We start from the raw sequence: 72,089 nt of genomic DNA, 5'->3' as shown, positions 1-72,089 counted from the left end.
AGAAAAAAAAAAAAAAACCACAAATTATCTCTAACATGCCAAGCAAGAAACATAGAAGCGGAGGTACCAAGAACAAGGAAGGCACTATGACGCCCCCAAGTGAACAAGACATGCCAATGCAAGATTATGAAGATGAAGAGATAGAGCAAATGCAAGAAGCAGATTTCAAAAAATTCACAAGAACATTAAGAAGTTCTCAAAAACAAATTCTTGAACTACAGAAATCCTTAATGGACAAGATAGAAAATCTCTCCCGTGAAAATGAAATATTAAGGAGGAATCAAAATGAAATGAAACAACTAGTGGAACAGGAAATTGCGATAGTGAAAAAAAACCTCAATGAAATGAAGAACTCAATAGATCAAATGGCAAACACATTAGAGAGCCTTAAAAACAGAATGGATGAAGCAGAGGAGAGAATATCGGAATTAGAAGACAGAGAACAAGAAAGGAAACAGTCAAATCAAAGAAAAGAAGAAGAAATCAGAAATCTAAAAAATACTGTCAGGAATCTACAGGATACTATTAAAAAACCCAACATTCGGGTTCTAGGAGTTCCTGAAGGCATGGAAAGGGAGAAAGGATTAGAAGGCCTTTTTAGTGAGATACTAGCAGAAAATTTCCCAAGTTTGGAGAAGGACAGAGACATCCTAGTACAGGAAGCTCAGAGAACCCCTAATAAACATGATCAAAAGAGATCCTCACCACGACACGTCGTAATCAAACTCACCACAGTGAAACACAAAGAAAAGATCCTAAAATGTGCAAGAGAGAAACGACAGATTACTCTCAGAGGATCTCCAATTAGACTTACAGCTGATTTCTCATCAGAAACCCTACAAGCCAGGAGAGAATGGCGAGATATAGCCCAGGTACTAAGAGAGAAAAACTGCCAGCCCAGAATATTATATCCTGCAAAGCTCTCATTTGTGAATGAAGGTGAAATTAAGACCTTTCACAGCAAACAGAAATTGAAAGAATTTGTCGCCACTCGTCCAGCCCTGCAAAAGATGCTTAAAGACGTGTTACATACAGAAACACAGAATCACGGTCACCAATATGAAAGAAGGTAAAGGAAGGAAACCTCAGAGCAAAAGATCACAGGAATCTCAAACCAGATATTAGAAAATATCTTTGGCAAATGGCAGGGCAAAGTTACTCCTTCTCAATAGTCACATTGAATGTTAATGGCTTGAATTGTCCAGTTAAAAGACACCGATTGGCTGATTGGATTAAGGAACAAAACCCATCCTTTTGCTGCTTACAAGAAACCCATCTATCCAACAATGATCCATGCAAGCTGAGAGTGAAAGGCTGGAAAAAGATATACCACGCCAACAGAAATGAAAAGAGAGCGGGCGTAGCCATCTTAATATCGGACAACATAAACTTTACTACAAAAACTGTTAGGAGAGACAAAGAGGGGCACTATATAATGATTAAGGGATCCATTCAACAAGAAGATATAACGATTATCAACGTATATGCACCTAATTACAGGGCACCAGCTTATTTAAAAGACTTGTTAAGGGACTTAAAGGGAGACTTAGACCCCAATACAATAGTACTGGGGGACTTCAATACTCCACTCTCAGAGATAGACAGATCAACAGGACAGAAGATCAACAAGGAGACAGTAGATTTAAATGACACTATAGCCCAAATGGATCTAACAGACATCTACAGAACATTTCATCCTACATCTAAGGACTTTACATTCTTCTCAGCAGTACATGGAACCCTCTCTAGGATTGACCACATACTAGGCCATAAAGCAAGTCTCAGCAAATTCAAAAGAATTAGAATCATACCATGCAGCTTCTCAGACCACAAAGGAATGAAATTGGAAATTGGCAACTCAGGAATCCCTAAAGCACGTGTAAACACATGGAGATTGAACAATATGCTCCTGAATGAACAATGGGTCATAGAAGAAATTAAAAGAGAAATCAAAAATTTTCTGGAAGTAAATGAGGATAACAGCACAACATACCAAAACCTATGGGATACAACAAAAGCAGTGTTAAGAGGAAAGTTTATATCAATAGGTGCCTACATCAAGAAATTGGAAAGGCACCAAATAGATGAGCTTTCAAGTCATCTCAAGGATCTAGAAAATCTGCAGCAAACCAAACCCAAACCCAGTAGGAGAAGAGAAATAATTAAAATCAGAGAAGAAATCAACAGGATTGAATCCAAAAAAACATTACAAAAAATCAGCCAAACGAGGAGCTGGTTTTTTGAAAAAATAAACAAAATTGACACCCCATTGGCCCAACTCACTAAAAAAAGAAGAGAAAAGACCCAAATCAATAGGATCAGAGATGAAATGGGAAACGTAACAACAGACGCCACAGAAATAAAAAGAATCATCAGAAATTACTACAAGGACTTGTATGCCAGCAAACAGGAAAATCTATCAGAAATGGACAGATTCTTGGACACATACAACCTCCCTAAATTGAGCCAGAAAGACATAGAAAACCTAAACAGACCAATAACTGACACAGAAATTGAAACAGTAATAAAGGCCCTCCCAACAAAGAAAAGCCCAGGGCCAGATGGATTCACTGCTGAGTTCTACCAGACATTTAGAGAAGAACTAACTCCAATTCTTCTCAAACTATTCAGAGCAATCGAAAAAGAGGGAATCCTCCCCAATTCCTTCTATGAAGCCACCATCACCTTAATTCCTAAGCCAGAAAGAGACGCAACATTGAAAGAGAATTACAGACCAATATCCCTGATGAACATAGATGCAAAAATCCTAAATAAAATTCTGGCCAATAGAATGCAACAACACATCAGAAAGATCATCCACCCAGACCAAGTGGGATTCATCCCCGGTATGCAGGGATGGTTCAACATTCGCAAAACAATCAACGTAATACACTACATTAACAGACTGCAGAAGAAAAACCATATGATTCTCTCAATAGACGCAGAGAAAGCATTTGATAAAATACAACACCCTTTCATGATGAAAACTCTAAGCAAACTGGGTATGGAAGGAACATTCCTTAATACAATCAAAGCAATATATGAAAAACCCATGGCCAACATCCTACTGAATGGGGAAAAGTTGGAAGCATTTCCACTGAAATCTGGTACCAGACAGGGATGCCCTCTCTCACCACTGCTATTCAATATAGTTCTGGAAGTTTTGGCCAGAGCTATTAGGCAAGAAAAAGAAATTAAAGGGATACAAATCGGGAAGGACGAACTCAAACTATCCCTCTTTGCAGATGATATGATTCTTTATTTAGGGGACCCAAAGAACTCTACTAAGAGACTGCTGGAACTCATCGAAGAGTTTGGCAAAGTAGCAGGATATAAAATCAATGCACAAAAATCAACAGCCTTTGTATACACAGGCAATGCCACGGCTGAGGAAGAACTTCTAAAATCAATCCCATTCACAATAGCTACAAAAACAATCAAATACCTTGGAATAAACTTAACCAAAGACGTTAAAGATCTCTACGATGAAAACTACAAAACCTTACAGAAAGAAATAGAAGAGGATACCAAAAAATGGAGAAATCTTCCATGCTCATGGATTGGAAGAATCAATATCATCAAAATGTCTATCCTCCCAAAAGCAATTTATACATTCAATGCAATACCCATCAAGATCCCGAAGACCTTCTTCTCAGATATAGAAAAAATGATGCTGAAATTCATATGGAGACACAGAAGACCTCGAATAGCCAAAGCAATCCTGTACAACAAAAACAAAGCCGGAGGAATCACAATACCTGATTTTAGGACATACTACAGGGCAGTTGTTATCAAAACAGCATGGTACTGGTACAGAAACAGATGGATAGACCAATGGAACAGAATAGAAACACCAGAAATCAATCCAAACACCTACAGCCAACTTATATTTGACCAAAGATCCAAATCTAATCCCTGGAATAAGGACAGTCTATTCAATAAATGGTGCTGGGAAAATTGGATTTCCACATGCAGAAGCTTGAAGCAAGACCCATACCTATCACCTTACACAAAAATTCACTCAACATGGATTAAAGACTTAAATCTACGACCCGAAACCATCAAATTATTAGAGAGCATTGGAGAAACCCTGCAAGATATAGGCACAGGCAAAGACTTCCTGGAAAATACTCCAACAGCACAGGCAGTCAAAACCAAAATTAACATTTGGGATTGCATCAAATTGAGAAGTTTCTGTACTTCAAAAGAAACAGTCAGGAAAGTGAAGAGGCAACCAACAGAATGGGAAAAAATATTCGCAAACTATACTACAGATAAAGGATTGATAACCAGAATCTACAAAGAAATCAAGAAAATCCACAACAACAAAACAAACAACCCACTTAAGAAATGGGCCAAGGACCTCAATAGACATTTTTCGAAAGAGGAAACCCAAATGGCCAACAGACACATGAAAAAATGTTCAAGATCACTAGCAATCAGAGAAATGCAAATCAAAACCACAATGAGGTTCCATCTCACCCCGGTGAGAATAGCTCACATTCAGAAATCTACCAACAACAGATGCTGGAGAGGATGTGGGGAAAAAGGGACACTAACCCACTGTTGGTGGGAATGCAAACTGGTTAAGCCACTATGGAAGTCTGTCTGGAGATTCCTCAGAAACCTGAACATAACCCTACCATACAACCCAGCCATCCCACTCCTTGGAATTTACCCAAAGGAATTTAATTTGACAAATAAAAAAGCCATCTGCACATTAATGTTTATTGCAGCTCAATTCACAATAGCTAAGACCTGGAACCAACCCAAATGCCCATCAACAGTAGACTGGATAAAGAAATTATGGGACATGTACTCCATAGAATACTATACAGCAGTAAGAAACAATGAAACCCAGTCATTTGCAACAAGATGGAGCAATCTGGAAAACATCATGCTGAGTGAATTAAGCCAGTCCCAAAGAGAAAAATATCATTTGTTTTCCCTTATCGATGACAACTGAGCGCCAAAGAGGAAACCTGTTAAGTGAAATGGACACTATAAGCAACAATGAACTGATCAGCTCCTGTCCTGACTTTAGATGTACAATGTAATACTTTATCCTTTTTAGTATTTGTTGTTGTTGTTGTTGTTCTAGTACTATTGGTTGAACTCAGTAATTAACACACAATTATTCTCAGGTGTTTAAATTTTAACTGAAAAGTGATCCCTGTTAAATCTAAGAGTGGAAAAAGAGAGGGAGGAGATGAACAATTTGGAACATGCTCAATCGGACTGGCCGCAAATGGTGGAGTTAGAAATGTGCAGGGGATTCCAACACAATTCCATCAAGATGGCATGTACCAATGCCATCGCAGTAGTCCAAGTGATCAATTTCAGCTCACAATTGATAGCTCTGATAGGTCTAAGAGTCAAAGAGATCACACAAACAAGACAAGTATCTGCTAATACTAACTGATAGAATCAAAAAGGGAGAGAAAGATCCAACATGGGAAGTGGGATACACAGCAGACTCATAGGATGGCAGATGTCCTAAACAACACTCCGGCCTCAGAATCAGCCCTCAAGGCATTCAGATCTGGCTGAAGAGCCCATGAGAGTATAGCAGGCATGGAAAGCCAAGATATCATGGGAAAAAAAAAAAAAGACCTAAATGAACGATCTCTGTGAGTGAGATCCCAGTGGAAAGAACGGGGCCATCAAAGAAGGAGATACCCTTCTCCGAAGGGAGGAGAGAACCTCCACTTTGACTATGACCCTATCGGAATAAGACCAAAGTCAGCGAACTCTAAAGGCTTCCATAGCCCTGGCAACTCATGACTAGAGCCTAGGGAGATTACTGACGCCATGAACAGGAGTGTCAAATTGTTAAGTCAGCAACAGGAGTCACTGTGTACTTACACCCCATGCGGGATCTGTCCCTAATGTGTCGTCTAAAGCCAAGTGATGCTATGACTGGTACTGAAACAGTATTTTTATACTTTGCGTTTCTGTGTGGGCGCAGACTGATGAGGTCTTTGCTAATTATATACTGAAGTGATCTTCTGTATATAAAGAGAATTGGAAATGAAAAAAAAAAAAAACAAAAAACAACCTGGTGTTAAAATGGAAATGGCATAGAAAATTAATTATTTTGAAAAAAAAAATTATGTGGGATCTCTGTCTTTAATGTGCTGTACATTGCTATTTAATGTTATAATTAGTAATCCAATGGTAGTTTTTTCACTCGATGTTGCTATGGGGGCAAAATGTTGAAACCTTTACCTAATATATACTAAATTGATCTTCTGTATACAAAGAGAATTGAAAATGAATCTTTACATGAATGGAAGGGGAGGGGGAGCGGGAGGGGGGAGGGTTGCGGGCGGGAGGGAAGTTGTGGGAGGGGGGAAGCCATTGTAACCCACAAGCTATACTTTGGAAATTTATATTCATTAAATAAAAGTTTAATAAAAAAAAAAATCATGACATAACATAGACCAAATTTGATCATTGTTACAAGGTGATTATTCAAATCTTTGAAAATAAGCACATATTTAAATAACCCATAGCTCTTAATAAAAATTCAGCTGTTTTTGAACAATTAGAATTTAACAGACATCAAGAGAACATAATAGATTACTTTAACACATTGCTTTAACAGAGCATCAGAGTTTAATTCTATGTCAAAGAGAAATTGAGCTTCCTGTGATCTTTTGCTGTGAGGTTTCCTTCCTTTACCTTCTTTCATATTGGTGACCATGTTTCTGTGTTTCTGTGTGTAACACATCTTTAAGCATCTTTTGCAGGGCAGGATGAGTGGCAACAAATTCTTTCAGTTTCTGTTTGCTATGAAAAGTCTTAATTTCACCTTCATTCACAAATGAGAGCTTTGCAGGATATAGTATTCTGGGCTGGCAGTTTTTCTCTCTTAGTACCTGGGCTATGTCTCGCCATTCCCTTCTAGCTTGTAGGGTTTCTGATGAGAAGTCTGCTGTGAGTCTAATTGGAGATCCTCTAAGAGTAATCTGCCGTTTCTCTCTTGCACATTTTAGGATCTTTTCTTTATGTTTCACTGTGGTGAGTTTGATTACGACGTGTCGTGGTGAGGATCTCTTTTGGTCATGTTTATTAGGGGTTCTATAAGCTTCCTGTACTAAGATGCCTCTGTCCTTCTCCAAACCTGGGAAATTTTCTGCTAGTATCTCACTGAAAATGCCTTCTAATCCTTTCTCCCTCTCCATGCCTTCAGGAACTCCTAGAACCTGAATGTTGGGTTTTTTAATAGTATCCTGTAGATTCCCAACAATATTTTTTAGATTTCTAATTTCTTCTTCTTTTCTTTGGTTTGCCTGTTTCCTTTCCTGTTCTCTGTCTTCTAAGTCTGATATTCTCTCTTCTGCTTCGCTCATTCTGTTTTTAAGGCTCACTAATGTGTTTGTCAGTTGATCTATTGAATTCTTCATTTCATTATGATTTCTCGTCACTATCAGAGTTTCTTGTTCCACTAGTTGTTTCATTTCATTTTGATTCCTCCTTAATATTTCACTTTCACGAGAGAGATTTTCTATCTTGTCCATTAAGGATTTCTGTAGTTCAAGAATTTGTTTTTGAGAACTTCTTAATGTTCTTATCAATTTTTTGAGATCCGCTTCTTGCATTGCTTCGATCTCATCATCTTCATAATCTTGAATTGGGGTGTCTTTTTCATTTGGGGGCGTCATAGTGTCTTCCTTGTTCTTGTTAGCTTGGTTTTTGCGTTTGTTGTTTGGCATGTTGGAGATATTTGGTTTCTTCACTGTGGTGTTTTTTCCTGTTATACTATGGCTCTATATTAAGTGGACTGTCTGCTTTCAGTGGAGCCTTAGAGGCTTGAGATGAGTGTGGACTGAGAGCTGTGTTTGGTTCCTCAGGGTTGAGGGTGTATCAAAGATGACACTCCCAGGTTAGGTGTGGTAAATCTCTCTTTCTTTTTTTGATTTAAAAGGGAAGTAATTCCGCACAGCTGAACGTAATTGGAGGTAGTTAGCAGGCAAATGACATACCCACAGGAGCCAGAGATCGGAAGCTCTTTCCCAAGGACCACACAGGGAATCTGTGCTGCCCTCAGTGTGGGCTCCAATTCTCCTGCAGTCTCCCACTGGGTTGCCAAGTTAGATGCTAATCTCCTGTTATTTCACCCCTCCCCCCAGAGTCAGGTTTTTCTGCTAGGCTCAGGGCTGGTGCAGACCTGAGGTCGCCCTGCTTATGACGTATGTCCAAAATGGCACCTGCTCTTTCTTGCTCGCCTTTGAGAGGTGAGCAGAGAGAGAGAAACTTGTGTCTGTATCGGTCACTTTTTTAATTTTTTTCCTATCTCTCTTCTAGTTAGCCTGGTGAACTTTTCTCCACGGAGTTTCAAGCCTCGTTCCCTCTAGCCTCCTCTTTCCGCTTGCCCGCTGGTATCTCGGGCTATTGAGGTTCGGCTCACCTCGCATTCCAGCGCTGGTGCGTTGAGTCTGCCGCTGGTGTCCTGAACTTGGGCTCCCACGCTCTCCACGCAGGTCCACTGTGAATCACTAGTTCCAGAAGAGTTTCCTCTGCTGTTTCATCCCCTACTCTTCCTTGACCCTGCAGTATCTCCACTTATTAAACTTTCTCTCCCCCCGGACTAATGGTGTGCTCCCTGCCTATTCCGCCATCTTGTTTCTACCAGACATTTAAAGAATAACAGATTATGGCCAGTGCCATAGCTCAAGAGGCTAATCCTCCACCTGCGGCGCCGGCACACCAGGTTCTAGTCCACGTCAGGGTGTTGGAGTCTGTTTTTGGAAAAATGGCAGGGCAAAGTTGTTACTGTCAAATGTAACCTTGAATGTAAATGGCCTTAACTCTCCAGTTAAGACATGGACTAGGCTGGCGCCGTGGCTCAGTAGGCTAATCCTCTGCCTTGCAGTGGAGCACATCGGGTTCTAGTCCCAGTCGGGGCGCCAGATTCTGTCCTGGTCTCTCCTTTTCCAGTCCAGCTCTCTGCTTTGTCCCAGGAGTGCAGTGCAGGATGGCCCAAGTGCTTGGGCCCTGCACCTGCATGGGAGACCAGGATAAGCACCTGGCTCCTGGTTTCAGATCAGCGCGGTGCGCCAGCCGCAGCTGATTGAGGGGTCAACCAACGGAAAAGGAAGACCTTTCTGTTTCTCTCTCTCTCACTGTCCACTCTGCCTGTCAAAAAAAAAAAGGATAACAGATTACAATTCTTCTCAAGCTATTCAAAAAAATAGAAAGGGAAGAAATCCTCTGAAACTCCTTTTATGAGGCCAGCATCACCTTAATTCCTAAACCTGAAAAAGATCCAACAAAGAGAATTACAGATCAACTTCCCTGATGAACATAGACACAAAAATCCTCAACAAAATACTAGCCTACTGAATCCAACAACACATCAGAAAGATCACTCAGTCCAAGCGGGATTTATCCCTGTCTGCAGGGATGGTTCAACATTCACAAATCAATCAATGCGTTACACCACATTAACAAACTGAAGAACAAAAATTCTATTAATATCTCACTAGATGCATAGAAAGCATTTGATAAAATACAACATCATTTCATGATGAAAACCTTAAGTGATTTGAGCATAGAAGAAACATTCCACAACACAAGCAAGGCAATTTATGATAAACCCACAGCAAACATCTTACTGAATGCTGAAAAGTTGGATGCATTCCCACTAAGATCCAAAACCAGAAAAGGGTGCCCACTCTTACCTTTGCTATTCAATATAGTCCTTGAAGTTTAGCCAAAGCCATTAGGCAAGAAAAAGAAATTAAAGGGATACAAATTGCAAAGGAGGAAATCAAACTATCCCTATTCACAGATGACATGGTTCTATATATAGGGGATCCAAAGACTCCACTAAAAGACTATTGGAACTCATTGAAGAGTTTGGTAAAGTGCAGGATATGAAATTAACACACAAAAACCAATAGTCTTGGTATACACAGACAGTGCCACTGTTGAGAAAGAACTTAGCTATAAAAAAAATTAAATATCTTGGAATAAATTTAACCAAGGAAATCAAATATCTATGATGAAAATTACATAACATTAAAGGAAAAATAAAAGAAGGCTCAAAAATGGGAAAATTTTCAATTTTCATGGATTAGGAGAATCAACATCATCAAAATGTACATAATACTGAAAGCAGATATAGAAAAAATGATGCAGAAATTCATATGGAAACATCTGTAGACCCCAAACAGCTAAAGCAATCTTAAACAACAGAAATAGGGGCCGGTGCTGTGGCATAGTAGGTAAAGCCTCCACCTGCAGTGCCGGCATCCCATATGGGTGCCAGTTTGAGTACCAGCTGCTTCATTTCTGAGCCAGTTCTCTGTTGTGGCTTGGGAAAGCAGTAGAAGACAGCCCAAGTCCTTGGGCCCCTGCACCCACGTGGGAGACCTGAAAGAAGCTCGTGGCTCCTGGCTTCAGAGTGGCCTAGCTCCAGTCATTGTGGCCAGCTGGGGAGTGAACCAGCAGTTGAAAGACCTCTCTCTCTCTCTCTCTCTCTCTCTCTCTCTGCCTCTTTTCTGTGTAACTCTGACTTTCAAATAAATAAAACTTTAAAAAAAAAAACAACAAAAACAAAGCCTGAGGCATCACAACACCAGATTTCAAGACATACTACAGGCCGTTATCATCAAAACAGCCTGGTACTGGCACATAAACAGATGGGTAGACGAATGGAACAGATCAGAAACTCCAGAAATCAATCTATGCTTCTGTAACAAACTTATCTTTGATAAAAAGATCTTCAGTTCAGGCCGGCACCGTAGCTCACTAGGCTAATCCTCCGCCTTGCGGCGCCGGCACACTGGGTTTTAGTTCCGGTCGGGGCACCAGATTCTATCCCGGTTGCCCCTCTTCCAGGCCAGCTCTCTGCTGTGGCCAGGGAGTGCAGTGGAGGATGGCCCAAGTGCTTGGGCCCTGCACCCAATGGGAGACCAGGAGAAGCACCTGGCTCCTGCCTTCAGATCAGCGTGGTGCAGGGGAAACTAGATCTCCACCTGCAGAAGTAGGAAGCAAGATCCCTACCTTGCACCTTATACAAAAATCCACTCAAAATGGATCAAAGACCTAAATCTGTGACCGGATATCATCAAATTATTAGAGAACACATGTGAAACCCTGCAAGGCATTGGCATAGGCAAAGACTACTTGGGAAAGACCCCAGAAGCACAGGTTATCAAAGTCATAGTTAACAAGTGGGATTGCATCAAGTTGAGAAACTTCTGCACTTCAAAAGAACACTCAGCAAAGTGAAAAGGCAACTGGCAGAATAGGAGGAAATATTTACAAACTATGTAACTGATAAAGATTTATTATCCAGAATCTATAAAGAGATCAAGAAAGTCCACAAATATAAAACAAGCAACCCAGTGAAGAAATGGGCATAGGACTTACACAGGCACTTTTCAAAAGAGGAAATTCAAATGACCAACAGACACATGAAAACATGCTCAGGATCACTGACCATCAGGGAAATGCAAATAAAAACAATGAGGTTTCACCTCAACTCTATCAGAATGGCTTTCATTCAGAAATCAACAAAAAATGCTGTCAAGGATATGGGGAAAAGGGTATCCTAACCCACTGTTAGTGAGAATGTAAACTGGTTAAAACACTATGGAATACAGTATGGAGGTACCTCAGAAATCTGAATATTTAGAGTTACCAGATGATCTAGCCATCCCACTCCTGGAAATTTACCCAAGGGAAATGAAATCAGCATATGAAAGTCTTATCTTCACCCCCATGTTTATTGCAGCTCAATTCACAGTAGCTAACTCAAATGTCATCAACTGAAGACTGGATAAAGAAGTTATGGAATGTATACACTATGAAATACTACATAGTGATAAAAAATGAAATCCTGTCTTTTGTAACAAAATGGATGAAACTGGTAAACATCACACTTAATGAAATAAGCCAGTTCCAAAACGGCAAATATCATACATTCTCCCTTATCTGTGTAAACTAATACAGCACCTCAAAGGTAATCTATAGAAGTACAGTTGATACTTGAGAGGAGATGATTTCGAATAGCCTTTGTTGACTGTTGAGGAACAGGTTTTTTTTTTTCATACTATTTGTTGAACTCTTTGGTTGGTATAGGGTTAATCTTCTGTGTATAAAGTCAATGGAAAATAGATCTTAGTAAAAAGTAAGAATGGGAATAGGAGAGGGAGGAGCAAGAAGGGTTGGAGTGGGGGTGGGAGGGATGGTAGGGTGAGAAGAATCACTATGTTCTAAATTAGTATTTATGAAATGCATGATGTTTGTATACCTTAAATAAAAAATAATGCTCCCAATTCCTCCCCTCTTTCATTTTCATATTGCTGTCATTCATTTAATTAACCAAGTATATTGCTACTGTTTTTGCCATAATAAAAGAGTTAGGATCAATTAAGAATAAGGAAACTAAAAGATTTTATTTTGTCTCCATTCTTTCTCTACTCTCCTCTTTGTATTGACCCAAGTTTCTGACTCATTTCACTTTCCTTTTTCATAAGTAAATTCTTTAAACATTTCTTGAATGGCAGGTCTGTCAACAATGAATTCTCAGCGTTATTTATCTAAGAAAGCTTTATTTTTCTTTCACTTTTAAAGAATAATTTTATTTACATAGAATTCAAGATGGATATTTTATTTCTCTGAACACTTTAAATATTTACTACACTTTCTTGCTTAACATTAGTTCTTCATATGATGTCTATATTAATTCTAAACCTCATTCCTCTATAGGCAAGGTGATTGGCTTTTCCCCTTTGATTTCTTTAAAGATTTTCTCTTTGTCCTGAATTTTCTGTCTTAGAATATTATATGCCCAAGTAGGATTTTTATTTGTTTAGTGGAGAAATCCATCCTATTTTCCCTAAGATTTCTTTATCTGTGGATTGATGCCTGTCCTTTACTTTAGAAAGTTCTAAGTCATTATTAATACAACTTTTACTTCATCCTATTATTGTAATATTCCTGTTATTGTTATCACACATGTTGTAGCCAGGTATAAAATAAATGTACAATTTTTACTACTTGAATGTAAAGATGGGAAGCTGATGCTTCAAGGTTTGACTGCTAGATTCCCACTTGCTTGTGTCCTAAGGCACAAATTGCCTTGTTCTTTATTTCAACTTCTTTTCCAGACCAGGGGACCCAGCCAGGCTAGGTCTGATATTACCACATGAGGACTGTAAGGACTATGATGACGAAACAAGAAGAAATGCACTGTTATTGATCTAGTGATGAGCTGTGGCACCCAACATCAGAGACCTGCAGCTCTTTCACTATTTCACCATGCCCAAATTTTTTCACCTTTTCCTATGTAGCTTTTTAATAAGCCCCCAAATGCCTTCATCTAGCAAGGCAGTAGTCCTTGAGACCTGTAAGACTACTATGCTTTCATCTGTGGACAGATTAAACGTTCTGTTTCTCGCCCCCCCCCCAAAAAAAATAACCCTTTGTCCTCATTTTTTTAAGATAGGCAATAGGAATAGGGACCGAGTTTTGGTAACAGTATGTCAAACCTTTTTTTTTTCCCCCTTTGGACAGGCAGAGTTAGACAGTGAGAGTGAGAGACAGAGAGAAAGGTCTTCCTTTCATTGGTTCACCCCTCAAATGGCCACTACGGCCGGCGCACTGTGCTGATCCAAAGCCAGGAGCCAGGTGCTTCCTCCTAGTCTCCCATGGGGTGCAGGGTCCAAGCACCTGGGCCATCCTCTACTGCCTTCCTGGGCCACAGCAGAGAGCTGGACTGGAAGAGGAGCCACCGGGACAGAATCCAGTGCCCCAACCTGGACTAGAACCCGGGGTGCTGGCGCCGCAGGCGGAGGATTAGCTTAGTGAGCCGCAGCGCCAGCCTATGTCAGACATTTTGATATTGTTCTCTAACTCTTTTATGTTCCCTTTTTCCTGAGTTTTTAAAAAAATTTAAATGAATTTATTAATATATTCAATTTTCAGGATCACAACAAATGCATGATAATTACTACTACAATATTCTTATGTTAATGATATTAACAAAAAGAGTACAGATTCTATGTAGTTTATAGATACAATTCCAAGAATATAATGCTTTTCTTCCTCCTTCCTTCTTTCTTTTTCTTTCTTTCCCTCCCTCCTCCCCTCCCTCCCTTCCTTCCCTCTTCCCTTCCTTCCTTCTTCCTCTTTCATTCTTTCTTTCCTTAGTTTTGAGAGAACATATTTTTAATTTACATTATAGTCAAAATCTTAATGCTCCACCAATGAAGAGTTCAACAAGGAAATAAGCATAGTTCAGTGGAAATACAGACAAGGACTATAAACAATAATCAAGTGAAAAGATGTTCATTTCACTTATTTATAGTACATTTTAACATAATCACAGATAATTAAAATTTTAGTAGTGTATCATCCTTAACCATTTGTTTAATAAAGATATCAAACAAGTTTGGCAAAACTACATTTGTAGAAATACTGATAACATAGGCACTTTTTTTCTTATATTTTGCTTCTTAATTTTAGTGCCCACATAAAAGGGAAAACGTGGTATTTGTTTTTCTGAGTCCAGCTTGTTTAACTCAACATGATGTCTTCCAGTGGTATTCATTTTGACATAAATGGTAGAATTTCATTTTAAACAGTTGAGTAATATACCAATATATATATACACATATATATTTCAGATTTTCTTTATCCATTTATCTGATGATGGACACCTTGGTTGGTTCCAAATTTTGGTTGTTGTGAACAGTGCTGCCATAAACATAATGGTACAGAAACCTTTTTAATACAATGTGTTCATTTCTTTTGGGTATATTCCCAGAAATGAGATTGCTGAATCATATGGCAGGTCCATTTTTAGCTTTAAAGAAATCTCCATATTGGTTCTCACAGTGGTTGCAGTAATTTACATTCCCACTAGTGCTATATAAGTGTTCCCCGTTTTCCACATCCTTGCCAGCATTTGTTACTCTCTGTTTTGGATAATAGCCATTGGATAATAGCCATTGGGTAAAGCAATGTCTCACTGTAGGTTTTCTTTTTTAAGATTTTTTTAAATTTATTTAACAGGTAGAGTTACAGACAGCGAGAGAATGAGACAGAAAGAAAGGTCTTCCATCCTCAGGTTCACTCCCCAAATGGCTGCAACAGCTCGAGCTGGACCCATCCGAAGCCAGGAGCCAGGAGCTTCCTCTGAGTCTCCCATGTGTGTGCAGGGGCCCAAGGACTTGGGCCATCTTCTACTGCTTTCCCAGGCCATAGCAGAGAACTGGATCGATTGTGGAGCAGCCGGGACTAGAAGCAGTGCCCATATGGGATGCCAGTGCTGCAGGTGGTGGATTAACCTACTGCACCACAGCACCAGCCCCATCATTGTAGTTTCGATTTGCATTTCCCTGATGTATAGTGATGCTGAGCATTTTGTCATGGAATTGTTGGACACTTGCATTTATTCTTTTGAGAACTGTGTATTAAGGTTTCTTTCCCATTTCTAAACTGTGTAGGTTTTTTTATTGTGGTTGAAGTTTTTGAATTGCTGATATATTCTGGATATTACCCCTTTGTTGGATAGGTAGCCTTGCAAAGATTTTTTTCCAATTTTTAGATGTCTTCCCATTCTGTTGATATTTCCTTTACTATGCAGAAGCTTCTAAGTTTGATGTAATCCGACTTGTGTAGTTTTGCTTGTATTGCCCATGCTTTGGAGGTCTTACTGGGGAGTCATCACCTACACTAGTCTTGAGGTGTTTCCTCTGTTTTATTCCAGCAACTTCATGGTCTCACATCTTAAATTTAGGTCTTTGATCCATCATCAGTTAACTTTTGTATGTAGTGAGAAGCAGGATCTAATTTTGTTGTTCTACAAGTATACCTCCAGTATTGCTAGCACCATTTGTTGAAGAGATTATCCTTTCTTCAATGTAGGGTTGGGAAACCTTTGACAAAAATCAGTCTGCTGTAAGTACATATATTAATTCCTGGGCTCTGAAGTCTCTTCTGCTGATCTGTGTGCCAGTTTTAATGCGAATACCATGCTGATTTAATTACTCTAGCTTTGCTAGTATGCTTTAAATTCAGGTAATGTGGTACCTCCTGCTTGATTTTTTGCTGAACATTCCTTTGCCTATTATGGGTCTTTTGTGATTCCATAAGAATTTTAAGATTATGTTTATGTTAAGAATGTGATTAGTATTTTGACAGAGATTGCATTGAATCTGCAGATTTCTATAGGTTTTATAAATGTTTTAATGATAATCATTATTTCAATCCATGAGCAAGGAATATCTTTCCATGTTTTTGTGTCCTTGATGGTTTCTTTCATTAATGTTTTATAATTTTTATTGTGGAGATCTTTCACTTCATTCATTAAATTTATTCCTAAATATCTGATTTGGGGTGGCTATTTTGAACAGGAATTCCTTTCTTGATTTTTCTTCCTGTGTTTAAAAAAACTGCTGTTTTTGTATGCTTATTTCATAAGCTTCAGAGACAAAAAGTGAGTGAGTGATAAAGAAAGAGGGGGGTGTCTTTCAACCCCTACCTCACTTCACAATTGTCATAATAGCCATGTAGGACCAGGTGAATCCAGGGGTTGAGAATTCAGTTTCAGGTCTGTCATGTGAGTAGGAGGGATCCATGCACTTGAGCCATCACCTGGTACTTCCTTAGGGTATGCTTTAACAGGCAGATTAAGTCAGCTGCTGAACTGGGACTTGAACGTGGATCTGACTGGATGGGGAGAATTACCTTCCCTGAACTGAGGTAAGGTTCTGGCAAAGTTGCAGGCCTATGGCAAGTATAGGCGTCCGTTAAGGAGAAGTTTCTGATTTCACAGTGAAGTCTTCCCTCCTTGATGCCTTGGCGAGGAGGAAATCATTCTTGAATTTTTCACCATGAGAATGTAATGGTATTTCAATGCAATAGTCACAGAAATGTTGCAATGTCTGTAAGACTGAGCCCCTCAGGAGTTTCTCACTCTCCAGCTAGTCCATTCTCAGCCTCCAGCAATTCACCAAATCATCATGGAAGTATTCCAGTTTATGGCTCTAAAATCTCTTGCTGCAGGTAAGATCACAGCTGCGTGAGGTGGTAGTAAACCCTCAACCTCAATTCTCTGATTGACTTTTAGTTCATCTACCTTTATCTTGTATAAGGATGGAATGGAAACTTCTATGCTCTTTTTCTGATGATTAAATCTTCAAAAGAATTTGTACAAACTTAACACTAACCTCAGCATCCATTCATTTCTAGTTTGATTAGAAATAAGAAATTTAGCTTAAATGGCCCAGGAAGAGAAAGTCTAGAGTATAAATTGTTCTGTAGTATAAACATAGTAAATCAAAATGTTACAAATCAAGTGAAAGGCTAGAGAAATAAATCAGAAAAATATTTCAATATTCTCCTCTTTCTTCTCTCCATCTCATCTCATATTTCATTGTCATACTAAAAGCCTTCCCTCTCCACACCTCCCACTCTCAGTCCTTTCAGCTAAACTTCAGTCACTCAAATCCTTCAAATAAAGTGGATGTTAAAGAACAAGAGACACAAAGTAGAGAATCTTTGACTTTTAAATTCTCAAAGATACAGTAATAAACAATTTCATGCATACTTGGAGAGTTTTTAAAAAAATTTCCTAAACTGCTGTGATGCAGTGGGTGTTAACACCCTGGCCTGAAGTGCCAGCATCCCATATGGGCACTGGTTCGAGTCTTGGCTGCCCCACTTCTGATCCAGCTCTCTGATATGGCCTAGGAAAGCAGTGGGAGATGGCCCAAGTCCCTAGGCCCCTGAACCCACGTGAAAGACCCAGAGGAAGCTCATGGCTTCTGGCTTTGAATCAGCACAGCTCCAGCCATTGCAGCCAACTGGGGAGTGAACCATCAGATGGAAGACCTCTCTTTCTCGCTTTGCCTCTCCTCTCTCTGTGTAACTCTGACTTTCAAATAAATAAAATAAATCTTTAAAACAATTTCCTAAACTAGATAAATCTTTCTGGATTGGTCAAGGTCAAGGTGAGGAATAGGAAAGAGTGAAATTAGCAATGACAAACTGACCAGTCTTGCATGAGCAATGCCAAAAGCCATTGAGATTTTGGGACCAAGACATGATGCTAGATATCTTTTTTGTTGCTATTTGGCAAGATTTATTGATAGCAGTCATGTAGAAGCTCATTGATCATCCAGAAATGGCTTAGCTATTCTCCCACCCAATGAGATAGTCTTTCATAAAAAATCAAAGACAGCCATAAGGCATCTGGAATAAAAGAGGTTATCAAGGAAAAAGAAGAGGCTGTAGAAGAACATTAAAGGGAAGTCAATGGCAGGTAGAAAAGGGAGCCCTTGTACTTAGTCAAGCTGGGACACTATGGAGCCAGCTAGAAAATCCACCTCTCACTGAGCCCCAAAGATGGAACAACACAGCATGCCTTACTGTCATTTCCAAGGGAAGCAGAAAACATTTAAGATCAGGAGGAGTGTATTGTTAGAATTCAAGTGTTCTGAGGCTAAAACTCGATTGCTATAGAATAAACCAAAAAATGATCTCTCAAGAACAATGCAAAAGACTAGTTTTGGGGTAATTAGCTGGGCTTAAATAGGAATTCTATTTATCTCCTGTGAGTCTGAGAATCCTAACAGATAAAAGCAGAATAATGGATAATCAGTAACACATAATGGTAATATTTTATCTCTGCTGACATGACAGATTTGCCATGAGGATCAAATGAAGGTGCTTTATAAACTGTGTTGATGCTAACATGTCATATTAAGGGCCCACAAGTCACAGGAAACTAGGGTTAACTCATTCCCAGGGCAACAGTGAGGGAACTGGTGAGGCTGGAGGTCCAGAAGCCAGACTAGAGATGGTGCATCAGCAGGCAGGAAGAAATACTAGCCTCTAGGGTGACATCTAGAGACTACAACAGGCACCATGTAGTCTTTAGTAACAAACCCAATTCCATCATCAAAGAAAAATAAGTATTGTTTCTCTTTTTGTTTTCCTAACTCTTTGGAAGATATCTTCCTGTTTACTTTGCAAAATCTACTTTTTTAAAATACAAATTCTGTTTTTGAGAATACTGGGATCCCTTGGCAGAAGCTGATTAGGTGCCAGGTCTTACCTGTCACACATTGCAGCTACAGCAAGAGACATGGGAATGCTTGAAGTTAGTGGCCTGTGTTAAAGCCCTGGCTCTCTCAGTCATTAACTTTCTATTCCTGGTTGAGATGCTTAAATTTTCTGATGCTCAATCTCCAGAGATCTTGTAGGAAAATTATTTGCTACCATCCCAGCTCAGGTGTCTTAAGATTATATATTTTGCAAAGCCCCCAACTCAATAAAAGTGAATAGATTTCCTTTTGTACTGACAGATGTATCATGGGTGTATTTATAAGTGTTGTGGGGAAGAAGGAAGGAGGTGTCCTAAAGTGATATTGCAAAGATATAAGATATCCACATCCTAGCCTCATTCTTACTGGGAAGACAATGAGTGAGGTTCTCATTCTCTAAAATTTCAGGTGGCTCCCTGCAGAATGAGAGTTTACAGCTTGATTGCTGGATTGTTGGAGACTTTCTCCCAAACAATATTTATGGACCACCATGGAGATCTCAAATCTTCCTACTGCATGGTCTCACCCTTTACTTCTTTTTTTTTTCTTTTGACAGGCAGAGTGGACAGTGAGAGAGGGAGAGACAGAGAGAAAGGTCTTTCTTTGCCGTTGGTTCACCCTCCAATGGCCGCCGTGGCCGGTGTGCTGCAGCCGGCGCACCGCGCTGATCCGAAGGCAGGAGCCAGGTGCTTCTCCTGGTCTCCCATGGGGTGCAGGGCCCAAGGACTTGGGCCATCCTCCACTGCACTCCCGGGCCACAGCAGAGAGCTGGCCTGGAAGAGGGGCAACCAGGACAGAATCCGGCGCCCCGACCGGAACTAGAACCCGGTGTGCCGGCGCCACAAGGTGGAGGATTAGCCTAATGAGCCACGGCACCGGCCTCACCCTTTACTTCTAATAGGGTTTGATATGTAGTTCAGAATTGCACTGGGTGACTGGTCAAAAATCGAAATTTGTATGATTTTATTTATAACTCAAAAAACATTATTTGGAACTAATATTTGGAACTTGTATGCTCACATCCCTGGTTCAAAGCTATAGTTTAGCATTCATTGGTCTGCAAAAATTTAGCATCATTTGTATATATACATATAAGTCTCTGTCCAGACATCAGACAATTAGCATAATTCACTGTTGTATTCCCAGTACCTAGCACCTGACCTAATGCTACTCAGTGTCAACTGAATTCTTAAATTTGTTTAAGTAGAGATTATATTTTCTTGTGGAGCTCTAAATGCCTTTCTTTGATTTTCTTTAATGTTGGAGAAGTTGCCTACTTCTACTCCCTAAAATCTCAGCTGGTTCTGCATAAATAAACTTGACAGTTGGAGCTGTGTTGGAGATACTCTTCTTTCAGGTCTTCACTGGCCAGTGAGGATCCAAGTGGTCCTCTCACAGAGGCCCCAGATCTTTCTCTCTAGGAAAAGGCTCAGGGAGGAGATTTCTGTGTATTTGGGAAACTTTAGGCCTTGGAGAACTTGTTTTTCTTAGCTTGATTCTGTAGTCCATTACTATGTCCACTGTGAGTCACTGTTGGGGGATATGCTCTAAGTAAACAAATGCTTCAGGGCTGGCATTGTGACACAGCAGGTAGAGCTGCCTCCTATGACGCCAGCATCCCATATGAGCACTGTTTCGAGTCCTGAGTGCTCCACTTCCAATCCTGCCCCATTATAATTTGCCTGGGAAAGCAGCAGAGGATGGCCCCAGTTCCTAGGCCCCTGAACCCACGTGGGAGACCTAGAGGAAGCTCTTGGCTTCATTCTGGCCCAGCTCTAGCAATTGGGGCCATTTGGGAAGTGAACCAGTGGATGGAAGACCTTTCTTTCTCTTTCTATCTTTCCCTCTCTCTCTCTCTCTCTGTAAATCTGCCTTTAAATAAACAAAATAGTCATGAAAAAATTTTAGAATTTAAAATAGAAAAAAACATAAAATGCTAATTTATGCAGCCAAATAGTGCAATTTCAAGTTCTACCTTTACCCCCTTTTTCTCTCAGCCTTATTATCTGTGTAATGGAGAGCCTTATCCTCTACCTGCCTTGAGATGGTTCTAAGATGGTTCTAATGCCTGGGAAATTGTCCTGTGGCAAGAGGCCACAGTGTCTAAGAAGTGTTTATAGTAAAGTAGTGTTGAGCATAAGTGGAGATAAAGGTAATCCTAAGGAAGGGATAGGATTCCTGTTGGGTTATTTAGTCCAGAAAAATATTCTGTGAAAGGCTAAAACTCTTCAATGCATGAGAGAAAGTTTTGTGATCAGTTTCTGGATGAAGTGAGAAGGAATATTGAAAACAGTTGATTAAATAATGTGTGACTTTTAAGATATTCTGCTCCAACAAGATTCCTGGGAAACCAGTATGATAGATGTTCTAGAAATCTACAATGATAAAATGTTCTGAGTGATGCCCACCAGGAGTCATGTAGCCCTGGGTTGTAGGAAATCACCGGACCATAGATCAAGACAGCCTTATTGTCTAGGTAACAGGCATTTATTTCACCTAACTCCTACTTGCAGCATCCATTCTTGGCCTGATGAGATTTTTGCTTTATATATCAGGGCAAAATATTTGAAGGTTTACATTTTTGTCATTAAATATTAAGCATACCTCGTCTATATCTATCACAGTGCATTATGATGAGTTCTACATAAGCTCGCCCCCCTTGCAAGACTGAGAACTTCCTTATTTAGGGAATAGTACAGAGTTTATTTTAACATTTTCTTTGTCTAGTGTGGGATGGGGCATAGTAACCATTTCATGAATGTTTATTGAATGACTATCCAAATCTTCTTTAAGATTTATTTTTTTTTTGTTTGTTTGAAAGGCAAAGTTACAGAGAAGCAGAAGCAGAGAGAGTAAGAGAAATCTTCCATCCTCTGGTTCAGCCCCTAAATGGCCACAGTGGCTTGGACTGGGCTGATCCAAAGTCAGGAGCCAGGAGCCTCTTCTAGGTCTCTCATGTGGATGCAAGGGCCCAAGAACTTGGGCCATCTTCCACTGCTTTCCAAGGCCATAGCAGAGAGCTGGATCAGAAGTGGAGCAGTCATGATTTGAACCGGCACCCATATGGAATGTTGGCACCACAGGTGATGGCTTTACCCACTAGACCACAGTGCTGGCCCCCCAAATCTTTACCAGTAGTGCTTTCCTTTTAACTAGTCAGGTTATTTTTTTATTTTTTTCCAGTTAACAGCCTTCTTTAATTGCTTTTAGCTGACTCATTGTGGTCTTAGAGAACTTTGGATATGATTTGATTTTTACCATTTCCTCTGTTGATCCAACAGAGGGCTTGGTAGTTTTAGTATGGTTTGGAGTACAGGTACACATGTTCTTTGGGCCTCTATATTTTCCTTTTAATGTTTTTTTGATTAATGGGGCCATCTTTTAAGTCCAGAAAAGATGTGTCTTGAGACCAAGATTCCACTATTTTTAAAAAGGTTTTATTTATTTATTTGAGAGGTAGAGTCACAGAAGGAGGGACAGACACACATGTCTTCCATCTGCTGGTTCACTCCCCAAAAGGCTCCAATGGCCAGAGCTGGGCCAATCCGAAGCCAGGAACCAGGAGCCAGGAGCTTCCTCTGGGTCTCCCAAGCTAGTTCAGGGGCCTAAGCACTTGGGCCATCTTCCACTGCTTTCCCAGGCCATTAGCAAGAAAGCTGGATCAGAAGAGGTGCAGCTAGTAATCAAGCCAGTGCCCACATGGATGCTGGTCCCTCAGGTGGAGGCTTAGCCTATTGTGCCACAGTGCCGGCCCCTTAGATTTCACTATTAAAAAAAAAGATTTATTTATTTATTTGAAAGTCAGAGTTACAGAGAGAGGGAGAGACAGAGAGAGAGTGATCTTCCATCAACCAATTCACTTCCGAGATGGCCACAATGGCCAAGGCTGGGCCAGACTGAAGCCAGGAGCCAGGAGTGTTATGCAAGTCTTCCATGTGGGTGGCAGGGGTCCAAGTACTTGGTCCATCTTTTGCTGCGTTTTCCTGGCCATTAGCAGGGAGCTGTATCAGAAGTGGAGCAGCCAGGACACAAACCAGCATGGTCATAAGGTGATGGCTTTATCTGCTACATCACAATGCCAGTCCTTCTGGTTTCCTAATGCCAGTACTTTTAAATGTATGCCTTTGCTACTTGACTTTTATTTTCCTAGAGTTAGGCAGTGTGACTCTTTTCTTAAAAAGTCTTAATTTGGGGGCAAACTGTTGAAATCGTTACCTAATATATACTAAACTGATCTGTATATAAAGAGAATTGAAAATGAATCATGATGTGACTGGAAGGGGAGAGGGAGCGGGAAAGGGGAGGGTTGTGGGTGGGAGGGAAGTTTTGGGAGGGGGAAGCCATTGTAACCCATAAGCTGTACTTTGGAAATTTATATTCATTAAATAAAAGTTTAATTAAAAAAAAGTCTTAATTTCCCCAGGATCCAGCACACAGCTCCATTCTTCACTCTTGCTCATTATATGCTTTCTATATCACCAGCAATTGAACAGACCATGGAGGATATTGGAATTTACCCTCAAAAGACTGTAGTCATGGCTAATGGAATCTGGATTTTCTTTATTTATTGGAAAGACCGAGAGAGAGAGAGAGAGAGAGAGAGAGAGAGAGAGAGAGAGAGAGAGAAAGTCTTCTATCTATTGGTTCACTTTTCAAATGACTGCAATAGCTATGACTGGGCCAGGCTGAGGCTAGGAGCCAGGAACTCCAATCCTAGTCTCCCACATGAGTGGCAGGGGCCGAGGTACCTGAGCTGGTATCTGTGGCCTTCTCAGGAGCATTAGCAGGGAGCTGAATTGGAAGTGGATTAGGCAAGACTCAAGCCAGTGCTCTTTATGAGATGCCAAAGTCACAAGTTGTGGCTTAACCCACCATGCCACAACACTGCCCCCTAGGCTTTCTAATAACATTGTCTATAGTCACCATATTTAGCAAGTAGATATGCTAGAATTAATGCTGACAGAAAAGGGAATCTATTTTTCCTGGAGGTCACCCTTCAAGTCCAAATAGTGACTTCACATGTCATTTACAAATGAGTTCCAGTAGGGATTACAGTTTGAAAAACCCACATACTCTAAAGTAGGGTATTGGTCTGTTTTGCATTATTCTAACAAAGTATCCTAGTCTGGGTAACTTCCTAAAGAAAAGAAGTTTATTTTGCTCACAGTTCTGGAGGTTCAAGGGCTCACATCTGCTGTTGGCCTTCTTGTTGGCAGGGCCCAATGTGGCAAAGGCTGCCATATGACCTGGGACAGGGCACACACATGTGTGTCTCCTCAGATCTCTCTTACTCTTCTTATAAAGCCACCTGATTTCAATCATGCAGGCTCCACCTGGATGACCTTGTCTGACCTTATCATCTTTAAGTCTCTTTTTTTAAGCACTGCAGTTAGATTAAGTTTTCACTCTTTCAGTATCCCACATGGGTATTAAACTCAAACATGTGAACCCTTGGGATGTGCTCAAACCATATTCGGGCAATTAGGAAGGAAGAAATTGTAGGAAAACATTTCATGTGTGCCTTGATTCTGCTTTCTCAAGGGGCCCTCCATTGCCTTCATTAGGTCGATGTTCATTAGGAAACCAAAAGGTCAATGAAAAATCGTTGGCGCACACTACTCCCTGACCTTTGCTTTACACATATCTTATTCTTGTTTGTCAATTTATTCACACAAATAGGGCCAACACTTCATTCAGGGACTTTCTTAAATCACAGAGACTCTCAGATAAGTGAAGTGTAACTCATTTTCCCTCCTACTTAAGGGAGCCAAAAGTGTCTGACCCTACTCCTCATACTCCTGCCTGGACTGTGTGTCAAGAACCTTAGGAGAATTCTGTCTAAACTGTCAGGAGTGTTTTCGGCCAATAGCCCTGTGCAGAGCATCTTTGACCTCTTTGTTCCTCAGGGTGTACACCACGGGGTTCAGAAGGGGTGTGATGACTGTGTAGGTCACAGAGATCAGCTGGTCCTGATCCCTGGTGTTCTCAGACTTGGGCTTGAGGTAGGCAATGGAGGCACAGCCATAGTGGACAATGACCACAGTGAGGTGGGAGGCACAGGTGGCAAAGGCCTTCTTTCGGCCTTCAGCTGAGGCGATATTGAGTATTGTAGAGATAATGAGAACATAAGAGATGAAAACCAGACCCATAGGAACAACAAGTACCAAAACACTGATGATCAAAGTCAAGATCTCATTGACAGTGGTATCAGTGCAGGAGAGCTTCATCACTGGTCGGATGTCACAGAAGAAGTGGGCCACCTTTGTGGCACAGAAAGGTAATCTGAAAACAGAAGTCACCTGTGTGATGGCTACAATCAGCCCAATGCTGCAGGCACCCCACACCAGCTGGATGCACACCCTTTTGTTCATAATAACTGTGTATCTCAGGGGGTTGCAGATGGCCACATAGCGGTCATACCCCATTGCTGTGAGCAGGAAGCAGTTAGTGATGCCAAATGTTACAAATAAGAACATCTGGGTGGCACAACCTGCCAATGATATGGACTGGCTCATGCCCACGAGGCTAGAGAGCATCCTTGGCAGAATGACCAATGTATATATGGTCTCTGAAGTGGACAGCATGCTCAGGAAGAAGTACATTGGAGTGTGAAGATGATGATCAATTCGGATAATGGTCACAATGATTACATTGCCTGCTATAGTTAAGATGTATAGTGTAAGGAACACAACAAAAAGGGTGAGTTGATACTCATGGAAGCTGGAGAAACCTTGGAATGTAAATTCAGTAATGAGAGTGCAATTCTCTCTCTTCATTGAGTGATTTCCAAATCTGAAATGTAGAAGAATAAAAGTTATACTGCTTCAGTAAGGCAGGTTAGACACATTTCCAGAATTGATTGAATCTAGTTCTCAGCTATAAATCTGAGGATAAATTTCCTAGTGGATTAAATTTAATCCCTGGGTTTACATAGCTTCACATAGAATAATTTTACTCTGTGTCTGTCTATTAGTTTTCTACATATAGCAGAGTCATGTAGTCTCATTTTTCTTACCATATAACTATGCATGTCTCTACTTCACCCCTATTCTCCTCCCTGACCTTGAAATGTCCTTCTTCCTTTTCTGCTTTTATCCTTTAGAGATGATTGAAAGTTTTCAGTCCTCCATACAATCATATTATATTCTTATGTTCTTGTGTCTATTTGGATTATTTTGTAGCCTCATCGTTATTTCTTCTTTCATATATACACTCAGGAACTTTGTAATGTCTATCATATGTTTCATATCTGACTAGTTCAGGATTATGCATGAATTAGATGCTTGAAAACAATGTTTAGGGGTGAAACAGAGACTTCTTTTCTTTCAAAACTATGAATCTTTCCTACTGCACATCTCCTAGGAAGGAGAAGCAATACAGATACAGAAAGGTTCATCCTGTTTTCAAGAAGGGGAAGGGAAATTTTAACCAACAACCACCTCTCCCCACAACTGTCTGAATGATGGAAGCCTGCTGACAGTTCCCAGCACTGATTCACATATGTTATAAACCGTGCTACATCTTTACTTTCCCTAAACTCAAAAGCAAATTTACAGCCAATACAACTTTGTGAGTAAGCTTACACCTACTTTGCAGGGCTAAACAATTGTACCGGGGAGGATGCAACAAATTCAAGTGTCCCTTACCCAAAGCCAAAGCAGACTCTGAAGATAAAAAACAGAGATACACTAAAGATACATCATTTTGTTGTGAGATGGGGATCATTCCAATTTATGTAATATTTCACATTTTTGTCTCTTTAAACAGTAAGCTCCTGTAGGGTATTTAAATTATATTCTGATTTGCTTATGCATATTCAGAAAGCAACTTTTTGCATAAAGTAAATCACATCAGTGATGAAGGTTACTAGGCATGGAGACTTTTCTTAAGATTAAAAAAAAATCTATTTACAAGTTGTTGATGACCAGCTGTTAATCATTTGCACTAAGAATGTTAAAAGAGCGTACGGCTGTAATAGAGAATATTTCCCAATGGAAAAAGTAATTTGACACTAAAATATGTAGTTAAAGACATTCATCTTCTGTGAGGCTGTTGAGCATAAACTAGGCAATAATCTAGCCGTGGGTTAGTATGCTAAGTCTATGGTGAAATCAGAAATGCCCGACAGAATTTTTGATTGTTATAACAACAAGCACAGGTGCTACTGGTAATTAATGCTGCTCAATGTCCTGTAATAAATACATGGGACTGTGGAGCCCATGGACTTATTATGTCCCAAATACCAATACTGTTCCCATTGAGTAATACTGAGCTAGATTGCTATCTATTCTGGCTAAAGTGTGCTATCTTAATGAAAAAGAATGGCTCTACTGACCTGGTTAGCATCCTCCACCCTTAAGGGCCTATAATTCTTCAAAGGAAACCAAGGGAAGGAAGAGCAAACATATCCTTATGAAGACCTACCCTGCTGTGACAATAGCTGTTTTGCTGCAATAAATTGGAGTCAGTCTATGGCTAGCAAGCCCCATATCATTCCCTTTTTAAAGAGCACTTACATGATTCTGCCTTGTCCCAGACACAACAGGAGAGCTGGGCTAGAGGAGGCCAAGGAATAAAAATCAAAATTTTAGGATCCCTTGGCCACACTGTGGAGGTGCAAGGAAAAGCAAAGTGAGCAAAAGGATCTGTGACAGCGTCTGAGACCAAGCAGGCAGGAGATAAACACGTTCTATTGAGAAGGTGTTGAGATCTGGGAGTCACAGTCATTCTTGACAGACCCTTTGTTTGGACAAGTCTTTGAAGCCAGAGAAGGTGCTCTCCAAGGATCAGCCAGTTGGGTTTCTGGAAGTCACTCCCTGAAGACATGCTGAGAACCACCTGAGCTGGGAGGATGCAGGCAGCAGGTGCCTGGGGATCTCATTATATGTGGGATTAGTGCTTTGGGAGACTGGAAAAAGTTTTTTTTCCAGTAGGAACATTATTAGAGGAAGTTGGTCTGTTTAGATGAGATTTACTATTGGAGTAAGTACACTGTGTGTTTTTGTTTTAACAGATGTGCCTTACAAATCTATAGCGACAAATAGAGGCAGCCCAACCTCACAGCCATCTTGGATCCCAGGAAATCCAGACCATTCACTTACAGGCACAGACTCTCCCCAGAATGAGAATCTGGTTTTCTTTTTATAATAAAAACAGCTAAATGAGGCCGGCGCCACGGCTCAATAGGCTAATCCTCCGCCTTGTGGCACCGGCACACCGGGTTCTAGTCCTGGTCGGGGCACCGATCCTGTCCCGGTTGCCCCTCTTCCAGGCCAGCTCTCTGCTGTGGCCAGGGAGTGCAGTGGAGGATGGCCCAAGTCCTTGGGCCCTGCACCCCATAGGAGACCAGGAGAAGCACCTGGCTCCTGCCATCGGATCAGCGCGGTGTGCCAGCCGCAGCACGCCAACCGCAGCGGCCATTGGAGGGTGAACCAACGGCAAAAAAGGAAGACCTTTTTCTCTGTCTCTCTCTCTACTGTCCACTCTGCCTGTCAAAAAAAAAAAAAAAAACAGCTAAATGGGCCATGACTTAGCAGAGGGAAGTTTATGATGCCTGTCTTTGCAAAGTAGCATTCAGGATTGGAAGTGAATATCCTTTAGCCATGAAGATCTTCTCATGGGAGCTAGAGAGTGAAGATGATGCTTCAAATGCTCTGTTTGCTTTACCCAGAGTCGCCTTCCTTTCTTTCTTTGGCAAAAATTTAGTCTGTCAAGACCCAATTTAAATTTACTTCCCAATGGAGACTTGCCATGAGTAGCCTTAGTGCTTCTTTAGCAATTTCTTAGTCTAACATGTGGTGTGTGTCTGTGCCCATCCATTCTTCAAGCACTTAGCATATACCAGGACTTTTGTTAGTTGCTAGGAATTCAGAAATGAAGAAGATGCTGCATCGGCCTTTGAGGGGGCCACAGTTTAGTTACTGGTGATAGAGAATCATCATAAACTGAAACAGTTACTGCATGTAAATGAGGCAGGGAGGAGACAGCAGTCCTTGATTACACTCAGGTTGATTACAGAAAATTACATTGTGTAGGTAGGTAAAGAGAGACCAGCTGACAAAGGATTTAAATGTATTTGGATTTTATCACTTTTAAGGGTCTGTCATCTGTGTCTCACTTATCCCTTCTGTTCACGGATTTCAAAGTTCCTTAACAACTGACTTCTCAAGGTAATTAACTTTTGTGACTGTTAGCCACCCTATTTCCTCTTCTTGTCTCTCCAGTGATTGTGCTTCCCTGCTAGACAAAGACATCATCAGTACTGGGATTTGACAGGACTGACGTGGCAGCAGTGTGAATATGGATTTGAGGTTGGTGAGAAGAGGCAGGGAAACCAGCTAGGCTGGTGATATAACAAAAAAAGCTGGGATTGATTAGAGGGGTAACAATGAGCCTGGAGAGGAGGGAGAGATGTGAAACATATTTGAGACAAATCAATAGGGCTTGTACATGGATCAATGTGTGGATCAATGGAGAGGAAAAACCAATCCTTTCATAAACTACTCTCATGAAGTTCATTCATACTAACTTCCTGATCATTCACAAATATGCATAGTTTCCAACTCTAACACATGAATCAAACTAACTGATCTCTATATCAATGATTCATCATTGGATATTGTTGATGGCTATGGGATTTCAACAGAACAGGATAGTGTTAATGAAAAGAGATCAATAATTTATGATGTCATTGCTTTGGGGGCAAATTAAGATTTTGGAAATGGAAGCTGGGTTAATGGTTCAAAAATGTAGTGCCTGGTAAAAGGGAGAAATATTCAGCTTCAGTGCCAACTAATGTTTATTGAATGCTCGCATAGATTTTCCAATCCTCCAAGTGACCTTATAAAGTCAATATTATCCCATTTTATGGGTAAGAGATGTGTGAGAGACCACTCAGCCATTAACAGTAAATATATTTGGATTTGGTGCTAGAAATAAATGAGCACATGCAGAGTGACTCTAGAAATAACGTTGGCAAAGCAGCCAAAAGAACCTCTGTAAACTTTCCTAGTAATGCAGACTGCTTTGTTTGGGGGCCAGATTCCTGGAATCTTATTATATTTCATTCTGGCATTCAACTCAGATTAGTATCTCAGGTCCAGACTTCCTAATGACCCTTTGAAATTGCTAATAGGATTCCTTCAGAACACTAAGTAGGACTCACACAGATTTAACTGAGGTCCTAAAGTTATGTCTGTTCTTGAACTGTCTTCTACCATATTCTTATCACCCACAGGTGGAGTTTCCAACTTTTTATGTATGATGACCTTTTAATTTCAAAATATTTCATAAATCTATACTAGATAATAATGGTCATATAATGATAATTGTACTATCTGTATATATTGATAAAACAGTACATTTTGAAAAAGAGAACCATAAGGTTAGTATTTGGTGCTTTAAATTAAATTATGGTATCTTCAAACATGGTTGCATATGCTCTTTGGTAAGTATTTTAGACTGTGTGTGAGAATTAGTGGTACATATGAATCCTTAGACTCTTTGAAATGGCAATTAAGCAAATAGGAGAGAAAAAAGGATGATGCAATGAAAAGAGTTTTGGCAGTAAATGAGTATTGGGGAAGGAAATCTGGAGGAGAATTACAGACAGGTTCTGAATGGTGTATTAACACATGGCAGGTGTATCCAGGAATTAATCCTTGGGAGTTCCTAGGGAAATAGTTAGGAGTCCTTTTGCTAGAACATGAGATCAGAGACAATAGGAGAATCCCATTTGTGAAGACAGAACCCCATTTGGGAAGAAAGAACTTACTCTATGAATTGCAATCCTGCTGTCAAAGCTCTATGTCCATATCAAGGGTGACTTGATGGTGACTACAGAGAGCAGAGTGGGTGGTTGGGGAGGAGGTGCTTCCCATGTACCTGAAGGTCCATGACACTGTTGGCTACTCACAGTAGCCCTGGGAGATTGATATTGTTAACCTAAGTGTGCAGATAGTAAATGAAGGCCAAGGAAGTTAAGTAACACCCCTGATGCCTTATGCTTACAATGGTGGATCAATCATTGGGAATATATACATTTCTGGGGCCAAAGCCTGTGCTCTGTGTACAATATCACAGAACATAAGTATCAGGTATTTTGGATTATTGGTTTCTTGGAAGGAAGTCAGGATGAACAACTGTGGGAAAGAAGATACACGTACAGGTTAGGAGTCTGATGTGTCCAGTAGCCCTCGGCCCACCTCAGAATTCGTTTTTTCCCTTCCTCTTTGTGGTTTAGAGAAATGATGCCCCAAAATATTTACGGAACAAAGGCATATTACAACATACAATTTCTGAACTTTTTGATTTCCAAAGTCCAAGGACATCCCCAAAAGAATTTAAGATTTGTATAAATCCACAATTTGGAAGACTCCTTCTTCTCTTAGTAATAAGGAATTGTATAGTTTAATGATAAAGGAGAAAGGTGGCTACAATAATCATGAGCTTATATTGAAGCTTCAGACCCTGCGGTTGTGTTGCTTATGTTTGAATCCTGAATCTGCTGCCCACTATCTCTGTGGCCTTCTTTAGTCTTTGAAGGTCTCAGTTTCCTCATCTGTAAAATGAAAATAATAAAATGCCTATCACATTGAAATGTGGTGAGGATCAACTGAACAATGTTTAGCATTTTGCCTATCATCAATGATACATACACTCAGTAAAGGTACCAAAAGAGGATGTCAGAAAGCCTGAAAGTATAGTAACAAAAGGAAAAGAGGTATAAGGGTTGCCTGCTGATGATAATTATATTTTCACTGCTGTCACTATTCCTTCTTCCTTTTAATAAATAATTATTGATGGCTGGCGCCGCGGCTCAATAGGCTAATCCTCTGCCTGTGGCGCCAGTACACTGGGTTCTAGTCCCGGTTGGGGCGCTGGATTCTGTCCTGGTCGCTCCTCTTTCTGTCCAGCTCTCTGCTGTGGCCTGGGAGTGCAGTGGAGGATGGCCCAAGTCCTTGGGCCCTGCACCCGCATGGGAGAGCAGGAGAAGCACCTGGCTCCTGGCTTCGGATCAGCGCGATGCGCCAGCTGCAGTGTGCCGGCCGAAGCAGCCATTGGAGGGTGAACCAACGGAAAAGGAAGACCTTTCTCTCTCTCTCTCTCTCTCACTGTCCACTCTGCCTGTCCAAAAAAAAATAAAAAAGTAATAATTATTGAGCATATATGAGCACTCTGTACCGGGCATATCTAAGAGAAACTGATGAAAAGAGAACACAGAGTGAAGCCTGTTCCAGGTACATATAATATCTTCCTTAGTCTGGGTTCCCTAGAAAGCAGAAGTTGAAACTGAGACCCAAATGCAAGTGACTGATTAAGGGAATACTCTCAGAGAAAACGGAGTGAGAGAAGCAGGATGGGATAGAGAAGATCTAAGCAATAATGTGGAGGTTAACTTGAGGCCGATTCAGTGGAGGGCTCTAGAATTTTACACTAAGATTAGTTCCATCTTGAGGCATGATGAGGGGCACTACCCACCCACTGTTTTACGATGCCTTATGACAAGAATAGCAAGAATAATGCCTATCATCCTATTGCAATGCATTGTTACATTTTTTCTTATTTGATTTTCATCAAATCTGGTAAATCCCTCCATCTAGCTCTGCAAATGCATCCATCTCTTCTTTCATTAATATTTTCCTTCTTTGTTTCACTCTCTCCCTCTGGTTCTGTGTCATTAAGATGCCCATGTGGGCTACCTTTGCAGGTGAGAATTGTACTATCTTAGATTTCTTTCAGCCAATGACAATTCTTTATGGAAGAGAGCAGCTATGCACAGTCAGCATTTCAACATTCACATCAACTGAGAATGGGTACACCAGCCAGCAGGGGGTGTCCCTGCAGAGCAAAAACAGAGTATATCATATCCCAGGTGTCTGGGGAGAGCGAAGGAGGTAGGAAAGATGGAGGCTCTTCTTTTGCAATTTCCAAATATGAAGGAAGACATTTTTATTGCTGTTGCTTAAGCAGCTTGAAAGATAAACTTTTCAACCAGCTTGTAAACTGGCTATTAGAGCTTGTGTCCGACAGCTGTCTAGGGTTTATGCATGTTGTAATAGGCACAAGGTAAACAATTAATGGTGTGGATTGTTTGTGGTTGTTAATTATAGTATAAAATATAGCACTGGGAGTGTCATGTGTACCCAGCAGAGGGCCTGTCATTTTAGAGCTCTGATTTTCTTACTGAGGCCAAATTCAGCATACGTAAATGCCTGTGATATGATACTATATATTCTTCCCAGGCTGCCTGCTAGTTTACAGTACCTTATGCCACAAGTAACAGGAATAATGTCTAACATTATACTACAGTGCATAGATATGCTTTATCTTACTTGATTTACATCAAGTTTGATAAACCCATCTGTCTGGCTTGGCAAATCCACCCATCTCTTATATCATGAATATTTTCCTTCTTTGTTTTATTTTATCCCCACCCCCAACCCCATTCCCAGATCAGGCACCTGGTGTCCTCATACTATCTGTTATCTGAATAACTTCCTCATTGTGTCATCTCAACAAGTATTTTTCATTTCAATGCTATTAAGACTGACTAGCATCTAAGAGAGGGTTTTTTTACCCAAAACTCTGAGCAAGGAGTCTTTGACCTCTTTGTTCCTCAGGCTGTATACAACAGGGTTTAACAGGGGAGTGATGACAGTGTATGTCACTGAGATGAGCCTGTCCTGCAGGGAATTTTGGGATTTGGGTTTTAGGTAGATGAAAGAGGTGCAGCCATAGTGGACAATGACCACTGTGAGGTGTGAGGCACAGGTTGCAAAGGCCTTCTTCCGGCCTTCAGTAGATGCGATCTTGAAGATGGCAGTGACAATCAGGACATAGGAGATGAAGATCAAGACCATGGGCAGAACAAGAACACACAGACTGATGAGCAAAGTGATAAATTCCTTGATGGTGGTGTCAGCACAGGCGAGCTTCATGAGGGGCCGGATGTCACAAAAGAAGTGGGAGATGACACTGGCGTCACAGAAGGGCAGACTGAACACAGAAGACACCTGGATGATGGCTGTGCTCAGCCCAATGCTCCAGGACCCACCTGCCAGTTGCAAGCATGCCTTTTTTCCCATGATGACTGAATATCGCAGAGGGTTACAGATGGCCACATACCGGTCATACCCCATAGCTGTGAGCAGGAAGCAGTTGTTGACACCAAAAGTGAGATAGAAGAAGAGCTGACTGGCACACTCTGGGATGGAGATGGCTTGTTCTGGGTTGAGGAGACTGGACAGCATTCGGGGGATGATGGCCACGGTATAACAGGTCTCAGAAATGGACAGCACACTTAGGAAGAAGTACATGGGTGTGTGAAGTTGACGGTTCAGGTGAATAACTGTCAAGATGATGGCATTACTGGCAAGGGTTAGCAGGTATAAGATCAAAAATGCCACAAAAAGGATGAGTCTATGGTGCCACCCAAAAATAGAGAAACCTTCAAAGGTAAAATTCGTTACCACTGTGAAATTGGTTCTTGACATTGAGGAGAATCTGGGTCTGAAAGAGATGAAGTGGGAAAATTAACTCTTCAAGCTGGACTCAGTAGCCTGGTCCAGGTAATCATCAGTCATGCAGAGACTCAAAAATGGGGTAGCTCAAGGTGTTATAAACACTCAAAATTCAATATTGGCCAAGTGCTCAAAGATCTCTCAAGTTCTCAGAGCCTTTGGATTGGGGAAGATGTAGTGGGGGACAGGGAGAGAAAAAATATGCAAAGAAAGTATTGGAAACTCCTATCTATCTTTGCTAGAAGTAGATATAGACTAGAGAAGCCACTAAAATTACTGTGCTCACCTCTGGAACACCACTCAAACTCACCTTGTTTAAACCAACAATGGTCCCTTGTGTGTCAGAGTGCTAAGGACACACCTAACAAATGAGTTAGTTTGAGCCAGAGATAGAGCTGTGAGGGGCACATTCCTGGGAGGCAAGGGACAAGTTCCAACTCTGTTCCAAAGGGTTTCCATTCAGTGAATTAAGGCAGCAAACACTGCCTCCACACGTGGTTCAAAGTAAAAATTACTAATGACTGGAACATGGCAGCGAGAGGAAACACTGCTTTTTATTTTATTTTTTTAGAAGAGTCTGGTGTGTGGACCTATAATGATCTGTGAACCAGAATCAACTCCCTATCCATTCCCACTTTCTTCCCATAGCCCCAACATAGCACTTGTGTTAGTAAATACCTGCACCTCCCTTCTTCTATGTGGAGGGTCGCTTCTGCTTCGATTATCTAGTCTCCAGTTAAGTTCAATAAAACTTCTGAGATTTGGAAATATTAATATCTGTAAGGCAACAGTGATTAAAAAAAAAAACAAGAAAATCTTTAAGTTCATAAAAGTCTCTGTCTTTAACCCCAGTGTAAATGGAGAGATGCCTGGTTTTCTTTGCTTGTTCCATTTGTCTCCATTTGCTTATCTATAAAATAGAGAAAAGATTATCCACCCCATCATGTTGCCATGGAGATTATATACGAATACTGTATATAAATTGCCATAGTCAGTTCTTGATAAAAAGCAGACAAACAATACATTCAATTTTTGCTTCTCTCCCTTCATCTGACCCCCTCATCCCCAATCCCCACTTCCCATACCTCTTGGATCTAACTGTAAGTTGGGACCACACACACACACACACACTTTCTTGCTTTGTTGTGTTTATGGATGGCTATTGTCATTAGTTTCTCTAGTCCTTGTCCATAGACTGGAAAGAACAATCCTTAATTTTCTTACCCACTTCTCTTCTACCACTTCTCTTCTAACTCTAGATTCTGAAATGTGGGGGGATGAGATGGGGTGTTCTGGAGTCAGACACCTTTGTTTTTTTGTTTGTTTGTTTGTTTTTTGACAGGCAGAGTGAGAGAGAGAGACAGAGAGAAAGGTCTTCCTTCCGTTGGTTCACCCCCAAATTCCGCTACGGCCAGCGCGCCGATCCGAAGCCAGGAACCAGATGCTTCCTCCTGGTCTCCCATGCGGGTGCAGGGCCCAAGGACTTGGGCCATCCTCCACTGCACTTCCGGGCCACAGCAGAGAGCGGGACTGGAAGCGGAGCAACCGGGACAGAACCGGCAACCCAACTGGGACTAGAACCCGGGGAGCTGCGGCACCAGCCCAGACACCTTTGTGATTAAACTCCAGCTCCACTTACTTCACTTGTAACCTTGAAAATGTTTCTCATCTCTCTAGGCCTGAGCGACTTCACCTGTGGAATGAAGACAGTATTAACATCTACCCAGGGAACTGATGTCTGAATTAGGCATTTAGCAGGAGAGCCCAGCACACAGAAGATGCTGCTAAAAAAATGGTAACCAAGGATATATAGATCAGACATTTTGAAATATAAATATTTTAGGTCATTACTTTATCATTTATATTTCTTAGAGAATGAAAAATGAGGGTCATTCTCTGACACTTCTCTCCTCCCAAGCCTGACATCAAGGCTAGGAGGTGGTCTTCATCCAGCTCATGTTTGGCTGGCAGCTGGCAGTTTAAAGATGTTCTGCTGTCATTTGGAGACATCAGAAAGAGATAGCAGGGAAGGAAACACAATACTGAAGCAGGGGTGAGAAGCCCAGGGACATTGGATGGCATGAGTGAGCCGTTCCCAGGGCTCCCCTGACCCCCACAAGTTCTGCAGAACGCCTGTGCCCAGAGCTTCCCACTCTGACCCTGCACTCACGCCACACTGAGGTGTCAGCCAGCCTTTTGCTGACCTGCGTCTTCCTGGACTCTGACTGAGATCTGGAGGCAGGAAGGAGAAGGAAACAGCAGGGACTTCTTTGTTCAGAAAATACATTTTTCCAGTTTAAAGAGAGGGGATTCCGTCACTGAATGCGAGTCAGATGTTCCATTCCTTGCCTTTTGGCTCCACATACCAGAATGAGACAGAGGGTGGCAGGGACAGCACCGATTGTTCCAGTTTTCCTGGCTCACTCAGTATGACATCCTTCTGATTGTATTTTGGGCTTACTTGATCAGTTAAGCCCTTTGAAACCTGTGCCTGAAATTCTGAAAGGCTAGTGCCCACATAATCCTCTCTGGCTGACATTTTTGAGCATTGATGCTTTTAGATCCCTAAGTTTTATGATGCAGTCGTATATTCACCTTTTTCCCACTTGGCAATATTACAAGAAGAGAAAAGAAAAAGAACAAGTGGTTTCCCATGACACAGGGCCATGAGGCCCCATTTAGTCACAGAATGAGTCTCTCTGCTTCATCGAGTGGTGGGATGTGACTTACATCTGACCAGGAAGGGATGTGGCTCTTTCAGGGCTAGGAGAGTAAAGCTGGAAACCACTGTTTCCAGTTGTGTTGTAGAGGCCACGACACAGAAAATCCTCCAAAGGGAATGACCAGAAGAAAACGGAAACCACCAAGGTTTCCAGCTAACTCCTCTACCTGATTAGTCAGATCTGAGAATAGCAAGCATACTGAAAGCAGCTCTCCTGTGCTTTCCCCGTTGCTCTGTCTCTTTAAGTCTGGATTTCAGCTGTCTGCTCTGCCTAGGGCCCTGGGGTCTCTTTTCCCAAAGCCACAGTGACTGTCCCCAAGGCAGCTCTAGCAAGTTCCAAACACCGAGATGTCTGGGGATCTCATTATGAAAGCAGTTCATCAACCCAATCATATAGATTGATACTAAAACAAACCAAGATTTCCCACAGGGACAAAGCCTTTGCACCAGGTCATGGTCCTGCCTTTCTCAGTGAGTGAAGAACCCTTGCTTCATTACCACAGTCATAGGGAGGGCCTCAGGACCCAGCAAGGTTTAGGGATGCAGCTTCATTAGACAAGTCACGCATACTCCAATGTCTCTTTGTCCTCACAATGAAGGATCTGTCTGTGAGCACTTTATTCATTTCATTGATTCTGTCACTAAATAATGATTAAGCAAATAATTAATTCTCATATGCTGAGTACACCGAATGTAGGAGAAACCTGAGCAGATAGTAGAAAATGCATCTACTGCATGCCACTTCTGCTGGCTTTGTATCACCTGCACATCACCGTGTATTACCTAGGAAAAGCTGAGAACCTCTTACTCTGGAAAGACTAGAAGGAAGTCTTGTATTAGAGTTGTCTTGCCACTCTCTTCCAGTGTTTAGTCAGCAAGAAGCCCCAGTCTTGTTTATCTTGTATAACGGGAGCCCAAGGTAGACCTTGCTGAAGGTTGGAGGAAAACCAGATAGCAAATCCACCAAGTTTTCCTAGGACCTGGGTCTCAGTAATTCCTAGTTCTGGTGTTCAGTATATGCCTTTCTTTTAGGAACTTGAAGAGTAGAAGATTCCCTTTCTGAGTACCAGAATACCAAGAGATGAATCCTTGAAAGACAGTTTATTGTGTTGTCTTTGACAAGACGAGAAAACTGGGAGACTGACAAGCGTGCAATAGTTGCCAGGCATTCAGTTCAATTCCACATAATCTCTGTCAAGGTCCTCAAACATTTACTAAGGGAAACTGAAAATACTTGAGCTCATCATGGCTAAGTGATGAATTCCTAGTATATTTATCACTGCTTAAGAACGGCCTGTGCATAACCTCATTGAATCTGTTTGAAATCCTTCCAGGAGTGGCACAAAGTTAGGCAGCAAATCTTATCGAGACCTTGAAGCAATCAGTTCATCTAAAGCTTTATTTGTTGATGTTCCTTCTTCACAGTTTGTCTGTTAGCTCTATTTAAATATTATAGCTCTTTGAAATTAGAAATAGAATGGAAACTCTGATATTGAAATTATGTACGGTGAAACCACTGATTTAAAAAAATGATTCTTATTGTATATTTATCTGAAATAAGATGGATGAAAAACACTATAAAAGTCTGCAGTAGATGGAGTTTTATTCTTAAAAGGGAGAAACAATACTAATGATTACACCATTTACAAATTTTTTAACTTTTCTTTTTTAATATATTTTAAGGATTTATTTATTTGTCTTGTTTACTGATTTCGACTTATTGCATTTGATTTTGAACTATAATACTGAATAATAGCAGCTAGAGTCATTTTTGTCTTTCTACAGATCTGAATTTAAATGCTTCTCATGTTTTATTAATCATTAAATATGATACTTATTACAGGATTTGGTAGATGCCATTTAAAAAAAAAAAAAGATTTTTGGCCAGCGCCATGGCTTAACAGGCTAATCGTCCGCCTTGCAGCGCCAGCACACCTGGTTCTAGTCCTGGTTGGGGCACCGGATTCTATCCCGGTTGCCCCTCTTCCAGGCCAGCTCTCTGCTATGGCCCGGGAAGACAGTGGAGGATGGCCCAAGTCCTTGGGCCCTGCACCCTCATGGGAGACCAGGAGAAGCACCTGGCTCCTGGCTTCGGATCGGCGCGATGAGCCGGCAGCGGCGGCCATTGGAGGGTGAACCAACGGCAAAAAGGAAGACCTTTCTCTCTGTCTATCTCTCTCTCACTATCCACTCTGCCTGTCAAAAAAAAAAAAAAAAGATTTTTATTTATTTGACGGGCAGAGTTACAGAGAGGCAGAGGCAGAAAGAGAGGTCTTCCATCTGTTAGTTCCCTCCCCAGATGGCCGCAATGGCTGGAGCTGAGCCAATCCAAAGCCAGGAACCAGGAGCTTCTGGGTCTCCCATGTGGGTACAGGGGCCTAAGGACTTGGGACATCCTCTACTCCTTTCCCAAGTCATAGCAGAGAGCTGGATTGGAAGAGGAGCAGCTGGGACTTGAACCAGCGCCCATATGGAATGCCAGCACTACAGGCAGCTTTACCCGCTACTCCGCAGTGCTGGCCCCTTGTAGATACCTTTTATCAGAATAAGAAAGTTGCCTTCTATTCCTGGTTTGCTTGCAAGTTTATCATGAATGGGCTGTTAAATTTTCAGGTAGCTACTTTTCTACATCCTGCCATGTAATTATATGCTTTTTATTTTGTAGTTGGTTAGAGGGTGAGTTGTATTAATAGATTCTTCTAATGCTGGTTCATTCATATATTTTTAAGGCAAACCCTAGATGATCTTTTAACATACTTTTGAATTCAGTTTGCTATTTTTTTATGTATCCATTATTGGCTGATAATTATCTTTTCCTGCTTTTCTTTTTTTGAAACCAAAGGTTTGCAATTAGCAACCTCTTTAAGTGCCTCTATAAATTTTAGTATTTAATACTATTTTCACACCTTTCTATCTCTGAGTCTGATGTCTTTTTATCTTTTTTCTTTTTCTTTGTTCAAAGAATAGATTTTTCATTATTACAATTTCTGCTTTGTTAGAGTCATTATTCTGGTGACTTTTCTATTTTTTTTTTCTGGTCAAATATGTAGGTATACATGTGTATGTGTGTGTTTCCACCAAATGTATAATTTTCCAAATATATAAGCATAAAGTTGTTCAAAATATGCTTTCATAAGTATTTTAATCTATATCCACCCTTGTATACCATTTTCCTAGCCTGATTTTGTTTATTATGACCCTCTGATTTTTCTTAATCATGGTTGTCAAATGTTTCATTTCTAAACTGATTTCTTCAAAGATCTTAACTTTATTAAAAGTCAGAATTACAGAGAGGGAGAGGCAGAGACAGAGAGATCTTCAATCCTCTGGTTCGCTCTCCAAATGACCTCATTGCCCAGGGTTAGGCCAGGCCAAAGTAGGAGCCAGTAGCTTCATCTGGATCTCCCAAGTGGGTTCAGGGGCCCAAGGATTTGGGCCATCCTCCTCTGCTTTCCCAGGCTATAGCAGAGAGCTGGATCAGAAGTGGAGCAACCAGAACTCAAACTGGTGCCCATATGGGATGCCAGCACTGTAGGTAGCAGTTTTACCTCTACTCCACAGCACCAACCTCAGGATTTTAACTTTTAAAAGTAATATATCTGGGGCAGACATTTGGCCTGGGTTCAATTCCTGGCTCTGGCTCCTGATTCCAGCTTCAGACTAATGCAGGCTCTGAGAGGCAACAGTGGTGACTCATGTAATTGTGTCCTGGTCACCCATTATGGGAGCATGGACTGTATTCCTGGCTCTCAGTTTTGGCCCTCTGAGGGTGTTTGGGAGAATGAACGCAGTGGGTGGGAGCTGTCTCTGCTTTCTGTCTCTATCTCTGTCTCTCTGCCTATCAAATTTTTTAAAAGTAACATTTCTCTTTTTAAACTTTCTTTACTTTTATATTTTAATTAATTATGACTTCATTTTTATTATTTCTAATTTCTTTTCATTTATTTTGTTATTCATCTCCAAATTTCTTGAAATTAAGTCTTCATTTATTATTTCCCAAATATATACATATACTATGTGTGTATATATGTGTGTGTATATATATATATATGTATATGGTATATATGTATATATATACCATATACTATGGTGCAGCAGGTAAAGCCACAGCCTGCAGTGCCAGTATCCCATGTAGGAGCCAGTTCAAATTCCAGCTGCCTCACTCCTGATCCAGCTCCTTGCTAATGTGCCTGGGAAAGCAGCAGAGAATGGCCCATGTCCTTGGGCCTCTGCACCCACACAGAAGACCAAGAAGCTCCTGGTTCCTGGCATAGGCCTGGCCCGGCCCTGGTTATTGTGGCCATTGGGGCATTGAACCAGTAGATGGAAGGTCTCTCTATCTCCTTCTCTCTCTCTCTCTCTCTCTCTCTGTAACTCTGTCTTTCAAACAAATAAATTAAAACTTTTTTTCTAAGAATTTCTTCTGGTGTATTTCATTAGTTTTGATGCATAGTACTTTGGTTACAGTACTACACATTTTACATTTTAGATTTTCATTTGCATTTCTTCTTCAATTCAAGTATGTTTATATTAAGAAAATGAGCTTAATACAGGAGTCCACGTCTTGGATCCAGGTGTCAGAGCTCCTGGGTTTGGGTGCCACTCTGTGATGTACTGGTTGTATGTCCTGGATGAATTGCTCAGTCTCTCTCTATCTCAATTTCCTTATTTGTAAATGCAATGAACAATATTACTTTTATAATGATTATAAAGATTGCATGAGTAAGCACTAAAAGTACTTAGAATAATGCCTAACATGGAGTAAGTGCTGTATAAGTATTTAGTAAGGTAAATTTCAGATCCATGAGGAAGGGTAATAGAGGAGAACTTGGCTATTGTGGTGCATGAAAAAAATATACATACATATATATGTGTGTATGTGTGTGTGTGTGTTTACTATCAGCATTGAGGCATCCTTTGGGGTCAAAAGAATAAATATTCTTTGTATTTTGTATTTGAATTTTAGATTAGCCTGGTTAATTATTGCTCTTGCCAATGGCCATACCACTCTAAATGCATCTAATCTCTTGTAATCATCATTGTAACCCTCCAAACCCCTATTAGCCCATCGATCATTTGATTAGTCAGTTTCCAAGAGGAATGTGTTAATATTTCCTACTATGTTAGGGTGTTTTGTCAATTACTCTGGTAATTTTATCAGTTTTTGCATAATACATTTTGGAGCTATGCTGTTAGAACTTTATAAATTCATGAACAGAATGTCTTCTTGGTGAAGTATTTTGTTTATCAATATTGTAAGTCCCTTAGTAGTTTTTTACTTTGAATAATCTTTTGTATGATATGAGTGCTATTACATCAACTTGCTTTTTGTCTGTATTTGCCTAAATACAGTGTCTACCTCTTTATTTTCAGTATTTCTGTTTCATGTTACTTTAATATACATTTTTTTATTTTTTTAAATAGTGAAGTATTATAGCATTAAAATTCAATCTGAGAGCCTCTGCATTTCAATTAATTAGCCTAATCCATTCACATTTATTATAATGATAAACTGTTTATTATTACTCTTATGTTTTGTATTTTTTATTTGCTAAGATTTCCTAATCTCTATTTATATCTTACCTAACCTTTTATTTGATTGATTACTTTTTTATTGTTTCTTTTTCTAGCTAGGGAGTCATACATCTACCATTTCTATTTCTCCTACAGGCATTCTGAATTACAATTTAATTTTGTTTTTAATAAATAATCCAAATATAAAATTTAAAATGTGAAATAGTACTACTTTGCTAAAAAAATGCTCTCCACTCATTTTTGCTTCATAGAGGCAATCATTTTAAAGTTTTTACTTATTTCTCATGTTATTTACACCTGTATTTCTGCTATAGTGTATGTAATATGCATGTAATTATTTTTTGATTCCTAACTGTTAGATATTGTCTCTTGACTTCCTAGTCCATTTATAATACCATCTGTGTGTGCATGAGCACAAACACATACACATATCTATCCTGTAATCCTCTCAGTAAAAATTAAATCTATCTTCAAAACATTCAGTATTGTGCAAATGTTATTCATATTTGAGCCATGCAGCTCATCTCTTCCTTTGAAATTGCTTTCTTGCTCAATTTTTATAATTGAACACTTTTGTTGGTATAGTTTAAAGTAGCTATAATAAATCAGCTCCCAAACTTTACAGCAAACTTTTTCTCCATGGAGTTAGATACAGTCGAACTATCAGGATATCTCCCTAAGTTATATTGATTCATTTAGGAAGGCTGCTAATTACTTGGTTTCTTGTCTTAAGACCACCATCCTGGATCTTTACTGTCCTTATCCAATCTAGTCTGGTCTGTTCTCTAGGACTGGTGCAGGGCTATGACTCAGGGATGCTTCTTCACCAGCATCCTGAGATGCCCACTGTCTGTCCTATGCAAGTTTCTCTATTTCTGGATTCCTTATGTGATGAAGCATCACTTCAGTGGCTTACTGAGGTCAAGACTACTGGATGAAAATTCTTTGAAATGCTACCCTTCTGAAAATATGTTTATTGTTTCTACATACATTTTAGTATAGCCAGATACATTATTTTAGCTTAGAAATGATTTTTCTCAATTTTGAAGCCACTGTCATTTTGTTTTCTAACCTGTGATGTAATTATTTAAAATCTTATTTCATTTGAAATCTCAGTCTTTTGAATATGATTAGTTTTTTCCCCTTGGCCTTTTTGGGAAACTTTTAGCATTTTAATTCATCCCTATAATTTTGACATCACATGATGGTGCTAACCAATGTGTTTACATTTCATTTTTTTCCTGCCATGCCAGTCACTCAATTTGGAAATTCATGTTCTTCAGTGTTTTGAAACATACTTTTTATTAATGATTGATTTTCTCTATTCACTTGTTATGAACTTATAATTATTGACCATTACAACTCTTTTATCAATCTTTCCAATTTTCTTATGTTTTTGCTGTTTTTTTCTTCTAGTATGGTCTTCTATATTAGAAAAACATGTTTGGGGTGAGGTAAAGACGCCACCTGGAGGGCCAGCATCCCATATAGGCTCTGGTTAGAGTCTCAACTGCTCCACTCCTGATCCAGCTCTCTGCTACATCCTGGGAAAGTAGTAGAAGATGGCTCAAGTCCTTGGGCCCCTGTACCCATGTGGGAGACCTGGCAGAAGCTCCTGGTTCTTGGTTTTGGAGCAGTCCGGCTCCAGCCATTGCTGCCATTTGGGAAGTGAACCAGTGAATGGAAGATCTCTTTCTCTCTCTGCCTCTCTGTAACTTTGCCTCAAATAAATAAAAAAGAAAGAAAAACACCTTGGCTATTCATTCTTATCTGAGAGAAAACTCTGATAAAGCAACTGGAAGATCTAGGTGTGTGTCTGTGAATATAGGTCAATAAAGTGAAAAGTAATTTGCATTCGAAATCACATTCAGATGTCAGTATTTAGAGATATATTCTCTTGATAATCTCCATTTCTCCAGGAAGAATTCCTCTAATGTTTTAACTCTAGTTCATAGGACTGTGGAAATAAAAAAAAAAAAGATAGAGAGATTTGTTGTACGGAGTAGTGAAAATCTCTCTGCTTTGTCTATAGAATTTTTTTCATACGCCTATTTTCATTTATAGCATTTTCCCTTCAGCTAGAAAATCTGCCTGGAAAATGTAAATCCCCAGTGTTTTATTTGAATGTTAGAGGTACCCTCAACTTACAGAGAATCTCATTATTTTATTAAATTTTCATATTGTTAGAGAGAGAGAGAGAAAGAGAGAGAGGTCTTCCATACTTTCATCTGGTAGATTACTCCCCAAATGCCCATGACAGCCAGGGCTGTGCAAGACTAAAGCCAAGAGCCTAGAACTTCATCCAGGTATCCCACATGAGCGGCAGGACCAGAGTATTCAAGACATCATCTGTTGCCACCTAGACTGCTCATTAGTAGTAAGCTGCACTGAAAGCAGAAGAACTCAGACTGGAACCAGGCAACCCAATACAGAATGCAAGTTAAGCCCCTGTGTCAAATGCTCATACCACCTTCCAGTGAGTCGTATTAGAAAAGTGGAACCCAGAGCTTATGGACCAGAATTTGCTATAATTTGCAAAGAGACAGCCCACCTTTTGTTCCAAATAGAGGCACCATCTCTATCTTCCAGCACTACTCACTCTACAAATAACCTTGCAATGATCATCTAAAATAAAAGCAGTCAGTTCTTCTATTCACAATATGTAAAAACACAGAAGAAAGGACAATTGTCATAATCAGTTCAAACCTATATAACAAAAGCTAAGCATGAAGGAAGATGTCTTATGTGTGGCAGTGAGAAGGAGTAGGTCTCTGCAATACAACATAGAAACATGGAGCATCACCTAAAGGAGAAAAGCTACACAACTTGTATAAGTGAGACATACTCTTTAAGAGGTTTTATGAACAATTTACTACACTACATAAAGAAAGACAATAATGTGTTTTTGGTTTCAAAAGTTGGAAAAGCTTTTTCTCCAATCATTGAGCCATTAACATAATTAGGAACTTTTGTCTTTCACATATAGATTACAGATAATAAATGTAAAGATACATGGTTATTTATTTAAATGGAAATGAATAAGCTTCTCAAAGTTTTTGAAGATATTAAGTCAATGGAAGTAAATGGCAGAAACCTCTTTGTAGTTCCTAGGGAACAGTGGATAAGTTTCAGTGATAAAATGCAAAAATAACGCATTAGAAAAAGAAGGCTTACATTATGGTTAAAGCACAAAGTTTCTGAGTTACTTATGAAAGAAGTGGGATTTTTAAGTTAAAACAGATTTATTCGGAAGTATACAAGCCTTTAAAGTTAAAAATAAAAGAGACGAATTTAATCAGATAACAGTAAGAAACAAAAGAAAGAATCACCAAATAAATCCTTGGGCAGCCGCATGCAGTGCAGGTGAATCTTTCATCGACTCTACCAGGGGAGTTTCAGAGAAGAAGTGAAGAAGTGCCCTAGAGTGGCAAGGGCTCCACGACACAAGTAGCCTGATAAGTGGAGTGGAGTCTGCAGTGGCAGAAGCATAGAAGGGATGTGATTCACTTCAACACGATTATGAATGGTGTGAACAGAGCTAATACACATTCATTCAACTCACATAATATTAGGAAGTACATGATGACACATTCAGTTCAATACAACTCAATCTTGGTATTTTGGAAAATCCCACACATCAAGTCATTTTCAACAAGGTCATAGCTGGATTTCTCTTTCCTTCTTATGGTAGGTCGCGGAGACTCGGTTTCTTTAAAGCTGCTATGAACTTCATGGCCCCAGACTCATTCAGAGACAGTCTTCATTCCCTAAACATGACTTGATCTCCCATAATAAAGACAATGGAAATAATTTTGGTTAGTGTATTTTTGGGATGTTGCTATGTGACAGACTCCTTTCTCGGTAATTTGTGCTTAATTCATGTCAGTGTCACAGTATTTTTATGAGTTAAATACTACTATCTATTTTATATATTACAGAAGTGAGTTACACAGAGGTTCAGATTTTGTCTGAGGTGAAGCAAGAATTAATTGTTGGGGTCTTTGGCTCCAGCATCTTCATACTTAACCACTATGCTCTAGTAATTGTCATACTGCTTCATCTGGATCTGATGAACACTTATCTCTCTAACTCGATGCTACAAGATTCATGTTACTTGATGTACATCATTCACCTTTCCTTCACCATCTTGGATAGTGCCTTCCTCATAGTATTCTCTAACCCTAAAACTGACTCAGGTGCCCATCCTTTATGTTTCCATACCATCCTATAGTTATCTCCATGATATCATCCTTATCCTCTTGTTTATCCTTCTAATTTTGTTCACTCTGTAGTAGCTCACTTCATTAGAAAGCATCATTAACAATAATTTACCCAGACCAACACCTCCCTACTCCCATAAACTTCTTCCCAAATATGCCAGTCATCTCCAAGATCTGCTAAACTTTGGCCATCATTTGTCAAATTCTTTCTAGATTCTTCACAAGTCCATTGACATTCATGACTGTGTCACCCAGTTCTTCTGTGTCACTTTTAGCTTAAACAACAGCTTCCTACTCGCTGCCATGGAATATTACCATTATGTGGTCATCTGCAACTCTATGGTATTCAGTCATCATGGGTATGACATCTCTATGTCCACTTGGCATCTGGATACTGGGAATTGACCTTGGCATGACAATCATCCAGGCAGTATCTGTGTCTGGCCTGCAATTCTGTGATGTCTTTGTTGTCTCCCATTTCTGTAATGTGAGACCCAGTTGAAGCTGGCCTGTACAGACACCACTCTCAAGGAGATAATCACCTTGTTCCCATGTTTGTTTCTTTGCCCTACCCATGGGCGTGGTCTTCATCTCCTATGTCCCATCATCTCCACCATCCTTAAGACTGCTTCAGGGGCTGGTGTTGTGGTGCAGTGGATTAAAGACCTGGCCTGAAGTGCCAGCATCCCTTATGGGCGCTGGTTTGAGACCCGCTACTCCACTTCTGATCCAGCTCTCTGCTATGGCCTGGGAAAGGAGTAGAAGATGGCCCAAGTCCCTGGGCCCCTGCACCCGCATGGGAGACCCAGAAGAAGCTCCTGGCTCGTGGCTTTGGATTGGCACAGCTCTGGTCGTTGCGGCCAATTGGAGAGTGAACCAGCGGATGGAAGACCTCTCTCTCTCTCTCTCTCTCTCTGCCTCTCTTCTTTCTGTGTAATAATTCTGACTTTCAAATAAATAAATAAATCTTTAAAAAAAAAAAAGACTGCTTCAGCTTAGAGTTGGAACCACCTTCAGCTTAGAGTTTGCCGCCTCTGTGTCCTATCTAATGGTTGCCCTCACTCATTATGGATATTGTCTCCCTCATCTATCTTAAGCCTAAGTCCCAGAGTTCTCTAGGGCAGGATAGATTCATCTCAGTGACCTGCATCATCGTCATCCCTCCCCTGCTGAATCCCACAGTGCGCGCTCTGAGAAGCAGATTTGTGAAGTTCGGAACAAGTTTATGGTTTCTGTTTCACTGGTGTGTAGGTATCATTGTGAATCCAGAGAGCCCATGCCATTCTCCTCCATAGTGCTACCTCATGTCCTGTGCCACCAATACCATGGAGTAAAAAGGTGGGACTTCAATAAGACTGATAATAAATTTCTTTCTATTTGTACACCACTCTATAGTTTCTAAGAAATGATTACAAACAGGATTTCACATACTTCTCAGTGAACGCTGTAGAGCTGTCAGGACAACAGTGATCATCCCTGTCTCATAAATGAAGAAACTTAGGCACATGTAAGGAGAACTGATTTACCCAGGCTCATGAATGGCTGCACAATCAGAATTTGTATCTAGGTTTCCTATAATTGTCTCTTGATCTTTCTAATGAAAGGGTTACACAGAAACTTCTTGAGCAAAGTCAAGGTCTTTAATGAATGGTGTAAGAAGAACTCTTACTTTAGGGTACTTTTGTGCATCTTAAAGGAAAAAATACCTTCTTCTAGACACGTCTGACAGAAATTACAATAACTTTACTCCCCTTTCCCAGCAAAGTATCATAGATATATGATATCTCAGATGAAAATGGGACTCCCTCGGACGTGGCGCTGCCATGCACTGTATAAGCTGCAAAATTGTATATTGCAACTCTGACTGCAGGAATGAAAAGGATATGTCCTGGAAACAAATAATGCCAAGTTGTTTTCCAGAGTCTTTATTCATTCCTAGAATGTCTGAAAAGATGAAGACACTGTTATTATCTAGAAAATCTCTACTTTCCTGAACTCAGGTCTGGTCAAGGAAGTGCTTAAAATGTACAGGTTTTTGAGTTATTATAAGGTGGGAGTCAATACTATAGATCCTCACTGTGGCATGTGAATAAGATTTATCCCAAATTCTTCCCAGAGCTGGAGGCACACATTTATACATGTTCAGGTAGAAGTCATGGTTATTAACCCTATTGGCTTCCATGCCTAGCATATCTTCCTATTATGAGCTAACAAATATAGTGATCATGATGTTATTTTCCCTGTTCTGACTCTGGTGGTTCTTTTCTGGAATCAAGGAAGAAAATACTTAGGATTGGGCCGGCGCCGTGGCTTAACAGGCTAATCCTCCGCCTTGCAGCGCTGGCACACCGGGTTCTAGTCCTGGTTGGGGTGCTGGATTCTATCCCGGTTGCCCCTCTTCCAGGCCAGCTCTCTGCTATGGCCCGGGAAGACAGTGGAGGATGGCCCAAGTCCTTAGGCCCTGCACCTGCATGGGAGACCAGGAGAAGCGCCTGGCTCCTGGCTTTGGATCGGCGCAATGCGCCGGCTGCAGCGGCCATTGGAGGGTGAACCAACGGCAAAAAGGAAGACCTTTCTCTCTGTCTCTCTCTCTCACTATCCACTCTGCCTGTCAAAAAAAAAAAAAAAAAAAAAAAAAAAACCAACTTAGGATTGGCATTGTGGCATGGTAAACCTGAGGTGCCAGCATCCCATATGAGCACCGGTTTGCATTGTAACTGCTCCACTCATGATCCAGCTTCCTTGTGCTTTTCCTAGGAAAGTTGTAGAAGATGGCAATTCAAGGAAGTTGGTAAGTGGACCAGCTGATGGGAGTTCTCTCTGTCTGTGGAATATTACTCAGCAATAATAAAGAATGAAATCCTGTCTTTTGCAAATATCATATGCTTTCTTTTACATGTGGTAGTTAATTTAGAACACAAAACAATGTAAAAGAATGAAATGGACATTTTCTGATTTGATTTTCTTTTAGCTCTTGTTTATACACCTGTGGAATTGTGGTCTTTCTACTTTTACTTGTTGAATATTATGGTTAGTGGTACATTATGTCTGTGATTATAGAGTGGATTGAACTTGTGTTTTTATAAAAATTAAATTAAGGAAAAGGATGGAGGTGAAGAGGGAGGTTAAGCTTGGGCGAGAAGGAGGGAAGGAAGCATGGTTGTCTTCTTAGAATTGCATCTATAAAATCTGTTCTCTTTATACTAGTTAAATTTTTAAAAATGATTTCCAAACAAATTGCCCCCAAAAGGAAAACAATAGGTTTAATATAGGGTTGTTGTACAAATATAATCCATGTGTAATTTGAAAAAGAAAATAAAAAATGGATAAGAAATAGAGCATTTTATTTTTTAAAAAGCCTATTAAAAGGGAACTTCATGTTTTGCCTTTAAGCAATGTATGTTTAATTATATTCTCTTTATTATTGTCATATACTGAATTAGTATATTTTATATACCTACTTTTTTATATTGTGTTTTGTATCTGGATCTATTTTAGCAATTTTGTGTCAACTTTATTCTATTTTACTTAATTTATACTGATGATATACATCATGATTGGTATATCAAAAATCCCATTGTAGTATTTTTCCAAAATAGTCCTTTCTATATATTACTATACTTTAAGTATAGTAATATATATTACTATATTATATTACTATATTACTATAGTATATTACTATACTTTAAGCCATGTGAAAGTAGTGATGTTATTTATCATTTTGATTTCTGAACCTCTAAAAACTTTAATAATGCTTGCTTTGGTATAACTATTCAATAAATACTTGTAAAAAAGAAATTATATGTCTGAATTACAATTACAATTACTTATTGCATTCATAAAACATCTTATTGAGATATTTTGGGGGAATTATCCTGGATTTGTAGATTGATTTGGTAGAAGTTGAAATCCCTGCATTCTTGAATTTTTCTTTCAATGAATGTGCTTCATTTATGCAGCTTTACTTTTATGTTCTTCCATAGAGTTACATAATTTTTGTGGAAAGATCTTTTTGTTTTATAAGGTGCTTGGGTATTTTGTAGTTATTCTACATGAGATATTTCCAAAGAATAGTAGCTTTACTGAGATATAATTCACATAATGTGAAAAATCACCCTTTGAACATTAATTTTTAGATGCAACTTTTAAAAACATTTTTGTCATATTCACTTAAATGTAAATATTATGTATATACACATGCATAATATTTTTCTTGCAAGTTGAAATATTAATATCACATAACATGGGATTTGTGACAAGAATCATAGAGTAAAGTAATTCAGTAAAGACATTTGTTACTACCCATATACCAAATAATATAGCATCCTCACTTTTTAATACCCCTTCTACATATATTAACTTCCACATAGGACAGAAAACAAGTGGGATTTATCTTTCTGTGTCTGGCTTATTTCACTTAGCATAATGATCTCCAGTTCCATGTATTTTGTTTCAAATGTTTATTCCTTTTTAAGGCTCGCTAATATTCTATTCTATTTATATACCACATATTCTTTATCCAGTCATCAGTTGATGAACATCTCAGTTGATTCCATATCTTTATTACTGTGACTAGGACTGTAATGAATATGAGAGTACAGTTATCTCATTCATATACTGACTTCATTTCCTCTGGATATATTCCCAGAAGTGGGATAACTGGGTCACATGGTAGACTCGTTAGTTTTCTGAGGAATTCCCATGTTATTTTAATTGTTGTGTTAATTTGCATTTGCACCAATAGTATATTATCATTTCCTTCTTTCCATATTGTTGCCAGCATTTGTTGTTTGTTCATTTTCAGATAATAGCCATTTTGACTGAAGTGAGATGATACCTCATTATGTTTTTTATTTGACCTTTCCCAATGGTTAATGACCCTGAACATTTTTATGTGATTTTTTTAGCCATTTTTATTTCATTTTTTGAATGTGTCTTTTAATATTCTTTGCTCATTTCTTTTTTTTTGTTCTAGTTGTAGAATTTCTTGAGATCCTTATATATTCTGGTTAATATTCCTTTATGTGATGCATAGTTTGCAGGTATTTTTCTCTCCTGTTGCTTTTTTCTTTTTTTTATTAAAAACTTTTATTTAATGAATATAAATTTCCAAAGTACAGCTTATGAATTACATTGGCTTCCCCCCTCCCATAACTTCCCTCCCACCCGCAACCCTCCCCTTTCCAGCTCCCTCTTCCCTTCCATTCACATCAAGATTCATTTTCAATTCTCTTTATATACAGAAGATCAGTTCAGTATATATTAAGTAAAGATTTCAACAATTTGCCCCCACATAGCAACACAAAGTAAAAAAATACTGTTGGAATACTAGTTATAGCATTAAATAACAGTGTACAGCACATTAAAGACAGAGATCCTACATGATATTTTTTAAAAATTAATTAATTTTCTATGCAATTTCCAATTTAACACCAGGTTTTTTCATTTCCAATTATCTTTATATACAGAAGATCGATTCTGCATATACTTAGTAAAGATTTCATCAGTTTGAACCCACACAGAAACACAAAGTGTAAAAATACTGTTTCAGTACTAGTTATAGCATCACTTCACAGTAGACAACACATCTTAATTTTATTGTTTCCTTTGCTATAGAGAAGCTGCTTAGTTTGACACAATCTCATGTGTCTGTTTGGTTTAATTCCCTGTTCGGGGGATCTTATCCAAAAAGTCATTGCCTTTGCCCATGTCTTGTAGTATTTCCTCTATTTTCCTACAGTAGCTTTATAATGTCAAGTCTTACATTTAGATCCTTGATCCATTTTTTAAATTGATTTTTGTATAAGGTATTAAGTTGGGGTCTTGTTGCAAAGTTCTTTTTTTTAAGATTTATTTATGTATTTGAGAGGCAGAATTACAGAGAGAGAGAGGGAGAAACAGAGAGAAAGGTCTTACATCTACTGATTCACTCCCCAAATGACCGCGAAGGCTGGAGCTGAGCCCATCAGAAGCCAGGATCCGGGTGTTCTTCCAGGTCTCCCGCATGAGTTCAGGGTCCAAACACTTGGGCTATCTTGCACTGCTTTCCCAGGCCATTAGCAAAGAGCTGGATAGGAAAACAAGTAGCCAGGACGGGAACCAGCACCCACATGGGAGGCCAGTGCCACAGGAGGAGGCTCAACCTACTCCACAGCAGTGCTGGCCCTATGTTACAAATTTCTGCATGTGGAAATCCAATTTCCCAACATAGTTTGTTGTAGAGAGTGTCCATTCTTCATGGAATGTTTCTAAGTATGTCTTAGTTCAATTGTTTTCAGTATATTCAAAGTTGAATAACCATTAGCACTACCTGGTTTTAGACCATTTTTATCACCCCACAAGTCTCCCTGTGTGCATGAGCAGTCATGCTCCATTTTTCCTCTGCCCTCGGCCATTGTCAAGCACTAATCCACTTTGCATTTTTGTGGATTTGTCTCTCTGGATATTTCATATAAATAAAATCATATGACATATGATCTTTTGTGAAAGACTTCTTTCACTTGACATAATGTTTTCAAGGTTTATCCATATTGTAGCCTATGCATGTATTTCTCCATTTCATTGATAAATAATATTCTTTTTAAAAAAGATTTATTTATTTATTTGGGCCAGCGCCAAGGCTCACTGGGCTAATCCTCTGCCTGCGGCACCAGTACTCCGGGTTCTAGTCCCGGTTGGGGTGCTGGTTCTGTCCCGGTTGCTCCGCTTCCAGTCCAGCTCTCTGCTGTGGCCCGGAAAGGCAGTGGAGGATGGCCCAAGTGCTTGGGCCCTGCACTCGCATGGGAGACCAGGAGGAAGAACCTGGCTCCTGGCTTCAGATCGGTAAGGTGCGCCGGCCATAGCGGCCATTTGGGGGGTGAACCAATGGAATGAAGACCTTTCTCTCTGTCTCTCTCTCTCACTGTCTAACTCTATCTGTCAAAAAAAAAGGATTTATTTATTTATTTGAAAGTCAGAGTTACACAGAGAGAAAAGGAGAGGAAAAGAGAGAGAGAGAGAGAGAGAGAGAAAGAGAGAAGTCTTCCATCCAATTCCCCAGTTGGCTGCAACAGCTGGAGCTGGGCTAATCCAAAGCCAGGAGCTTCTCTGGGTCTCCTATGCAGGTGCAGGGTCCCAAGCACCTGGGGCATCTTCTACTGCTTTCTTAGGCCATAGCAGAGAGATGGATTGGAAGTGGAGCAGCTGAGACTTGAACAAACGCCCATATGGGATGTCGGCACTACAAGCAGCGGCTTTACCCGCTATGCCACAGCACCGGCCCTGATGAATAATATTCTTTCACATTGATATATTTTGCAAGAGATTCATTAGGTAACAAATTCATTTCCAATTTATAACTATTATGAATATAATGGCACTATGAACACTCATCTACAGGTTTCTGGGTGAAGAGTTTTCATTTCTTTTGAATATATGTGTAGGAGTAGAAATATTGCTGGATTCAGGATTATGAGTCTACAGGGTTGATTTTGAATTGTTTGGCAGAGAAATTGAGAGACAGAGAGCTACCATTCACTACTCCCATTTATTAGTTCACTCCCCAAATGACAGTAAGTGGTTGGGCCAAGATCAGAGTCTGGAGTCAGAAGTGTGATCCAGGTCTCTTGTGTGGTTCTCAGGAACCCAAACACTTGGGTCATTACTGGCTGCCCTCCGGGGTCTGCAATGGCCAGAAGCTGAAATTGGGAGGCAGAGCTGGGACTCAAACTCTGGGAATTTTAAATGATGTCTTAAAGGATAGACTAAATACTAATGCAGGCCTGATCCTGATTTAAAGTTAAGATAGCTATTCATGGATAAAGTAAAGCAATTTCCTGTCTTAGTTTGGATAATGTTTATGAATCAATTGGGTATTGGATTCATATTTAATGTTTTATGTTTTTTGTCTTTCAGTTGTTTTTACATTCCACATTTAATCAATGGTAAAAAGCCTTATTAAACAGAAACAAAGCCTACATTTCATCACTTATATTTAAACAGAAATTCAGATCATTAAAAGTGTATGAACACAGAACACAAAGTGTAGTTTTTAGTTAAGTAGTTACATGAATAAGGCTGCATTCAAGTTTCTTCACTGACAACTCCATTTAAACCATTGAACAAATTGTTCTTAAATTAATGGTAGTAAAAATGTAAAAATTCAAATTTAAACATGAAAATATGGAACAACAACAACAAGAAGACAGGAAGTATTTTCATTACCAAACAGATTAACCAATTCACAGACACTCAGATACTTTCTGAGGCAGGTCAAAACAGCTACATCAAAGGTTGGGTTCATTTGAGAAGTATCAATACATGTTCAGTGCTGAGACTATTTGTAGCACTTACAGGATATCCAAGCAGTATAGACTACTATGGTTCACATTTGAGAAACACAGATTTAAGCTTTATGCTACAACTTTACAATTTAACATTATAGTTAATGCAGTGACAATTCCTCATTTCATATTTTTTTCTTCTGAAACTCAATAAGCAAGTTATCATTTAAGCACATGGAATAATGTCATATTTTCTTCATTATAAAATTGAATTTTAAATTCCAAATACTTTGTATCAATGGAAACTTTACCTAGCTGTACAAAAGCTCCCAAATACAGTACAGTCGTAAAGTTTCTTCTTCGCTGATTCCATTAATTTATAGTTATTTTAGTGCAGATAAGTGCAGGACTACTCCAGACTACTGGACAATAAAAATGTCAGTGTGTTACTACCTGTATGTAAGTAGGAGCACAACACAAGCACGACCATAGCAGGTAAATGCCCTCACGTGTCCTCCGCTGCTTCCAGGGTTCCTTTCCATGTCACAGGAGCTAGTTTAGTGGATACTGCCTGGTCTCAACCTATTTCTGAACGTTCCTTTGTTAGAAATTTTGACATTTAACTAATGGAACATCTACAGTCTCAATAAGCTAGCTTTTTCTTTAATACTTATTCTGCACTAACTAGATCAAATACAGTATGTAGTGTTTTAAATTTTTATAGACACATTATTAAAATGATTAAAGGTATTTAAATATCACTAGTGGGTCATCTATTAACCCAAAAAAATGACACTAAGAGTATTTTTGAGACTGTTTTTTCCCTAACTAGAAAGCTATGGGATTCATAATGAACGCAGGTATAATGACACTTTAACCCTGCCGTTTTACAGCAGCAGTAGTAAGAGTAAATGCAGGAAGCACAGAAAAGAAGAGGAGGATTTCAGGAGAAAAATCTAGTAAATACTTGAACTTTGGATGCCTCAGACACAAAAGGGTTCTCAGTGCTCATAAGCGCTGTCATTATTGTCATCTTATAGGTAGTTCAAATTGTTATTTCATTTCTAATTTTATCCAGAAGTAAAAACCTAATTCATTACATAATGTATTTTATCAATTTCAGTTTTCAAATATTCAAGTAATGCAAACCCAAGTATTTGCTTTTGTGGCAACAACACACTTACAGACTGAGCTTCAAAGACAGAGAATAATCCGTTTAAAATAACATGCATTCTTCTGTCCAAAGACATAAGGACTAAGACTTCCCACTGTAATCACACAAATGGTATGTAAGAAGAGAAGAAAAAAAAAAAGCTGGTCCAATATAACCAGAGTTCTCTTTTTAAAAATATGCAAAAGCAGATTGCCATAATATGTGGCTTAATTTCCAGTAATAGGATATTCTGAAATCTAGGGATCTACAGAAGAAAAACCAGAGTAAGTTCAATTTCCCTGCTGTTTTTCCATAAATGTTCCTATTGTTTACTTTGGACTTCCTTTGTTCTTTTACTGGGAGTTTTTCTGCCTTCACCTTCTTTCATATATCTGTGTGTAGCACATCCTTAAGCATCTTTTGTAAGGCTGGACAAGTGGTGACAAATTCCTTCAATTTCTGTTTGTTAGGGAAGGTCTTTGTTTCACCTTCATTCATAAATGAGAGCTTTGCAGGGTACAATATTCTGGGTTGACAGTTTTTTTTTTTTCTTCTCTTAAGACTTGGAATATATCTTGACAGTCTCTCTTAGCTTGTAGGGTTTCTGATGAGAAGTCAGCTGGATGTCTAATGGGAGATCCTCTGAAAGTAACCTGGCATTTCTCTTGAGCACAGTTTAGAATCTTTTCTTTATGTTTTCCTGTGGAGAGTTTTACTATAACATGTCATGTGTCTTTTCTGGTCTTGGCTATTAGGAGTTCTATGTGCTCCTGTACTTGGATGTCCCTTTCTTTCTCCAAATGAGGGAAGTTTTCTGTAATTATTTCACTAAAAAAGGCCTTGTAATCCATTCTCTCTTTGCATGCCTTCAGGAACTCCTAAGACCCATATAGTGGATCGTTTGATAGTATCCCAGAAATTTCCAACACTGTTTTTTAGTTTTATAATTTCTTTTTTTTTTTCTGACTGTAAAACTTCAGAGATTTGTCTTCTAACCTGGATATTCTTTCTTCTGCCACACTGATTCTGCTTTAAGGCTTCTCACCACATTTTTTATTTCTTCTATTGAATACTTCATTTCCAATATTTCATTTTGATTTCTCTTTAAAATCTCAATTTCATGTGAAAATGTTCATACATGTCATGTATAGATGTCTCTAATTTCATGGATTTGCATTTGATTACTTTGAAATAATCATGTGATCAATTTTTTAAATTACCCTAAGGTTGAATTTTCTTGTATTTCCAGATGAAACACAATGTGGACACGCTGTTTTAAATTATAGGTCCCTTTTTGTTAAGATAGAATATTTGCTTTTACTGAAATATAAAGTTAATTCTTAATTTTGGGTTTGACCAAAGTTTTTGAGTCTAGTGATCTAATGATTTTAGTTGGTTAGATTCTCCTCTTTCTTTAAGACATTAAAAAAATGCTTATCTTCCCTTAAAGTTTTGGTGAAGTAACCTATACAACCATCTGTTCTCATGTCTTTCTCTTGAACATAAGGTATTCTTTATTATCATTTTCCTCCTTTTGGGTTTTCCTTATTAGTCTGATCATTTTATAATTATCTCAAATTTCATAATTTTATATATTCATTAAATTATATATTTAACATAACTTTCATTTTCTTAATTTTTTTCAACTTTTATTTAATAAATATAAATTTCCAAAGTATGACTTTTGAATTATAGAGGCTTTCCCCCATTACCTCCCTCCCACCCACAAAGCATACCATCTCCTACTCCCTCTCCATCCCATCTCCCACTCCCTCTCTCATCCCATTCTTCAAGATTCATTTCCAATTATCTTTATATACAGAAGATCAACTTAGTATATACTAAGTAAAGATTTCAACAGACTGCTATCACACAGACACACAAAGTATAGAGTACTGTTTGAGTAGTAATTTTACCATTAATTCGCACAGTACAACATATTAAGGACAGAGATCCTACATGGGGAGCAGGTGCACAGTGACTCCCATTGTTGATTTAACAATTAACACTTTTATTTATGACGTCAGTAATCACCCGAGGCTCTTGTCATGAGCTGCCAAGGCTATGGAAGCCTCTTGAGTTCACCAATGCCGATCTTATTTAGTTATAATTTTTTAACAGATTCAATGTGGTTTGTAAATACAATTTCTAAGAACCTAATAATATTCCATTCCTTCCTGTGCTCCCCTCTCTCCCTCCCACCCTCTTTCTTATTTTCTAGTTTCTGACATAATATATTTTAAAATTATATTACAGCAAAAAGGTTTAACACTTTACCAGATAAGAAGTTTTAAAAGTAAAAAAAGCAAATGACCCTAATTTAGTAAGTAGATTTTCAAACTTATTGATTTAAAAATTTTCGTGCTGTCTTATAATTTTTTAAATTTCATTTTTAATAGTTATGTCCCTATTTCTTTTGAACTATTACTATAGGTTATAATTTTCACTTTTGCTTTCAATTATATCTCCCAAAGACTGGCATTTTAATGGCACTTTCAAGACCTATTTTAAGGATTGTTTAGTTATTTTTTAGCTCTAATTATTTATTATTACATTGATTTATATACTATAATTATCTTTTAGTTTTTCTTTGAACTTACAGCCTTTTTTCTGGGTTCTTTAATTAAAAAGTAGCTCATTTTTATATTAACTTCTAATAACTGAATTTATTATTATAAATTATTTTATGTTGCTTTCAATAAATTTATTTAATTTTGCTAGTATGAATTTTTGATTTTTGAATTCCAAAAAATTTATAGTTTTTAAAGTCTTCATTTCCTCTTACACTCATGATTTTTTTTACAGTGTATTTTTGCATTTGTGTATGTATGGGAAGTGGTGGTGGGGGAGGTCACAGGAATGAAATTTGGCCAGTTTTGTGGTTGCTTTCTAAATTTATTACACTGAATGTGAAACAAGTTCATATGTGATGAAATTTGTTGAGATTCTCTTTAATTTGGTAAAACTTTTGTGAAAAGGAGTGTATGTTTAACCTAATGATGGACACCCCTGTGTCCCACATCTGAGTGTCTGCATTCAATTCATACTCCAGCTCTCTACCAGTGCCGACCCTGGGAGGCAGAGTTCCTGCTCAGAATGGGAGACCTAGATAGTGTTCTCAGCTCCCAACCTCAGTCCCAATTCAGTCTCAACTTAGTCCTAATTCCCAGTTTCTGTAGGCATTTAGGATGTGAAATGGTGAATAGGAGCTTTCTGTTTCTCTCTTTCTCTTTCTCCTTCCATCCATCTCTCTGCCTCTCAAATAAATAAAAATAATTTTAAAAATTTAAAAATAATTTTATGAAAAAGTATTATATGAAAATAATTTTAAAACAAGTTTTTAAAATTGTGTAATTATCACCCTTTATGGACTTTTTAAATTTCTTTACATATTATATACTCTATCAGTTTCTATTAAATGTTTGTTAATGTATCTTAAATGAATATACAATGTCATTTTGTTAGAATTTGTTTGACTTACATTGAAACTTGGATGTTAGATGCATACCAGTTGACTGTTTTATTCTCCTTAAATTTCAACTTAACTGATATTTATGTAATTAATATAAGCTTATGTCTTCTAATTTTGAGTTTTATTTTTTACTATTTCTCCTTATTTTAGTCCTCTCATTTTTAGTCTTTAATTTGATTAATCATTTTTTCATGCTCCATTTTTTCTATACTATCTTGAAAATTTTACTTTTCTACCTATTCACCTAATGATCATCTCCTTAACTTTTTAAAAATGTTTTACATTTATTTTCTAGAAATAGGATATACACAGTTTAAAAACTCAATTACTGGGAAATATAAAAAGGGAGAAGTTGACCTCTCCTTCCCTACAATTTTCTCTGCTGCCTATGAGCTACCAGTTTTCCAGAAAACCATATTTCTGTTAAGGAATTGGCTCATGAGATTGTAGACACTGGTAAAGCCAAAGCTACAGCTGGAGACAATGTGGCCGTTTAAGCCTCAAGGCTGTGTGCTGGAAGAACCGCTGCTTGCTCAGAGAGGAGAGAGGTCAACCTCTGTGCTTGCTTTGAGCCTTCAACTGGCCCACTCACATTATGGGAGTGGTTCTGCTCTCTTGAAGGACGCACTGATTTAAATATTAATCTCATCTAAACATCCCCCACAGAAACACCCAGAATTTTGCTTGCCCAATATCCAGACACGATGGCCCAGTCAATTTGACACATAAATTTAACCATAACTCTACCATTTTCAATAATCCTACCCATTTCTAACTTTATTATCTAGCTACTACACAAACACACACAGAGCGACACAAACACACACACATACTCAAAATTTGCCTTGGCCCTAGTCCTTTGTTGTCATTTTTTAGTATTTAATAATGATTAAATGAATGTTACTCACAAATGATTCATATTATGCTGTAATTCTATCTCTATTAAACAATGAAACTAAAAAAGCTTTCCTCTGTTAAGTTTTATAATATCAGGCATCTCTTTATTTTTCTTTTCATGGAGCCAGTCCTTTAGGAGCTCTCTGGTTTTTTCCTTCAAATTTTGCTCAATTTTTCCTTTACTGACCCATGTGGACAGCTATCTATATGGCTCTTTCCTTTAATTCCAACCTGGATATTCCCCTGCCTCTTCCATGTCTTTCTTGTTGTTGCTTAAATTTTAGGAGTTCTTCATGTTTTCTGGATTTAATATCTTTTGTGGGTAAATTATTTTAAAATATTTACCCATTCTGTATGTTTTTTAAACTGTAGTTGTCTTTTGGCATACAAATTTTTAAAAATCTCAGATATCAATTTCTCTATTTTTCTTTTGTTGCCTTTGCCTTTGGTGTCATATCCATGAAGTCATTGCAAAATGCAGTGTTGTGAAATATTTCCCCTTTGTGTTCTTATAATAGTTTTATTTAGGTTGCCAAGTTAAATATAAAAATCAAGTTAATTTTTGAATATAATATTAGGTAACGTTATAACTTCACCGTTTTGTATGTGAACATCCAGTTTTCCCAGAACCATTTCTTGAAAAGACAGTTTTTACTGGTTGAATAATCTTGATACCTACATCAAAATTCATTTGAGATTGTTGTGGTTTGATTGTGTCATCAAAAATTTCTTCTGCTGGAAACTTAATCCCTACATCCATGTTAATGATATTTTGAGATGGAACCTTAGAGAGACAATTAGGACTAGATGACATGATGAGGATGAGGTCAAAGGTTATTAGTGACTTTATAAGAAGGTGAAGAGAGACTCAAGTTAACACATTTTGACTGTCTCACCATATTACAACTCACTACGGAGGATAGTTTTATGATATGCAGAATTCTTGGTTGGTGTTTGTTTTTTCAATTAGCACTTTGAATACATTGGCCCAAGCCCTTTGACCTCCAAAGTTTCTATTGAATCTGATGATAATCTTGTTGAGTATAACTTACATGTGATAAGTAGTTTTCCTCTTTTTGTTTTCAATATTCTCTCTGCTTGGGATTTGAAGGTTTGATTATTAATTGTCTTGGTATTTATTTCTTTGAGTTATTGTACTTAGAGTTTATTAAGCTTCCTTTCTTTTTTAAAAAAAATTTATTTATTTGAGAGGTAGAGTTACAGACAGAGAGAGGGAGAGGCAGAGAGAAAGATCTTCCATCTGCAGGTTCACTCACCACATGACCACAATGGCCGAGCTGAGTCGATCTGAAGCTAGGAGCCAGGAGCTTCTTCTGGATCTCTGACATGGGTACAGGGGCCCAAGCACTTGGACCATCTTCTACTGCTTTCCCAGGTCATTAACAGGATGCTAAATTGGAAGCAGAGCAGCTGGGACTTGAACCAGCGTCCATATGGGGTGTCGGTGCTGCAAGTGGAGGCTTAGCCTATTATGCCACAGTACCAACCCCTAAGCTTCCTGTTTCTTTAGATTCATGCTTTTAATCATGTTTGTGAATTGTCAGTCACTATTGCTCAAATACTTTCTTTAGCCCATTCTCTTTTTATTTTCCTCTAAAACTCCCACTAAGAATATATTCATCTGCTTGATGATGTTTCACAGGCTTCTTAAAGTCTCTTTATCTTTATTATTATTTTTTCTATCCTAAGACTGATCATTTCTTTTGTCCTGTGTTTAAGTTCACTCATTATTTTTGTCACCTGCTCAAATCTGACCTTAAATCTCTGTGGTGAATTTTTCAGTTCAGTTATTTTATTTTTCAGCTTCAAAATTTCTTTATGCTTTATTTTAAGATCTTCTTTTTACTAATATTTTTATTTTTTCTTATATTTTTTTCTGACTTTCTGCACTGCCTCCTTTAGTTAATTATCATTAAGAAAACTTTTAAAGATTTTGTCTATTTGATCTGTTTATTTCTATAAACTATAAGTTCACAAAAGTTATGCATTTTATAGGGTACCCTTAAATGTGTCTATATATGTATTCACTTCATAATGTCCCAAAAGGGTAAACATATTTATCTTTCAAATGTTAAGATTTCATTTTGATGAAAACAAAGATTTTCCTTCCAGGGCTGGTTTATATTGATCAATTTCTTTCTTTGAATGGCATACATTTTCCTATTTCTTAGTATTGCCTTAATTTTTTGTGCTGAAAACTGGACATATGGTTAATACTATTGTTAACTCTGGAAATCAGTTTTTCCCTTCTGCAGGATTTGCTGTTTTGTCTTTGTTTTTGTCTTGCCTTGCTTTGGGGTCATTGTAGATTTTATTCCAAGGATCTGCCTTAGGTTTAATGTCTTATCAATTTATTTTTCTGATCCTACACCTTTCCCTAGGCATACATGGTCACATTATAATACTCTTTTCTGTATATGCAGTTGCTTTTGAATGTCCTAAAGTTTGCCTCCCAAGAAAGGAAAAAGAAAAAGTAAGGTACTAGCTCTTTAAACTCCATGTCATCTGGAGGGGGAGAGGTTCACCAAGACCAAGGGAAGATAAATCAACAACAGTAGATGCTCACTTCTTTGTCTTCATGTCTTTGATCAGAAAGAACCACCTGATTAGAGCACAAATCTCTGATATTTGCAGTGCTGGGTAACCCTGGCACCTGCAAACAGTGTAAAGGTTGTTCCAGGCACATATGCACAGCTATCTTCCAGGTGCCTGGTGGTAGAGAATGGGTAGCTCCACCTGTGCTAAAAGATGATATTGATGAGAATTAATGGCAATTTACAGTTCATGTTTTCCACCCTGGAATTTGCAAGCCTTGAATACCATCCAGAGTTTCAAATTGTTACACTGGGCAGACTCTGTCAGTGCAGTTGTTTTCTAGGAAGGGAGACAGATTGCTGGTACTCCCTATTCTGTCATTTTCCCCTCACATTGTCTCTGCTGATTCATGTTTAATTTGTAAAATCCCTTCCTCTTTTCAGAACTTGGCTTTTATAGAGCACTGTTTTAATTTCACCCATATTAGCTTGTCATATCATTCTAGAAATTGTTCAGTATGTATCTTTTGAAATAATTTAATGCATACCCTGCACTATATCTGATTTCTCTGTTTCTTTGTTATTTATTATGTTTATGCCACTTTTTACGTTAGTGAGTTTCTTCAAATTCTCGGTGATTCTTGTGAATCTAATCACAATTAAGAATGGTGTACTAACTAGTTGTTTGAAAGCTCTGTGTGTGTGTATGTGTGCATGTGTGTGTGCATGGTGAGAGATACATGCATCATTGAGATTTATTTACCAGGGTGATAAAGATGGGTCAATGTGATAGTTTTATTAAGGTAAACTTACTTTATTCAATTTAGGACATTGAACCACCCAGACTTGTGAGGTTTTTTTTTTTAAAATACTTAAATTCACAAGAGAAAAATCCTCTAGTTTCCTATTTGGGAGTTATAAGCCTGATTGTCTGTATCCTGTGAGGTTCTTCTACCTTTCTACTACCTTTTTCAAAAATTTTATTTTAGAAAGAAAGTGAGGGGTTGGCACTGTGGCACAGCAGGTTAAGCCATGGCCTGCAGTGCTGGCACTCCTTGTGAATTCTGGCTGCCCCACTTCTGATCCAGCTTCCTGCTAATGAGCCTGGGAAAGCAGCAAAAGATGGCCCAAGTCCTTGGGCCTCTGCACTCATGTAGGAGACCCAGAAGAAGCTCTTGGCTCCTGTCTTCAGTCTACAGCCTTGGCCGTTGGGGAGTGAACCAGCAAATGGAATCCCTCTCTCTCACTCTCTGTAACTCTATATTTCAATAAATAAATATATCTTCAAAAAAAAAAAGGAAGGAAGGGAAAGAGAGGGAGGGAAAGAGAGTTATGAGGCAGGAAGGGAGAGAATCTTATTATATTTTTAGAATTATTTCTATAAACTACATTGAATCTGTTTTTGTATTAATTTCACATTGATATGAAAAAATCACATGGTTAAAAATATTTTAATTGTTACATTAAAAGTTATGCATTTTAAGGGGTACCCTTAAATGTGTCTATATATGTCTTCACTTCATAATGTCCAAGAAGGGTAAACATATTTATCTTTCAAATGTTAAGATTTCATTTTGGTGAAAACATTAAAAATTTTCCTTCCAGTGTTTTTAGAGAAACATACAGTACATGATCAATATCTATAGTCCCCCTACTGTGCAATTGAATGTCAAAACTTCCTACTGCTATCTAAGCATCCATTAACCAACCATTCCCCATCTGTCACTCTCCCTTACATTCCTATCTGAAGTAACTATTATTATACTTTTAAATTTTATGAAATCAAATATTATAGATTCCACATATGAATGGGATCATGGTACTTGCCTTTCTGTACATGGCTTATTTCACTTAATGTGATGACCATGTTGCTGAAAATGACAAGGCTTCCTTCATTTTTAGCTGAATAGTATTCCATTTTCTGTAGGTACCACATTTTGTTTATTCATTCATTGCTTGATAGGCACTTAGGTTGCTTCCGTTTCTTGGCTATTGTTAATAGTGCAATAAATAAGAAAGTGCAGATGTGTCTTCAACAATGATTTCATTTCCCTTGGATATATACCCAATAATGTAGTGCCTGGATCATATGGTAATTCTAGTTTTAGTTTTCAATGATGGAAGTACTAACTTAAATTCCCACCAACAGTGTAACAGAGTTTTCTTTTCTCTAAATCGTCACTAGCATTTATTATCTTTAGTCTTTTTGACAATACTTAATCAAACGAGTGAGGTAACATCTCATTTGGTTCTGATTTGCATTTCCCTGATAGTGATACTTTTCATATTTTCATTTACTTGTTAGCCAACTGTATCTCTTCCTTTGAGAAGTATCTATTTTTAATCTACCGCCCACTTCAATTGGATTTTTTCTCCCCCTTCCACCCCTTAATTATTATATTTTGAGTTTTTTAAAAGATTTATATATTTATTTGAAAGTCAGAGTTACACAGAGAAAGAAGGAGAAGCAGAGAGAGAAAAAGGTCTTCCATCCACTGGTTCACTCCCCAATTGGCCACAATGGCTGGAGCTGTGCCAATCCGAAGCCAGGAGCCAGGAGCCTCCTAGGGGTCTCCTAGGAGGGTGCAGGGACCCAAGGACTTGGGCCATCTTCTACTGCTTTCTCAGGCCATAGCAGAGAGCTGGATCAGAAGTTGAGCAGCTAGGATGCCGGCATTGTAGGTGGCGGCTTTACCTGCTAGGCCATAGCATCAGCCCCTTTTTGAGTTCTTTATGTATTCTGATTATTAACCCCTTGGCAGAACCAGAGGTTGCAAATATGCCTCCCATTATGTAGATTGTGTCTTCACTTTGTTGATCATTTTCTTCATTGTGATGGAGGTCTTTCTCTTGAAAGAATCCCATTTGTCTATTTTTGCTTTTGTTTCCTGTGATTTTGTTTTCTGATCCAAAAAAATTCTGACCCATTCCAATGTCCTGAACATTCCCCTGTGTTTTCTTCTAGCATAATTTCATAATTTCAGGTCTTACCATTTAGAACTTTAATCTATTTTGACTATATTTTTGTAGATGGTGAGAAGTAGGGGTCTGGTTTTCCTCATTTATAAATTAATACACCTCACCATTACCCCACTTCATCTTTACAAGTTTCTGCAGAAAGTGATCATCCAGCCTTTTGCTCATTTTGGTTGTGAAATTCTTAAAATTTTCAAACATCTCATTTTGTCAGACTAATTGTACATTTTTATGTTCAGAGATACTTTCTACCATCTCCTGAATACTTCTGGTATTCGGGGTTTTAATTTCATATTTTAGTTTTCTTTGCCTCACACTTAGATCAGCTTTATCGTATATGTTAAGTCACACAGCAGTCAATAAAGACTCAGTAATTTATTTTTCAAAAATCAAAATTTTGCTGAGCTGTCACTTGCTATCATCTCCTATTTTCTTGCTATAGATTTGAATCTGTTTTATCCCTAATTTGAAGTTAGTAGAGTTTTAGAAAAAAAGAAGAAATTGATATACAAAATATATATTATCAGAATTCCCCTATCCTTAGATTATATTTTACAAAATTTATGTACTTTTAATTTATCTGTTTTAATTAATGACTGTTATTGACTGGTCTGTGTAGCTTTAAATTAAATAAGAAACTTGAGTTGAGTATTCTTACATTATTTCTACAAGAAATATTAATAATTTTTAGTCCTACAATTCTTTTTTAAAATTTTTATTAAATGAATACATTTTTCATAGATACAACTTTAGGAATACAGTGGTTCTTTCCCCCATACCCACCCTCCCATCCCGACTTGCATGCCACCTCCCTCTCCCTCTCCATCTCCTTCTTCATTATGGTTCATTTTTAGCTTGATTTTATGTACAGAGGACCAACTCCATGTTAAGCACTGATTTCAACAGTTTGCACCCCCCACACACAACATATAGAGTACAGTTTGAGAACAAGATTTGCAGTTAATTCTCATAGTATAACTCATAAAGGACGGAGATCCTACATGGGGAGTAAGTGCACAGTGACTTCTGTTGTTCCTTTAACAATTAACACTCTTATTTATGATGTCAGTGCACTTCTAGTAGTTACCTGCTTTCTCCTGTATTTGTGTCCTGTTGTCTCCCCAGGAGTTTTGTTACTTCTGGACTCCTGTACCCCTGCCATGCTTCAGTCTCCAAGCACTGCTCTTGACTGGAAGTCACCAATGCTGCTTTGTGACAGCTTGCCTGCCTGATAGGGAAGTTTGCTCTTTCTGAGCTAATATTCTCTGTTGAGATCTTCAGGAGTTTCTAATTATTCTTATTTTTCTCCGCTTCAGGGCATGAAATAACTTTTGTGTTGTTACCGACTTTTGTGACTGGACTCTCCTTTTAACTCTCATATACCTCCAAGCTACCTTATCCATCTAATCACATTTGTTTTGAATATTTGTTTCATAATTCATACCTTGTTTTACACGAAGAATTCTGTTTGTTTTTAATTGCTGACAATAATTCTACTTAAAATATTTCCTATCATTTATAGATTTTTGTAGAGGTGGGATTGGAAAGTATGGAGAGGAGAAATGCTATTTGTTTCAATGCACCACATTAAAATATAAAAATCAGAGATTCCATTTTATTCCTTGTAGTTCTGTATTTTTCTGAGAGAGAGAAAAGAGAGAGAGAGAGAGAGAGAGAGAGAGAGAGAGAGAGAGAGAAGCAATGAGAATGAACTTCCATCCACTGGTTCACTTCCCAAATATCCACAATAACCAGGGCTAAGCCAGGCTGAAGCTCAATCCAGATCTTCCATGTGGGTCAGAAACCCAACTGATTGAGCCATTATCTGCTGCTTCCCAGGGTGTGCTTTAACACAAGGTTGGATCTGAAAGAGACAGATGAGTCAGGACTTGAATCAGACACTCTCATATGTGATGCCTGCATCCCAATCAACTGCTTAGTGTACTGAGCCAAATGCTTGCTCCTTATTTGAAATAAAAAAAATATATATAGGGACCGGTATTGTGACACAGTGGGTTAAGTTGCCACTGGGGACAACTGGATCTTGAATTGGATTGCATGGTTCAAGTCCCAGCTATTTTGCCTTTCAGATCCAGTTTGCTATTAATTCACCTGGGAAGCAGCAGATGATAGCCCAAGTGCTTGGGTTCCTGTCATGAGGTGGCAGACGCAGATAGAGTACCTGGTTCCTGGCTTTAGTCTGGCCCAACTCCACCTATTGTGGGCATTGGCTGAGTGAACTAGTAGATGAAATACCTCTTTCTCTCTCTCTGTCTTTTAAACAAGTAAACCATTCTGTTATCTAAATTGAATTAGCTTTATATATATATATATATATATATATATGATTTATTTATTTATTTGAAAGTGAGAGATACACAGAGAAAGGAGAGTCAGAGAAAGAGAGAGAGAGGTCTTCCATCTGCTGGTTCATTCCCCAGATGGCTGCAATGGCCAGAGCTGTGCCGATCTGAAGCCAAGAGCCAGAGGCTTCTTCTGGGTCTCCCACATGGATGCAAGGGCCGAAGAACTTGGGCTATCTTCTACTGCTTTCCCAAGCCATATCAGATAGCTGGATCAGAAGTGGGGCAGCTTGGTCTTGAACTGGCGCCCATATGAGATGCTGGCCCTTCAGGCCAGGGGCTAACTGGTTGGGCCACAGCACCAGCCCCAGCTTTATATATTTAACATGTTGAAATTTTTAGTCATTTGAAATGTACATTATATTTATTATTGAAAGAACAAAATGCAGGAATGATTTATGATAATTATGAAAATAGTTAATGTTCTAGACAAACTGAAAATTCAAGTAAATAGTATGTAAATGAATATTTTACATAAGTATTAAAAGAATGTTAGATATCTTTGAAAAATATTACATTGTTATAAAGCAAATAAATATTTATGAAATTTAAAATAGTTTGGTAATATTAAGAAATTTTAAGCATTGCATTAATTTTTAGTTTCTTAATAACATTTAAGTGATGAATCTTTTTAGATGAAGTTACAGTAAGATTTCAGTAAAACCACTAAAACCTTATAATACAATATCCAGATAAGTTATTTTTGTCTGTATCTAATATAAAATATGAAGACACAGATGTAGTATACATCCTGGAATATGTTTATAATATGCATTTTGCATTGGGGGCCATTGGTCATGGTAAATAATTTAAAATTCACAGAACTAGGACAAAAGAATGTGTCAGTGTGCAGCAGGAGGATTTTTTTTATAATTTTATTTAAGGCATACAAATTTCATTTATACAGATTTAGGAACATAGTGATAATTCCTATCCTACCCTCCTTCCCACCCATGTTCCCACTCTTCTTCCATCTCCTTTTCTTATTCTCACTTTTAATTTTTTTAAAATTTTTTTGACAGGCAGAGTGGACAGTGAGAGAGAGAGACAGAGAGAAAGGTCTTCCTTTTTCCATTAGTTCACCCCCCAACAGCCACTGCGGCCGGTGTGCTACAGCTGGCGCACTGCGCTGATCCGAAGCCAGGAGCCAGGTGCTTCTCCTGGTCTCCCATGCGGGTGCAGGGCCCAAGCACTTGGGCCATCCTCCACTGCACTCCCTGGCCACAGCAGAGAGCTGGCCTGGAAGAGGAACAACTGGGACAGAATCTGGCGCCCCGACTGGGACTAGAACCTGGTGTGCCGGCGCCACAGGCGGAGGATTAGCCTATTGAGCCGCGGTGCCGGCCCCCACTTTTAATTTTTATAAAGATCTAGTTTCAGTTTATTTTATTCTCATAAGATTAACCACACACTAAGTAAAGAGTTCAACAAATAGAATGAAGAGAGACACAGTGTTCCTCAACAGCTGAGACAAGGGCTGTAAACCATTAATGAATCTCAAAATGACAAGTTTACTCCTGTACATTACCTTTTATATACTCCATTAATTACCACAGATCAGGAAAAATATTTGGTATTTGTCTTTTTTGGGACTGGTTTATTTCACTGAGTATAATGGTTTCCAGTTGCATCCGTTTTGGTGCAAACAACAGGATTTCATTCTTTTTATTGCTGAATAGTATTCCATAGTGTATATATATATATATATATATATATATAGATAGATAGATAGATATATACTATAATTTCATTTTCCAGTCATCAGATGATGGACATCTGGGTTGATTCCAAGTCAACTGAGCTCCAACAAGCATGCGGATACAGATAACTTGTTCATAAGTTGATTTCATTTCACTTGGGTAAATTTCAGGGTGGAATGGTTGGGTCATATGGTAGATCCATTTTCTTATTTCTGAAGTATCTCCACACTGTCTTCCAAAATGTCTGCAAGAGTTTATATGCCCAGCAACAGCAGATTTGCATTGGGGGCCATTGGTCATGGTAAATAATTTAATTTTAAAAATTACTTTTTCCCTTGTATCCTCACCAGCACTTCTTAGTTAGTTTCCATATGGCAGCCATTCCAACGGGTGAGGTGAAGCCCCATTGTGGTTTCAATTTGCATTTCCCTGATGGCTAGTGATCCTGAACATTTTTTCATTATCTGTCAGCCATTTGAATGCTCTCTTTTGAAAAATGCCTGTTCTATGGAAAGCCAAGACACTGTGGCAAAAAATGACCTAAATGAAGGATCTCTGTGAGTGAGATCCCAGCAGAAGGAATGGGCCATCAAAAAAGGAGGTACCTTTCTCTGAAGGGAGGAGAGAACTTTCACTTTGATTATGGCCTTAGCTAAATAAGGTCGGAGTTTGTGAACCCAAGAGGCTTCCATAGCCATGGCAACTCATGAGAAGAGCCTCGGGTGATTATGGACATCATAAATAAGAGTGTCAATTGTTAAGTCAATAACAGCAGTCACGGTGCATTTACTCCTCATGTAAGATCTCTGTCTTTAATGTGTTGTACTATGTGAATTAATGGTAAAACTAGTATTCAAACAATATTTTGTACTTTGAGTGTCTCTGTGGGTGCAATCTGTTGAAATCTTTACTTAGTATATACTAAGTTGATCTTCTGTATATAAAGATAATTTAAAAAATTAATCTTAATGAAGAATAGGATGGGAGAGGGAATAGGAGATGGTATGGTTTGTGGGTGGGAGGGTGGTGATGTGGGGAAGAACTGCTATAATCCAAAAGTTGTACTTTTTTTTAACTTTTATTTAATGAATATAAATTTCCAAAATACAGCTTATGGATTACAGTGGCTTCCCCTCCCCCCATAACTTCCCTCCTACCCGCAACCCTCCCCTTTCCCGCTCCCTCTCCCCTTCCATTCACATCAAGATTCATTTTCAATTCTCTTTATATACAGAAGATCAGTTTAGTATATATTGAGTAAAGATTTCAACAGTTTGCCCCCACATAGCAAAACAAAGTGAAAAAAAATACTGTTGGAGTACTAGTTATAGCATTAAATAACAGTGTACAACACATTAAAGATAGAGATCAGATCTTATATGATATTTTTAAAAAATTGATTAATTTTCTATGCAATTTCCAATTTAACACCAGTTTTTTTTTTCATTTTCAATTATCTGTACTTTCGAAATTTATATTTATTAAATTAAAGTTTTCTTTAAGAAATTCCTGTTCAAGTCTTTTGCCCAGTTCTTAACTGAATTTTTTTTGTTGTTGCTGAATTTCTTGAGCTCTTTATAGATCCTGGATATTAATCCTTATCAGTTTCATAGTTTGCAAATATTTTCTCTCATTCTGTTGGTTACC

General features: G+C 38.8%; 1 protein-coding gene and 1 pseudogene across 1 annotated transcript; one reads left to right on the top strand and one right to left on the bottom strand.

The window, feature by feature from the left end:
- Positions 1-24,913: 24,913 nt before the first annotated feature.
- LOC133761049 (olfactory receptor 10J1-like) lies at positions 24,914-34,561 on the bottom strand. The gene is made up of 2 exons (XM_062193697.1): positions 34,060-34,561; positions 24,914-25,845 (listed from the first exon to the last, which is right to left on the bottom strand). Exons 1-2 carry the CDS (start codon positions 34,559-34,561, stop codon positions 24,914-24,916), a joined length of 1,434 nt encoding a protein of 477 aa, XP_062049681.1.
- Positions 34,562-46,938: 12,377 nt separating this feature from the next.
- On the top strand, positions 46,939-66,598 carry LOC133759238 (olfactory receptor 10J3-like; annotated as a pseudogene).
- The last annotated feature ends 5,491 nt before the right edge of the window (positions 66,599-72,089 follow it).

This window comes from Lepus europaeus, chromosome 5, assembly GCF_033115175.1.
Source record: "Lepus europaeus isolate LE1 chromosome 5, mLepTim1.pri, whole genome shotgun sequence".
In the NCBI taxonomy this organism is placed as follows: Eukaryota; Metazoa; Chordata; class Mammalia; order Lagomorpha; family Leporidae; genus Lepus; species Lepus europaeus.
Note: the sequence above shows the minus strand (reverse complement) of the source record. Positions and strands in the feature narration are given on the sequence as shown.

Bases quoted from the DNA above. Each gene is read 5' to 3' on its own strand.
- LOC133761049 (XM_062193697.1), bottom strand. From the start codon at position 34,561: ATGTCAAGAACCAATTTCACAGTGGTAACGAATTTTACCTTTGAAGGT. The intron at 25,846-34,059 runs CCTTCTGTGACG...TTGGAAATCACT, and splicing joins GTCTTCTGTGTTCAGTCTGC to CAATGAAGAGAGAGAATTGC.